This window comes from Phoca vitulina, unplaced genomic scaffold (assembly GCF_004348235.1).
Source record: "Phoca vitulina isolate PV1807 unplaced genomic scaffold, GSC_HSeal_1.0 scaffold41, whole genome shotgun sequence".
Taxonomy (NCBI): domain Eukaryota; kingdom Metazoa; phylum Chordata; class Mammalia; order Carnivora; family Phocidae; genus Phoca; species Phoca vitulina.
The window spans coordinates 5,853,125-5,905,556 of NW_022589744.1; the positions used below are offsets into that span (position 1 = coordinate 5,853,125).

At 49.3% G+C, this 52,432-nt stretch overlaps 1 protein-coding gene across 2 annotated transcripts; it reads right to left on the reverse strand.

Moving 5' to 3' along the window:
* Window positions 1-1,799: 1,799 nt before the first annotated feature.
* FAM20A (FAM20A golgi associated secretory pathway pseudokinase) lies at window positions 1,800-49,983 on the reverse strand. Of its 2 annotated transcripts, none has more exons than XM_032429375.1 (11): window positions 49,937-49,983; window positions 12,274-12,458; window positions 11,366-11,416; window positions 10,277-10,355; window positions 7,708-7,800; window positions 6,797-6,912; window positions 6,077-6,257; window positions 5,467-5,576; window positions 4,978-5,059; window positions 4,474-4,533; window positions 1,800-3,077 (listed from the first exon to the last, which is right to left on the reverse strand). In XM_032429375.1, the coding sequence occupies exons 2-11, from the start codon at window positions 12,446-12,448 to the stop codon at window positions 2,813-2,815; spliced, it is 1,212 nt and encodes a 403-aa protein (XP_032285266.1). In that variant the 5' UTR covers window positions 12,449-12,458; window positions 49,937-49,983; the 3' UTR covers window positions 1,800-2,812. The 2 variants fall into 2 exon arrangements, with proteins under 2 accessions (XP_032285266.1, XP_032285265.1); XM_032429374.1 differs by lacking the exon at window positions 49,937-49,983 and adding an exon at window positions 48,899-49,290.
* Window positions 49,984-52,432: the final 2,449 nt, after the last annotated feature.

The window sequence follows — 52,432 nt, forward strand, 5'->3', positions numbered from 1 at the left end:
GAGGAGGCTGTGATGTGTGTCTTGTAGAGAAAATAAGTGTATTAAGTAGCTTCTTTAAGGCGCATGAGTTACGTTGGCCACATGAGTTCAGTGTTCTTAACAGTGCCTACCATGGTGTCTACACCGTAACGCGTCAGACAAGATTACGTATTGATTTATTTACAAAAATGTTGCAACTAGAGGCTCCCGGGAACCTCAACCCTGTATTTCCTCCGGGCGCAAATGGTTCCGTCTCCACTGATTTGGTGTCCGTGGTGACTTTACAAAACTACCACGAGTAAGAGAACCAGCTGCACCTTTTACAGTCTTCAGACTCAGATTGTCCTCCTGGCTTTTGGGCAGGCAAAACCGAATTCCTTCAAACCCCTTTCCCTACCAATTTTTGTACGGACAATTCCCTTTCCTTTTTTTCATTTTTCATTCCATTGTCAGTAGTAACGTGAAACATTTTTATAAAGAGAATTTTTATGTGATGGGAAGATGAACGGTGGTCCAAAATGGACATGTTGGAAGAACCTGACAGTTAAAGGAGTCTTTTGTTCTCTGGTATTTTTGACAAATGATAGAGTTTTAGTCTTTGCATTAGTGAAAAAATAATGGGGTGTTTTAAGTAAAAAATTAGGTAACTTGGTACTTTACGTATTGTGGTCAGACTCCATTCTATTACTCTTGGTAAAATACACCACAGTGTTTAGTCCATTTGAAAACCAGCGCATTGTCCTAGAAGTGGCCGGTTTGAGACGGAGCTGTGGCTTACCTTCCTCAGGCTCGGGGCTTTGACACCCAGACCATCCTGTGCTGTTCCTTGAACATCTTTGCCTGAATATTTTTCTGCCACTCCTGTGTGCAATTACCAAAGACAGTAGTGTCTCGAAGTGGGAGACTGTTCATGAGGTGGGAAGCCCTGAGCAGCGCTAGAGCCTGCGGGTGATGAAGTCTCTGGGGGAATTCGGTTCTACTAAGGGGTTGAGTTTTTCTAAACCAACTTAACTTCACAGACTGATTGAAGTACTGTTGGGTTTTTGTATGACAGTGGAAAGAACATTTGGGAGTAGGTTTAAATCATTAAGTTGTGTGATTTTGTGAGACCATTTTTTTCTGTGTACCTTGGAGGTAAGGGATTCTCTGTGTGTGTTTGAGAGGCTGGGAAACCTGTCCGCTGTCACCTGGGAAGAGCTTCGTGAGTGGCCCTGATGTTATTGTCCCGGAGACTGAGGCTCAGGGGTACGTAATGCGCCAGGGATGTGGGGTACCAGGTGGGTCAGAAAGACCCGTGTCACTTGTCAGGGCTTGGACGACCTCTCTGCTGTCTGACCTGGCAGCCGACAACTTCTTTCGAACCCCCCCCCCACACACACACACTTCTAGAATGTGAGCCTCTGGCCCCTGTCAGGGAAGTGGATGTGCTGAGATCGGTCATTTGTACTTGTTGACTGGCTCATCACTCCATAGTATGAATACATTCCTATGATTTGGGTTTTCAGACACGAATTACAGAATAAGAAACAAAGCCTCCCATGAAAGGTGTCTCGGATGTTGGCAGTCAGTAGAGAGAAGGCTGAGGGGATGGGATCCCTGATGCATCCATTTTTAAGGGAGGCTTCAAAAGTCAACTTGAGGGGAACCCTGGGTGGCTCAGTTGGTTAAACGTCTGCCTTCAGCTCAGGTCATGATCCCAGGGTCCTGGGATGGAGACCCACATCAGGCTCCCTGCCCAGCGGGGAGCCTGCTTCTCCCTTTCCCCCGCCCCTCCCCCCCTGCTCGTGTGCTCTCTCTCTCTCTTGCTCACTCTCAAATAAATCTTAAAAAAAAAAAGTCAACTTGATTTGAGTCCTTTTTTGATAAAGCAGTGAGGGGAGGGGCATCTAGAGTGTCAGGCCTCTTCAGAGAGCCTCCTGCTTTTGGGGGCGGGTGGGCGACAGTCCTGGGCCCTTATGGGAAAGAGGATTGTGGTGGGTGGGCAGTGGGAGGCCCTGGCTTTTCTCCTGCCCAAGTCCAGGTTCACGCACCTGCTAGGCCCATTCCCCTGCTGTTCCACCTTCAAGAGTACACTGGTTTTCCCTTCAGTACAATTCCTTCTCTTGTTGCTGAGGGCTAAATCTGACATACTTGATGTTATTTTGGTTGGTATTTAAATACTCTTCAGATTGAAAACATCCCTTTTCAGATATTCTGAGCAAATTCCTCTGTTATTTTTACCCTTTGTAATAACGTTTCCAAGAAATTACTTTTGGAATGGTCAATAAGGGATTACTGTGTTCAGTTGAGCCACAGTGACTGGGACAGAAATAGAAGGTGTGAAGTCTACTTTGAACCAGTTTGAGGGCTACCATGTTTAGATTTTTTTTTTTCTTTTTTTTTGGTCTGCTCCTGAGATGCCAGATGTTTTAACTGGATCAGAAGTGATCCTTGTAGATACAATAAGGATCTGGAGGTCAGCTAGGTGTCCATTGGTGTCCTTTAATTTTATTTGTTCTACTCTTTCCTGGGACAAGGCTCCCAAACCTTCCAAGCCCGACTCCTAATCCAGATTTCCCGGTGGGCTCAGGAGGTGGTCTGTGGCCTTGCTGAAGCAGTGCTCTCTGGGAAGGGCGGGGCCAAGGAGGTCCACTAGAGAAGCCGTGCACCAAGGAAGAAAGTTCAGTGGATCCCTCCTCTTTCGCTCTTGTGGAATCATCCCAGTGCCCTACCTCTTTCAGAGCTCATGACCCAGCCCCTCCAGCCTCGATGGGGATGCGAGGAAGCAGTGGTCCGCTCCCAAGTCCGCCTCTGGCTCCAGGGGTAGTTCCTGAAATCTGGCTTCATCCAGCCCTTAGCTTGTCAAGTTAGCCTGGCTAGAGTCTGGGGCGGACTGTTCCGCCGGGTCGGTGGCTATGACACTCTGCTCTCCGTGGGCCTCCACGCACCCCTCCACTGTCTGTAGGATGATTTGGAGTCTCCGGTCCAGGGCCAGGAGGTGGGGCTCGGTGAGGATGGGGCTGAGCTGGTCTTCTAGCAAAGACTCCCGCATCACGTCACTGAGTCTGTAGTCAGCCTGGGCCAGCAGCTGCAGGTGCAAAAGCGTTTTCTTTTTTATCCTGGAAGGACAGAATATAGGAGGCAAATAGGTAAATGCGAAGAGAGAAGCTTGCCTGAACCTCTTTCCCCACAAACAGCTGTCGTAGGTGATGTTCTGGGAGCCTTCTCCCCCAGTGTCTTCTCAAGCACGTGTTAATGAAAACCAGGGAAAAGGAACTAAGTGACCGTTAACGACATCTGAAGGAGATTTAAAGCCACCAAGAGAAGTTTCTGGTAGGTGAAATGATGAAGAGTTTTGCCATCTCAAAAGCCATAGGTACCCTCAGCCTCTAAGTTGTTTCTTGCCAACTTTATATTTCTCTGGGTCAGACTCTTAGAGGGATGGAAATGGGGTGGATTTTGATTGCTTTTTATGTGAGAATCTGACTTGCACTCAGATGTGTAAGCAGCTTAATTGTCTGACTTGTCATCAACAGCCCCTGCCTCGCCTACTCGGGGAGAGGGAGGGCTGGAGGGAGGCATGTTTAAATGAACCTAAGAAGCGGATAAAGAACATGCTTTGCTCAGTTTTCCAGCTGGAAATGAATGAGGTGGTTTTGCTAGGCGTGCATCCCGCGTTTCTAGTTAGCTCTGGAAACTGCAGCTGAGCAGGCGGACCATTTCACCAGCCTGGCTTCGACACCAGAGAGGTATGGAAGTGGGTTAGACATTCTCTAGAGCTTGGTGGCCACGCAAAGTCCACGTACTTCCTTTCAATCTGACATGAGTTTATAGGACTTTGTAAGGATTTTATTTCTATTTTTTTAAAGATTTGTTTATTTTTGAGCGAGGAGGGGCAGAGGGAGAGAGAGTCTTAAGCAGACTGTGCGCGGAGCCCGACCTGGGACTTGATCCCACGACCCCGAGATCACGACCTGAGCCAAAACCAAGAGTTGGACATTCGACTGGCTGTGCCACCCAGGCACCCTAGGGATTTTATTTTTAAGGAATCTCTACACCCAACGTGGGGCTCGGACCCACGACCCTGAGATCAAGAGTCGCGTATTCTGCTGACTGAGCCAGCCAGGCGCCCCCAGTTTATGGGACTTTAATTAGGATTTTACTTAGATGGTGAGCAAGTCATATTTATGAGCTCTGAGTGCTGAGCGAAGCAGAGATCTGATTAGCCGTGTCCAAGACTGTCAGACTCTGCAAGGATGAGCTCTTCTCTGAGTGGGTTAAAGATCAAAGTTAGTGACTGATCGGTTTAAAAGACGAGGTCCTCATTCATCCTGTGCGGACAGATGCAAAAGGGAGGCATTGCTGGGGAAAATTTGTCAGTGGACAAGAAATGAGGTCATTCCTGTCCCCCTACGCACCGGGGTCCTAGACCAGTGAACACTAGGACCTTCCGAGCTTGGCTGCAAGTGGGATGAAGGGTCACAATTGCCACCTGCCCTGGAGCTGGGAGCTCACCTGCAACACTGGGACAGCGGCGACAGGATGGAGAGTTCGTCCTGGGAGTGTCGTCCAAACCTGGAAGGGGGGATGGGCTTTCAGGGTGACCCCCCCACACCTCCCTCCTAATGGTTTCCACTCTCCTCTACCTCAGCCTTGTTCTGACAGCCCGGGGTAAAATGCCCGGGATCAGCTCCCAAAAGCCTCTGTGCAAAGGGGTTACGACCAAGCATCATTGATTCATTCATTCGTTCGTTCATTTGTTCATTCATTCATTCATTCCCTAACTACAGAGGGCCAGACACTGAGGATGAGCCATGCACTCTGCCTCCAGGACTGAACCACTTAGGAGGAGAATCCAGCGTTACTTAGCAAAGATTGGGAGAAAAAGGAAATGGAACAAGGAGGGCAGGGCGACCGGGAACGTGACCGTGGAAGGGCCTCATTCTCAGGGGGCCTCTGGTTGGCCCTGAGCGGCCGCACCCGGGGCCACGGCGGGGACAGCGATGTTGGGACACTTACCCTCTGGCATTGTCAAGGTGAATGAGGAACCCATCGTCCCCAAATTTGGTGAACATCTCATAATGGTGCCGGTCCATATTTCCTGCAAAGGAGGGCAGGTGCTTCTGACCTCTGCGTCCTCCCCGGGCCTGGGGGGCCTGATCGCAGCTGAGTCAGGAGTCCGAACCCAGGGCCCCACACTGTTTCCCATGGTTATTAGTGACGGTGCAGGGGGAGAGGGGGGCTAAGTGAGCACACAAACCCTCATGTGGGTGGGTTGCACACCGTGTGCCCGCCTTCTGAGTGAGGTCCTCTCTAAAGAGGGGAGCATGTTGTCAGCCTCTGTCCTCTGGGACCTCCACCACTTCCGAGGCTCTGGGCCGTGTGAGGTTCCTCAGGCCTCACGGGCCAGGCTCCAGCTCATTGCCCAAGGTCACGGCGAATCCCAGCCTCACAGCAGAGGCCGCTGCCATCAAGCGCCCGAGCGCGGGGACGGGGACGGGGACCCACCTATCAGGAAGTCGAAGATGGCCATGTCGATGATGTTGAGGAGACGGCTGCTGCTGTTGTACGGGTAGATCTGCTTCACGGTGTCGCAGTAAAGCGGATTGACCTCCCACCTGAGGGGAGAAGAAATCCTGGGGCTGGAAAAGCCAAGATGGCAAGGAGTTGGGGGCCCTCCTCCCACCTCCCCGCGCCCCCCTCCCCAAGATCCCTGCCTCCCGATCCCAACTCTGGGGCCTTGGCTTCCCGGGGTTTACTCGGGTGGGGCAGGTGTCGCTCTTGCGGGCTCCTTATGTGCTTCTCTGTATGACAGCGAGTGCACCGCGGTGTTTTCATAATCTGCCTACTCGTCTGACCGCCCCCCTAGGCCGGGGGAGCCTGTGTCTTTCATTCCTGTACCCCTAGCACGTAGGACGCTCTTTGTAACAATACATGAACCAAAGGGGGGAGAACGGGCACAGCTGGCCCCAGGATCGATCTGAGATCAGGAAATAATTGGGGTTTGGGGGTCCAAGAGCCAGGCTGGTGGCAAGGCCTTGGTGCGGGGAGGCAGCCACTCCCAGGAACCAGACGGCAGGGCCGTGGGCATGGCATCGTGGCCAGGGGGCCAACTCACTCCTCTTTTCCTGCCAGCGAGTAGGAGCGGATCCAGGGGTTGGGCACCGACAGCCTGGGGGCCAGGTTGAGAGAAGGCAGGAACGCGGAGAGGGAGCCTTCCAGCAGGTGCGGGTTGCCACACACGGCGTATTCGGTCTTGCACATGTACGGGCACTTGGCAAAGAAACACACGTTGCTGGCTGGAGGGCACGGGAGGAGAGAGAGAAGGAATAAGGAGGCAGTGCCCTGTTCCTGATCCGCCCCCCCAGGAAAATCCCCCAGGAGGGAAGGGAAAGCCTCAACTCACAGCCTGGGCAGAGGCAGCAAGAAGACGAAAATATTGCTTTCCCAGATGTCGGGCCTTGTGAGTGCTCTTAAACTGAGCATCCCGGGCACTGATTTTTCAAATGTCTCAGAGCAGAGAAAGTGTGGGCCCCAACCTCGCTGCCTCCCACCCAGATGATGAGAATGCTCTTTGCTCGCATGGGTAACATCTGAGTCCAGGGAGGCTGGCATTGTCGTTCACGCCCACCCAGGCTACTTGGCATTTCACCTACGACCCTTTCCCATCCCCAGTTCATCTGGTGTGATGCTTGGGTGGGCCGGGATGGGAGAGTCCGATGGCAGCATATACCCCTCCCAATGAGGGCCGGCAGGCGCTCAGACCACTGGGAACGCATCGGCGGCCACAGGGGCCGACCCTCCTACACCCAAAACATAGCTCGGGCCAGTACTCTACCTGGAGAGACGAAGAAAACACTCTGCAGGATTTCATTCTTGGTGACCTCTAGGATTTCCTTGGTGACATTGACTAGCCTCCCCACTGTGGGTGGCACCCGTCGGAAGTCCAGAATCCTGGAGGAGAGAAAGCCCTGTTCACGTCTGGGGGATTGTCAGGGGGTCGGATGGTCGCCCCTTAGAAACGGGCGGGCGTTCCTGACCACGTGCAGCCCAGGGCACTCTGCAGTACTGAGCTGACCACAACCAGGGCAAACCTGTGTCTAAGGGGGTGGGAGAAGGCTTGGCAAAAGACTCCTGATTCCAGCAAGCCTCCTGGGCAAGCCTTCCCACAGTCCAAGCTATGTTCTAGGTCAGAGCTTTTCATATGTTACTGGGCATGTGAATGACCTGGGCTCTCGTTCACATGCAGGCTCTCTTTCAGCAGGTCCAGGGTGAGCCCGAGCTTCCGGATTTCTGAAGAGCTCCCGGGGTGGGGCCCCGGCTGCCAGTCCGTAGAACACACCTTGAGTAGCCACGATGGGCCAATGGGAGAGGAGGAAGTTTAGGCATGTGCTTTCACCTTTGGGTGAAATGGGATACATGGGAGTGGATGCATTCTCCCCGTTTCCAGTCAGGAAACTAGAGTGAAGGGCAAGGTCAGGTCCAAGGTGGCAGCCTGAGCAGCCTGGCAGGGTGGTTAGTTTTCTTTCTAGGTCATTCTTTTTACTACATTAGAGGCCTTGTGTTTTTCAAATGTGGGGTTGAACAGGAGATGTGTTGAGTTCAAAGGCATCACTGAGGTTCGTGAGGAAGACAGGATGCCGGAAGGAAGAAATGCCAGGGAGGTCCCACCTGAGGGTCTGCCCAGCACCCCTTGGCCCATCGGCCCTTGCGGTCAACGCCATGTCCCTGGGGCCCAACCCTACCTACCTGTCCAGGTGGAAAGCTGCGATCTCGGCATTGTGTCTCTGAAAGTCGATGAAGTAGAAGAAGTCCGCTGGTGTCTCTTCATCTCGCTGCTGTCTGGAAGGAAGGGGGGAATCCCGCCCTGGACTCAGACTTCGTCAGGAGCCTGAGCAGAGAGCTGAGAAGCATGGCCAGAGGGAGAGGAAAACAGGCTTCATGCTTTTAATGTACGTGTGCCCGATGGAACGACACGCCAGGGACAGCCCGCAACTCCCACGGCTCCCGCGGCCAGGAGAAGACTCTCTGGCTTCTTGCAAGACCTTGTCCTGCAGGCACTCCCCGGACCACGTCCCCTGTTTGAGCCACTTTGGTGACAGTGGCTGATCCTTTTAAAAGGTAGTTGAGTCGGGAAGATACACAGACATTCTTGGGCAGGTATAAACAGAAGAGAGGGACCTGCTGGTCAACCAGAGGTGCCACAAACCCAGGTGTCAAGAGTTACAGGTGGGGGAGGAGGCGGGGCTTTTATAAAAGGAAAAGTGTCCTAGGGATGCCGTTTAATACAACTGATATTTGACGGGGCGCCTGGGTGGCTCAGTCGTTAAGCGTCTGCCTTCGGCTCAGGTCATGATCCCAGGGTCCTGGGATCGAGCCCCGCATCGGGCTCCCTGCTCCGCGGGAAGCCTGCTTCTCCCTCTCCCACTCCCCCTGCTTGTATTCCCTCTCTCGCTGTGTCTCTCTCTGTCAAATAAATAAATAAAATCTTTAAAAAAAAAAAAAAAAAAAAAAAAACAACTGATATTTGAAGACCAGAAAAGGTCCAGGTCTTAGGGTGACCAGGGTGAATAAATGAGCCTGTCCCCTCAGAGAAACCTCAGCTGGGTCCTGAGAGTGAGCCCAGCCAGAGGCTTGAGGGAGGCCGGTGCAGAGGATATTGATTTGCACACATTTTAAAATCGCTAATGGATTCCTGAAAAGCACCAGGCCTGCCCGAGTGTGAGGGGCCGGCTGGGTATGAATGTTCTGAAAGGTGCCTCCCAGGCCTTCAGGGCAGCGTGGCCTCTGGCCCCGAGCTTGACTTGCCTTGCTGCGAATACACATGGAAGAATGATGATCTAATTTTATAATCCGCCGTGGGGGACTGCGTGAGGGCTGCAGAAGCAATTCAAATGTAAATACCCATAATGTTGCAAAAAGCTATAAATACACAGCTCTGGCAATTGAACTAGCGATGTGCACTTTGCCAAAAAACACAAGTCCTGGAAACCACGGCGAGGGGCTGACAAAAGCAGGCATTCTGTTTTAAAAGGTGCGGCCACATGGAAAGGACAGGCCTCTGTGTCCAGGGGTGCCCCTATTCTCCTCCCTAGCGCCGCCGCCGGATGCCTGGGCAGCAAGGAGCGTGTCCACGGGTCCCCATCTCCACATTTTAATTCGTGAATTCCATCCATAAGAATCCACAGTCTCTCCGACACCTTTTAGAATTTTCTAAAACATCATTTCCCCATTTCTGTATGGCCTACCTAGATGTGACTTTAAATTTGAAAATCATTTTTAAATCAGTGCTTCTCAGACTTGGACAAGAGCTGACGTATTTTTCAGTGTGTATATTCTATAGATTTCATGAAAGATATGATCTTTAATTATGGTCATAATTTATATTATCCAAAGATAAACTCCTACTTTCCTTTTTTAATAAGGGACACTTTTTTGTTTGCTTGTTTGTTTGTTTTACATTAAATGACATATAGAAAAAAACGCATGCTTTTCCAAGAAGTACGTTTTAAAATGATGCTCTTTGGCTTTGGATGAAATTTTATACAAATGCTGATTAAAGTTTGTGTTATGGCCTAAGAATAGACAAAATGGCTTTTATGACCCAATGTTGGAAATTTTTGCATTCTATTCAGCAAGAAAACTGGTTCCTTTGGACAGTTTTTTATGTTGTTTGTAAGTGACGGGGCAGAGAAGCGGCAGGAGGCTGGAACTTCCGGGCCTTTCCTGCATTGAAAACGTGGCCAGTGTGAGTGGTTTTCCTCCCCACACATGAAAAGTGAAAGTAAAGCTCCCCCGCTGTGTAATTAGCTTTAAGTTCATAAAAAAATCACAGCCATCTTAAGGTGCCAGATAAGAATGCTGCTCAGAGAATGGAACTCATGGATCTGATGAGGGGTGGTCAATGTGCAGATTTATCATTGTTTTTCTGCTTCCCTTTAAGGTCTCGTGTTTCCCCATCGGTGTTTGCGCCTTCTGCTTCCTCTCTTTAACCAGGGCTCACTTCTGAGTCTACACTAACCCTGCATGACTAACCGTCACAATGACTTAAAACAACGTAATGCCTCAAACATGGCGGCTCTGTGTCCAGGGGAGTGGTGCGCGCCCAAGAATCACCTGGCTGCTTCTGGAGCCTTGCCTGAACCAGCCAGGTGGGCTCACTGAGATCGCTCCCTTTCCGAAGGAACACAACTCTTTCTTCCCAGGATTTGAGATGCCTGAATATAAGACGAGATCCCCTCCCCAAACTGTCCACATCTACTGATTTTTGGGCGAAACTCCCTCACGGCTGCCACAGCTGAGGAAGGCGGTCACTTACCTCATGGGTTTGAACATGGCCTTCCCGAAGTCTGAGAACCTCAGAACCAGCTTGAGGTGGACCCCGCTGGGTTTCACAACTGTGAGGGGGGACAAGGGAGAGTGAACACTGTTTCTGGGCCTACCCTCGGGGCCGCGACCTTTTGTTCATTCAAAAAACCCAGCCAATTTCTTCTTTTTGCTCTTACATAATAAGACCCCAAAGACTAGCATTTGCTTTCGAAGCCTGCAGTGTAAATTCTAGTATTTCGGGACACGGAGAGCGTGTTTGGGGGCTCAAGACAATCCTCAAGTCTGCTCTTACGGGAAAAGGGTAAATGATGCAGGTTTCCCAAGATAAACACTGAAAGCCCCAAAGGATGTTTTCCTAGGAACTGGTATCTTCCCCTCTGTGCTTCCGAGGGACCCCTATGGATTCCGATTATGCCACCTGCTACGTCGTGTTGGACTAGTTTACCTGCATCTCTTTCTATTTCAGACTGCACACCCGGGCCGGGACAGGGTTTGGTGACTGGAACACCCGTGGCACTCCTACCTCACCCCGCGCTCAGCACTGCCTCCTGACACGTTGCGTTCTGGCTACTTCACTCGCTTTGCCCCGTCCAGGCCTTGCTATGAGCCCCGTGAGGGTTGGGACAATGTCTTACTCACCTTAGTGTTCTATAAAATGGTAAATGGCGGGCAGGTGCTAAACCAAAGCAAAGGGAAGCCTCGGGCCCTACAAACTCTCTTTCGAACCTTTAACACCTCATGGCACATATGGGAGTCTCTATGCGTGTTCAGTGTCTTAAAGTAAACGGATGAGGTTTACTTCAGATGCTGATGATGCAGGGGACCACACGCTCTCCAGCAGGGCCCTAGGAATAGCCCCTCCCAAATGCCTTTTCTTTTGTGTGGGTGGGTACGTGGGTAGGTGGGTGGAGAGAAATGTCGAGTTCTTAGAGATTGGGCAGAGAGAGTCATGTTCCTTCAACTTCCAACCAGGACCCCCACGGAGTGGACGGTGGACCCCTCATGTTGCTGCCAGGTCCCGGGTTCACAGCACTCTGGCAGTGAGGGGGCTGGACAGAGGTGGGGCCGGGCCACTTACTCTGGGTGCAGTCACATGCTCCAAGCAAGGCCTTCTCGTCCTGACTGTAATCTGAAAAGGAGGAGAAGGGCAGTGAGAACGTCCAGCCTTGCTCCTAGGAGAGCTCACCATGCAGGACCCTTCATTCTGGTTCAGACCACAGAGGGGGAGATGGTGAGGCAGGCTGGGGCCCTTGTCCATTCAACAGGGGATGGCTCCGGGCCCCAGCTGGATGCAGCCTTCACCCTGCTTCATCCCAGGCCCCATGCCCTCTAGCCCTTCAGTGGATGCTCCAGCAGCACCTGGCAAATGATCGAGGCTAGTTTGGTCCCTGTTAGTGATTAGACTGTTGGAGTGCTTGAGAGCACAGATCTGGGACAGCAGGACTGGGTTTGAATCCTGGCACCACTACTGGGTCTCTGGCCAAGTTGCTTAACCTCTCTGAGCCTCAGTTTCCCCACCTGTAAAATGGCCATGATAATAAATAGTGGGAAATATAAACATACAGACTTTTTCATGGAAAAGCGCACAAAGAGACCCTGGAAACCTCCCTGAGATCCCAAGCCAGAAGGGACTGGCATGATATATTCAGAGCACTAAACGAGAAAAATATGCAGCCAAAAATACCATATCCAGCTGTATAAAAGAGAGTGGTCAGGTTCCTGAGAAGCACTCAATAAACGGTAGGAGCCACCATTCTTTTATGTGTGCAGAAACACTTTCTTAGGGCTCTCTGATGGGGTCGTGATGAGATTAGAATGATAAGATCTCATTCAAAGGGAAAAAGATCAGTGTCTGTTTTTCTTATTATCCTATCAGATGTCAGAGCCAACCCTTTAATATTTCATGCTAGAGCCCAGGCTGAGATGGGTGTATGCAGCCTCTCCGGGAGAAAGTCAGTGCATCCTGCCTGACCCTGTGAATCTCACCAGCACTGATGGTGGGAAAGCGCCTCATGTCCTGGAGGAGTTGGCTGACGACAGGACTGGACCGGGAGTACAGCCCGTGGCGGCTGATCCCCAGGTGGAACTGGACCCAGCTGGCCTCGAGTCGGAGCTGCAGTGGAGTGTCCAGGGAGGTGAGGTTGAGCTGCTCTTTGTACATCTTGTGTCGTCTGAAAGAGCAGGGAGAGTTTTGTTTTGTTTCAGTCGGGGCTATAAGAAATGCGAAGACTTGCCAAAGCACCTTGTCTGGACTCTCTATTCATTCTTTCGTTCATTCAACAACAGTAGTCAGCACCTACTTTGTACCCGGCTTTATGCTGAGCTTAGGATACCATGGAGGGGGCAAAACAGGCACGTGCCTTCCTTGCCCTCAGAGGGCTTATAATCTGGTGAGTGCAATGGGCACCCGGTTGCACATTGCCATACACAAATACACAGATACCTAACTACAAGCCATGATCAATATGGCAGAGGAAAAGGGCAGATGGTTAAGAGTAAAATTAGGGACCTCATATAATCTGGGATCTCGGGGAGAATTTGAGATCTTTCTTGTTTCTTGAGACAGGCTTGTATTGCTATATACTTTCCTCTTAGGACTGCCTTTGCTGCATCCCAAAGATTTTGAACAGTTGTGTTTTCATTTTCATTTGTTTCCATGAATTTTTTAAATTCTTCTTTAATTTCCTGGTTGACCCATTCATTCTTCAGTAGGATGCTCTTTAGCCTCCATGTATTTGAGTTCTTTCCAACTTTCCTCTTGTGATTGAGTTCTAGTTTCAAAGCATTGTGGTCTGAAAATATGCAGGGAATGATCCCAGTCTTTTGGTACCAGTTGAGACCTGATTTGTGACCTAGGATGTGACCTATTCTGGAGAATGTTCCATGTGCACTAGAGAAGAATGTGTATTCTATTGTTTTGGGATGGAATGTTCTGAATGTATATGTGAAGTCCATTTGGTCCAGTGTGTCATTTAAAGCCTTTATTTCCTTGTTGATCTTTTGCTTAGATGATCTGTCCATTTCCATGAGGGGGCTGTTGAAGTCCCCCGCTATTATTGTATTGTTGTAGATGTGTTTCTTTAATTTTGTTATTTATTGGCTTATATAATTGGCTGCTCCCATGTTAGGGGCATAGATATTTACAATTGTTAGATCTTGTTGGATAGACCCTTTAAGTAGGATATAGTGTCCTTCCTCATCTCTTAGTACAGTCTTTGGTTTAAAATCTAATTTGATATAAGGATTGCCACCCCAGCTTTCTTTTGGTGTCCATTAGCATGGTAAATGGTTTTCCACCCCCTCACTTTCAATCTGGAGGTGTCTTTGGGTCTAAAATGAGTCTCTTGCAGACAGCATATTGATGGGTCTTGTTTTTTTATCCAATCTGATAGCCTGTGTCTTTTGATTGGGGCCTTTAGCCCATTTACATTCAGGGTAACTATTGAAAGATATGAATTTAGTGCCATTGTATTGCCTGTAAGGTCACTGTTACTGTATATTGTCTGTGTTCCTTTCTGGTCTATGTTGCTTTTAGGCTCTCTCTTTGCTTAGAGGACCCCTTTCAATATTTCTTGTAGGGCTGGTTTGGTGTTTGCTAATTCTGTTAGTTTTTGTTTGTCCTGGAAGCTTTTTATCTCTCCTTCTATTTTCAATGACAGCCTAGCTGGATATGGTATTTTTGGCTGCATATTTTTCTCGTTTAGTGCTCTGAATATATCATGCCAGTCCCTTCTGGCTTGGGATCTCAGGGAGGTTTCCAGGGTCTCTTTGTGCGCTTTTCCATGAAAAAGTCTGTATGTTTATATTTCCCACTATTTTCTGACCTACGGAGTGAGGAGATGGGGGACAGAAAGAAGGTACCTGGTGAGAAGGAAATGGAGGGTGAGGATCCCTTCGGCAGAGCTGGAAGCCAAGTAGATTAACAATAAGTCATATAGGAAAAGAAGAATCCATTAGCCACTTACTGTTTGTCCCGCTCCAGAGCCTTTTCTGCCAGGGTACAAAGAAAAAAGTAACAGAACAATGCTAGTGCTGTATAGAGGCTAAGAGTCTAGTTTGGGAGACAAGTTGTAGGTCTATGAAATCATCAGAGAAAAAACAGAAAGCAGTTGTAAATTGACTGCTAAATAGGTGGTTCAGACTAAAACACCCCAATATTTTGGAGAAGGCAAAGATGCTTACATGATGAAGTGGTCAGATGAAGACAACTGTGGAGGAAGGTGGGCTTCAGCTGGGTCCTAAAGAATGGGTGGTATTGGGATCGAATGGGGCGTTACGAGGGCGCTCCTGGGTTGGGGATGATACGAGGGCTAGGAGAGTTTGGCAGGGGACAGGTGTATGTGAGGATCAGAGAGGCAGGTTGAGTAAATGGATGGTTGGATAAAAAGATGGAGGCCTCCAGCTGGAAGGCAGAGCAAGTGAGCATGATGTCATCTGGTGAGGTAAAGCTGACTGTGGGGGCAGGGAATGGGTGGGTGTTCCTACATATCCATATTTCTCCAACTGATAGCATACCTCTGAGGTCTGTGATGGGACTGAGGTGTCTCTCTCTCTCTCTTTTTTTTTTTGCTATAACTTTTGAATTCTGAATTCTATCACTTCAAATTCTGTTAAGAATAAAGTATCTTGTAATACCACTGAATCAACATTGACTCATTGTTTTGTAAACATTTAATTATATATGAGTTCGTTTTGATTTTGGAATTTTCATTTTTGAGCCAATACATTTTCTTTGCTCAGGTCTTGGAGCATTTTAAAAGCTTTTGTAATTTGGGCACTGTGTCCACATTGCTAATGGATAAAGACCCCTGACCTAATGTCTTAGTCAGCTCAGGATGCCCAAACCAAACACCACTGACCGGGGAGCTTCAACACCAGCCATTTATTTTCTCACACTTCTGGAGGCTGGCAGTCCAAGATCAAGGTGTGGTCGGGTTTGGTTTCTCCTGTGACCTCCTTCTCGGGCTTGCAGACGGCTGTCTTCTTTCTTGTCTCCTCATGTGACCTTTTCTCTGGTGTCTCTTCCTCTTCTTATAAGGACGCCAGTCCTATTGGGTTCAGGCCCACTCTATATAGGAATCTTGGGGGGACACAAATCAGTCCATAGCCCTTGCTCACCCACAAGGTTTGCTGCTAATCACCAGAAAGATCCACCCCAGAAGACTGTCCTCAACTCAGTTCAGGGGGTCAGGAGAGAGAAGGGGTGGGATGACAAGGTAACTGTCCATCGCGGAGACTTGCGACCTGAACACATTTCCGCCCATCTACGGAATTTGATTAGACTCATTGCTGTCAGGCAGGGCTACATACTTCCATTCTTTCTTTAATCAGCTTCTCTGGGGGTTAAGAGAAGTACTTGGTATTAGTCTGCTCTGGCTGCCATAAGAAAATACCGCAGACCCAGTGGCTTAAACAACAGACGTTGATTTCTTGCAGTTCTGCGGGCTGGGAGGTCCAAGATCAAGTTGTGGGCAAATTCGGTTCTTGATGAGGGTTTACTTCCTGGCTTGTGGATGGTCACCTTCTCACTGGGTCTTCATATGGAGAGAGAGGAAGCGCTTTTCCTTTCCTTATAAGGATACTAATCCCATCATGGATCCCTACCCTCATGACCTCATCTAAACCTAATTATTTTCCAAAGGCCCCACCTCCAAATACCATCACATTGGAGGTTAGGGTTTTGACGTATGAATTTGGTGGTGGGAGGGGGGGAAGGGAGGACTCATAAATATTCAGTCCATAAAAAGATGAGCCTATTTTTCCACCCTTAACTCATCTGCAGAGAACACTTACTTAACATGCAAGGGAGAACATACTCCCCATCTAAAGGGGACAGCTGCTATTAAGTTTCAGTTAACAGTAGTCATGCCTTGTCATTGCTCATTCATTTATTCATTCATCAAATATTTGTTGACTGTTAGTCACTGATCTACATCCTGGAGCTAGGGCTGTGTACAAAACAAAGTCTATGTTGTCATGAAACTTACATTTCCTGGGAAATCATTCATTCTGAGTTTTCAAGAGAAGCTAGAAATCCAGATTTTGGTCAGAATGTAGAATCTCCTTTTTAAAGCACGTTGACTTAAATCTAAAAACATCCTGTATCGGCTGCAGATACACACAAAGGAAATGAAACCAGTATCTTGAAGAGATACCTGCACTCCCATGTTCATTGCAGTATTATTCACAACAGACACGGAAGGGACCTACATGTCTGCCAGTGGATGAGTGGATAAAGAAGATGTGGTATATATACAATAGAATAGTATTCAGCCTTAACAAAGAAGAGAGTCCTGCCATTTGCAACATCGTGAATGAACCCGGAGGACATTATGCTAAGTGAAATAAGCCAGACACAGAAAGACAGATACTGCATGATCGCCTTACATATGGAATCTAAAATAGTCCAGCTCGTAGCAGCAGAGAGTAGAATGGTGGTTGCCAGGGGCTGAGAGGAAGGGGAAATGGGGAGCTGTTGGTCAAAGGGTACGAAGTTTCAGTTACACAGGATGAATATGTTCTGGAGATCTAACATACAGTAGTGTCACTCTAGTTAACAAGACGGTATTGTATGCTTGAAATATGCTGAGACAGTAGATTTTTAGTGTTCTCACTGTACACACACGGTAACTGTGGAAGGTGGTGGATACGTTAATTAGCCTGATAGTGGTGAATTATTTCACAATGTATCAAAATATTATGTATATCAAAATATTAAGTTGTACACCTTACAAACATACATCTTTTGTCAACTGTACCCTAATAAAGCTGGAACAACAACAAAATAGCCACCCATTCGTGTTCAGTGCCCTCTGCTGTTACGGCAGATGCCGATGTGATCTGAGTCAATGCAGGGGAATATTAAGGCACACATTGCTCTGGGGAAGTCCATGCACAGAGGAGACAGGGCAAGGCAAGGGAACTCTCTATCATTTTAAGACTTTGATCTCCAAGAGCAGAAGAGAGAAAGATGGCTGAGACCTCTCTCTCCCAAGTCAGCGAGCCTGTGGCAGCCATCCAGCTTGCGGTGGGGGAGGATTTTACCTACGGGTATCATTCTTTAAAATGACACACGTTGAACTGCTTTTATGAAAATCAGGGGAAAGGACAAATTGTGGACCAGGTCTGTGGGCCTCCCGCTAACTGTTCCTTGCGTTATTAACAATTATTTTTATTTTAACAACTAGTCAGGCCAGGGTCTCGGTCCCAAGCCTACTTTGAGGCTAAAGCTAAGTGACTGCTAAACTTTCTTGGGAGTCTGGTGGAAAGATTGCACAGTCCCGAGCCAAGCCAGTCACCCTGAACTAGAGCAGGACCCAACGCAAGTTAGGAGGAGAAAGAGACATTCCGGCTGAGCTGGCTTTTGGCAGAAAGGGTGGGCTGGGGGTGGGGCTCTCTTAAGTGGCGCTCTGAGCTGATGAATTCCAGCCACGGCAGCCGGGCATACAGCATCCAAAGGAAAAAAACACATGTGGCAAATTGAGTGTCACTTCTGGACGAGGACAAATTGCTCTTTAAAGCATTCACATTTACCGCAAGGCGGGGACACAAGGCTCTTTGGCTTGTTATTCTGCCCTTGCTGGAGCCAACATGACAACCTTGGGGAGAGGGTGGGGAGGGTAAAGAAAGGGTATCAGGTACCCTTCCTACTGTTTTTTTTTTTTTTTTTTTTTTTTTTAGTGATTAAGGTAGAGTTGTCAAGACTAATTTGTTTCTGGTCAGAAACTTCGGGTGCCCTTGGTTCCTTGGGGACAAGCAGCAGGGTGTGCTGGAGCTGGTTTGGACAGGTAGCTTAGAATTGGCAGTGGTAGGAGATCTGACACCATGGCAATTGGCAGATGTGACATATCAGGGTTTAAAGGTATAAAAGTGGTGAACACAGAGAGAATTTACCTGCTTTCTTTCCTGTTTGCTATACTTAAAAAAAAAAAGTAGTTTTCTAGAAGAGCAGCTCAATATGGCAACGGTAGATACCACTATGTTGGGGGACGCCTGGGTGGCTCAGTCAGTGAAATGTCTGCCTTCGGCTCAGGGCATGATCCCCGCATCCTGGGATCCAGTCCCGCATCGGGCTCCCTGCTCAGCAGGGAACCTGCTTCTCCCTCTACCTCCGCCCCTCCTCCCTGCTTGTGTTCTCTCTCTCAAATAAATAAATAAAATCTTAAAAAAAATACCACTATGTTGTTAAACAGGTATGCGTATGTGTGTGTGCATATACATACATACCTTGTTTGAGAGCCTGGGTGCAGCCGCCATGTTTGGACTTTGTGATCATCTGATTGGAACAAGTCCCCTTCCTCTAGCTGGTGGGGGTTGGGTTTCCACCACTTGCCCTTTGAAAGCTGCAGATCCTGTTCCTAGGTGTCGCACGTTTGCTCTGGCTTTGGGAGACGGGGTCAGGTCCCCTCTGTGTCGCCCACACACACTATGGAGGGATAGAGCCTGGCCACCTAACTCCCAGTCCGGACTCTGGAACTCTGGAATTCATTCCCCATGCCCACAATTATTAGGGACTTTTTTTTTTTTTTACTGTAAACAAAACCACTTCCCCAATCCCATTTTATATGTGGACGATCTGTAAGTGCTTTTTTCAAGAACCTTTATTACTCAATGCCTAATTAAGCCCTTGCTTCATTTCCAGACTCAGTTATTGGTTTGGTTGGTTGGTGTTTTCTCGATAACCTTAAATCTTTTCCGTACGATGCTTCCCAGACTTTCAGCCCACTGGGACAGAAACCCTCAGCCTCAGAATTCCCACAAGCGCCATCTCCAATGCCCCCATCTCCAGGGTGAACATTTCCTGAACTTTCCCAAATAAACAATAAACATAAAAGCCACACACGAGGCCCCGTTTGGGGTGACAATACTGACAATGGCCAAGTTTACCCCCTGTGGAATGAGATCAGTGTGTCACGACGCAGACAGAAGCACAGTGAAGCAGACCAGCAGCTCATCAGCAGTGTGACAACAGAAAAGGACACAGACTTTTGTGTCATGAAGACCTGTCCTGCCTCTTACCAGCAGAGTGAGTGACCTTGAGGATTGGGTTATACACGCAGTCCCTCCTGGGAGCCTACGACCCCTGCATGAGATACATATTCTCACCCCCAATTCGAAAATGAGAAGACTGAGAACAGGGCATGGCCTTAAAAAAAAAAAAAAAAAGGTAGTTTAAGCCCTCTGAGCCTCAGTTTACCTATTGTGGAAAATGGGCATACTGACATCTAGCCTCATTGTGTTGTAAAAATGTAGTAATATCCAACCACAGAGAAGGCATCAAAGAATGGTTCTTTTTAAAAAATTATTATTATTATTATTATTATTATTTAAGATTTTATTTATTTATTTGAGAGAGAGAATGAGATAGAGAGAGCATGAGAGGGGGGAAGGTCAGAGGGAGAAGCAGACTCCCTGCTCAGCAGGGAGCCCGATGCAGGACTCGATCCCAGGACTCCAGGATCATGACCTGAGCCGAAGGCAGTTGCTTAACCAACTGAGCCACCCAGGCGCCCCTAAAAAATTATTATTATTATTACTGTTTATAAAGACTGGAGATCAGGAGAGTACGTTTTCAAAAATACAGTTGTAGTGGGTAAGTAGAAACAGCTGGCTTTGCAAGCCAGAGCGAAGTCCTTGGAACATCCCATGAGCAAGGGAAGGACATCTAGGTCATCTGTTGCATTAGACACCGCCAGGTGCATGCTCTGGCACATCTTCGAGGTCAGGGATCATCCACAGGACCTCAGAATTCCTCTGTAGCTTGTCTGCGGTCTCGGGGTGCAAACAGAGCACCAGTCTAGGTACCTTCGAGGCATTAGGGTGAGACGCTGTGTTCTACCTTTTGAGTGTTCAGGCAGGTCTGGCCTTGGGACATTGAGCTCATTGGGAGCCTGGATCCTCATTTGCTTCCTGGCAGGTGGGGAGACGCGAGCATGTGGAGGGTGCCAACCTCCCCTGTTCCTCCTGAGACCCTGAGGGTGCGGTATTAATTAGCCAGGTGCTATGGGTGTGTCGGGCAAGGAGGGGAGACAGCTGTGACTCAGAGGGCTCAGGGAGGATCTGGAAGGTTCTCAGCGGCTTGGGTGAGCTCCCCAAACTCCCAGTCCCTGACCCCATGGCTTCAGGTCTGAAAAACCTCCCTGGTGCCTGAAGTTCCTTGTCTGGAGGAAATAGAAGAAATAGAATTCACCACCTCCACTCCCAAACAAGGCATAGATGCCTCAATTATATTTACAGAGTCCCTGTGCATTGGGGTCAGGTGCTTCTGGGATAATTTTGGCACCAGGCCATGCAAATGTGTACACGATACTTTGGGTTGGCCGCTGAGGTGGGGATGCCAGGGCAACACCAGAAGGGGAAGGTGAGGACGTTGTTTGTTCTCCAAAAGCAAGGAGCAAGCTATTTGTCCCCAAAGTTACCAGGGGCAAAGCCCAGACTTCTGACTCCTTTCCCCTCCAGTTCATTTCTAATTACCTCCACGACCTCTAAAATTTCCCTTTTCTTCCTGTCGCCTGTGTCAGCTCAGCCCTCATAGCTCTTCCCTAGACCCTGGGATGTCCTCTTCCCTGATACTCGTTAATGCAGTCTCCCGCTCTGCCCTCAGGGCCTCCCTCACAGCCAGACAGACAGTACAACACAGCTCCAAGTGTGTGTCTCCCTGCAAAATCCTAGGGTTCACATCTCTCGGTGTCTCAAGAAATCCTTCCCAGCCTTCTGGGGCCAAAGTCTCATGGAACTTCCTCTTTGAAGCTTTTCCAGTCCAACCACCGGATATGATCTCTCTTTCTTGTGCCCACAAATTTCCATGCAACTACCATTTCTTCTGTTGCTCCTGCCCCATTCTGAGTCATAGTGATTTAGACTCATTTCTTGTTCCTTCTGGCACATCGTGGGCAGGGGCAATGTCTTCTTTGTCTTTGGTCCCCTTCCAAAACCCAACACAGCCCCTTGCCCACGGAAGGCACTTAACATTTATCACTGAAAGAAGTCGGAAGCTCTCAGCTAGCACCAGCACGTGCCATGGTTCGAGTATCTTTCTGTTTTAGCGTGCTGCAAAATATTTCAGGGATTGCATGGTCTATAATTTGAAACGAATCTGGTCTTGCCCAGATTATTTTACCCCAGTTGTCCACAAATAAAACTTTCTAACTAAGGGAACTCCAGAGGAGTGGGGCGATGACACACTGAGTCAGAGGGTAACTCGCAGAAAGGTGAGTGAGGATGGGACGTCTCTGAGTTTAAACATCACAGCATCATTTATAACCAAGACCTGACATACGGATATTTATGTTTTTAGCTGCACTGGGCCTAACTGACTTCCAAATAATTTTTTAAAAATTTTTATTTATTTTAGAGAGAGTGGAGGGAGGGGCAGAAGGAGACAGAGGGAGAAAATCTCAAGCAGACTCCATGCTGAGCACGGAGCCCCATGTGGGGTTCCATCCCAGGACCCCAAGATCATGACCTGAGCCCAAATGCCCCTTTCAAATAATTTACTGCAACATCATTTTGAAAGTCCTGGAGACAGCCCATTTCTTTTGCTGGTTGCTTTAAAAGGCTGATTCTCCAGAAGAAAATTAAAAAAAAAAAAAAAAATTCAATATCCCAAGACATAAAAATGAATGGGCAGCACAAATGATGTTTTTCTGGTCTTTGGAATTTTAGGGAGCTCTCTGGGTTTTGCTCCGACCTTTCTGGTCTCTTGGTCTGGTTCCCGTTCAGCCTTCCTTGATCCACCATGAAGTGCTAGAACTCCTGAAGGCTCTGTTCTGGCTCTCTTCCTCTAGCCCCACCTTTGATATGATCACACCCACACCCATAGCTTCACCTGCCACTTGTATGCAGAGGGCTCCCAAATTCATACCTCCAGCCCTTTGAGCTGTAGACCCCTACATACAGCTGCTTATTTCTATGAAGGACCAGAGAGCAAATATTTTAGCCTTGGCAGCCCATCCAGTGTGCGTCTCAACTACATAGTTCTGCCACTGTAGTGTGAAAGGAGCCTCGGACAAAACACAGATGAATGGGGGGAGCCGCATTCCTGTACGTACTCTATTGACATGAACAGGCGGCCACGGGCCAGATCCGGTCTGCAGGGTGTCGTTTGCCAAGCCTTGTTTTTAAAAGCATCTGCAGTCAACAAGTTCAAATCAAACTCAGGCTCTTCCCTCCAACCCGGGGCCTCAGCTGTGGTTTCTGCCCACTGAAGGCCACCTGTCTTGGGTCAGCGTCTCCCTGAAGCTGACCCTGGGCTTTGGGTTTAGGAGCAGACAATGTGCTAAGAAGGTGCTCCCTGGAGAAGCCGGAGAAGGTGTGTGGGAAGCAGGACGGGGGGAGGGAGAACCCAGACAAAGGTGTGATTTTAGGTGAAGGCCCCTCAATCAGTCTGATCCTTTGGGGAGGGTGGGGTGGGTGGGCTCTGCAGCTTGTTACATCTAGAAGTTTGTCCTACAGTGAGGCGAGGGAGCCAGGCTTTTGTGCTCTTACCCCGGTCTCTCTCTCTCTCTTTCTCTCTAAAGTAAATCTTTAAAAAATATATTGGCAGGATTGCATTCCCTCTGAAGGCTCAAGGGATGAGGGCTTCCTGTTTCTTCCAGGTGTTCCTTGGCCTGTGGCTACATCACTCCAATCTCTGTGGTCACATGGCCTCCTCCTCTTCTTTCCTCTAGGGACACTTGTGACAGCAAGTTAGGCTCATCCAGATAATCCAGGATTATCTCCTCATCTCAGAATCCTTAATCACATCTTTGCAAAGACCTTTTTTTCCAAATAAGGTAGCATTCAAAGATTACAGGGATTTGGTGTGGATATCTTTTGGGAGGTATTTTTTTTTTTTTTTTTTACCTAATGTAAAGGGTAAAACTCCCAGGGACTCCTAGCCCCTCCTAAGGGTGAGGCTGGTAGCAAAGCGTGCAGAAGCTGGAGGATGGGTGCAAAGCTGGAAGGGAACCAGCCGTGTGGATTACACCGCTGTCTTCCTGGATGAGCCAGAATCCTAGCAGCCATTCTAGAAATTTCCCTCTCCCTCCCCAAAATGTCCACTCCATCGACTAAGTCATATAGATTAGGGGCAAAATGGATTTTAGTTATTTATTGAGAGAGAACAAGAGAGCAGGGGAGGGGCAGAGGGAGAGAGAGAGAATCCCCAGCAGACTCCATGCCCAATGCGGGGCTCGATCTCACAACCCTGAGATCATGACCTGAGCTGAAATCAAGAGTCAGACACTTAACCGACTGAGCTCCCCAGGCACCCCATGGCTTAGTTTTTCATTGTTGCAGTTAATAAATAATCCTGAATTCTTTATAATTAAAAAGAAAAAAAAAGTCAATAGCTCTTGAAATCAAAATGATTGTTTTTTCAAAATGCAAACTCATCCTGTCAGCCTCCTGCCCAGAAGCTTTCCGCGTCTCCCCGTTGCTGTTCGATGAGCTTCTTTACTGTTGCTACAAGCCTGTGTTGGCCAACGTGATAGCTACGAGCCACATGAGGCTATTTAAATTTAAACTAACTAAAATGAACTAAAATTAAACATTTGGTTCCTTGGTCACATTTCAACTGCTCAGTAGCCATACATGACTAGCGGCTACTCTTGCGGACGGTGCAGATCATAGAACGTTTTCAACATCATGGAAAGTCTGATCGGATGACATTGGTCTAAAGCCATGCTTCTCTACTCCAATCACGAGGGTATTGATCCGTCCCAACGCAGGGACTTGGAACATGCTATCCGCTCTGTCCGGGGCACTGGTTCATTCCCTCTTTGCCTAAATCCTTCTCATCTGGCCGCCAGCTTCCTTCCTTGAAGGTCTGCATTGACCCTAGACGGGTCCCACGTCCCTACCTCTGTGTTCCATTGTATTATGTCTCCTCCTTCGTTCATGTCACTCTTACAATTTCACACTTGCTTGTGTTTGTCAGCCCCAAGCACTACGAAGGTAGAGTCTTTTTCTGTTTTCTTCTTGACACTGGATCCTCAGCATTTGGCGCATAAGAGGTGCTTAAGAAATCTTTGTGGAGTGTGTGAAAGTGCTCCTTAGCTCACACATAGCGGATGCACAGCTCTGTAAGCACTACCTACTGTATTTTTCTGGAAAGACTGTTAATAGAAATCACACGCTTACTCAAGAGAAGCTGATCTGCATGCTTTTTGGATATCACATGTTTGCTATAATATTAAAATCCCCAGACATTCTACCTGCCATCCTTCCTTCTTAATAACTGTGTCATCTTTTAAATTTCCTGCTTCTCCTGCATCAGGACAGACTGAGCTGATCTTGGGAAATAACCTCTGTCCTTTCTGCTGAAATAACAAGTCTCCTTTTGGCATCTGGACACAAATTCCCTTCCAAAAGCGGTGCAATGATGCCAAGCCCTCTCAAGCATAGCGATTTCAGTTGTGCACCACAGAATTTATATTTTGCTAAATTTGGTGGTTATGAAGCTGTAATGAGAAATGACACTCTCTTTTCTGCTGTGAAAGCTCACACTGAGGTCCCCTGCAGAGGAATTTGGTGATAATCCATTAATTATTTTCTAACTACTTGAATCCCTGTTCATTTCCTGGAGCTGTTCATTCCTGAGCAATTCTAGAAGGTGCTGTGCCAGGTGCAGAGGCATGACGGGGCTCCCCCTCCTGCTCCATCACCTGAGCCAGGACGGATGATCTTTGGAAGTTTGCGGAGCCCTGGCCATCTGCACCCAGGATCCCAAACAGAGGGAGGGAGGTGGGAATGGGGTTGTCAGGGACCCAGGCAAAATCCTCTCTGTTGGAAACTCAGCGTGGTGGTCCTTATGCCACAGCATCAGCAGAGAGAAAGAGCGAGAGTGAAATATTTCAGAGTCACGTTATTATCTTCCCAACTAAGAAGCTCTACATTTCTCAAGGGGAAGGATCTGCCTTGGATTGCTTTTGCTTCCGCCTCAGTATTTGGCAAAGTGCTGTGCACACAGTAAGTGCTCTATAAATAATGATTCCAAGATGTCTGAACAAGTTTCCTGCTGCAAAGATGCCATCAGGCCCCAAAACACTGGTATCAAAACTTGGTAGGGGGATCGCTTGAACACGGGAACTGCTCTAGATTTTGCTCTCTGTTAGAACGGAACTTACAAGGTTGGTTTTCCTCATTTTATAAATTTCCAAAAGCACTCTGTGAGGAAGAAAATTTAAAAAGCATTATAGTGAGCCTTATGGGACTTGGCTTTCCATTTAAATCTGTGCACCTGTTTGATCCATATGTCTGTTTCGGTATTCTTATCCTTGACATTGGTCTTAGAAAGAACATTTATTCAGAGTTGTTTATTGTGGTGGTAATGAGTTTGGAAAATGCTTCTTTGGATTTTTCTATATCTCCTGTGACCAAGAAGGATCCAGGTTTAGTGGGGCCTGACACACATTTGGAGGACCATTTTTTAAGAAAGAGAGTACAAAATTATGAATACAAAATTAGGCACGAGAGTGGCTATTTATTTAAAATAAGAGATATCAACAAATTAAGAGTGCCTTGAGGATTTAGATCCCTTTCTTCTGAGATTCCATGTTTACCTAGAAAGTCTGTCTTGACTGCGACCTGGCTCCCTCCGTAGCTAGCTTTCCTCCACACCCTACGGATCCCAGCACCCACCGGGGAAGTCGGGGACCCTGGCTGACACTTTATCGTCATCATGGTAAATCTGCCTCGGACAGGCAAGTATGCAATTCACAACCCAGAAATATTTACTTAGCACCTAGCATGTCACTTTCAAGCACATTATCTTAGGGCAGTCTTTAGGGGCTTTATCTACTGGATCTTCTCGATTCCCTTGGCCAGTAGCTGAGTGTGAGAACATCACAACAATAGCATCGAGCAGAAGTGATTGAGGCCAAGAAGGGCGTGGGCTTTTGGAAATGGCTTTTTCTGTTCACCATTAGAATGGACTTGATTTCTGAGACCCAGGCCTTGAGCTCCTGCTGGCGGCATGAGCTCATTGTAGAATTATGTAGAATGACCAGCCTTCAGCAGACTGCTTGACTCACCATCAAAACCCTGTGGCTCATCATATACACAGGTCACGGGCTGCTGACTGATGTCTCCCTGCCGCTAGGTCGCATGGGTTCAACGAGCCTATTTCCCATTTTGTCCCTCTCTACTCATCTGCCCCCTCATCCGTTCATCTCTGTGCCCTGGAGGCCAAGGGAAGCCCCCAGGAGCTGTGATGTAATAGTGGTGACCCGGAGCCGCAGACCCCAAAGTGACCTCCCCAACTGCTCCTCATTTCCTCGTTTCACTTCCCAAGACAGAAATGCACTCACCCCCAGAGTCTGTCCTTCAGCTCGGAAGGAATATCTGCTTTCATTAGCTCGTGGATCAAAGCTTGATTTTTAGGGGTAGGTGACAGGTGGTGAGGCTGCTGTGTCTGTAAGTTAATGATGAGTTTGCAAATCCAGAGGGAGGGGAGGGTGGAGAGGCAGGTCCCGAGTCCTGAGTCCTGGCTCTGCCACTCACGGCTGTGTGACCTGTGGCAAGTTACCTGACCTCTCTGTGCCTCACTCCATCTGAAAAGTAGGGATGGTAAATGTACCCAGCTTATGTGATTTGGGTGAAGATTAAATAAATTCATTGTTATCTATGTGAGTTATTATTACTATGATTTCCGGGACTCCATTTTCATAGGGCTCTGTATGCCTCACGCTGGTGGGGGAAGGAGGACTGTGAAGAATTTTGCACAAGAGCTGCTTTATTTCCCAGTTACCTGAGTTCTGCTCACGAGGGTGAAAGCAAGAGCTCTGGTCTACCTTACCTAGGATGGCTCCTGCGGTAGGCTAACCAATGGCTCCCCCCAGAGATACCCACATCCTAATTCTGGAAACTGTGAGCATTTCCCTATATGACCAAAGGGACTTGCAGGAGTGATTAAGTTGGGGATCCAGAGAGGCGGCGATGATCCTGGATTGCCAGCATATCATCACAAGAATCGTAAGAGGGACACACGGTGGAGGAGACAGAGAGAGGAGGGGGAAGCAATGTGACCACAGGGGCAGAACCCAGAGTGAAGGTACCTGGAGTCACCAGAAGCTGGAAGTGGCAAGAAATGGGGGGCGCCTGGGTGGCTCAGTTGTTAAGCATCTGCCTTCAGCTCAGGTCATGATCCCAGGGTCCTGGGATCAAGCCCCACATGGGCTCCCTGCTCGGCGGGAAGCCTGCTTCTCCCTCTCCCACTCCCCCTGCTTGTGTTCCCTCTCTCGCTGTGTCTCTCTCTGTCAAATAAATAAAATCTTTAAAAAAAAAAAGAAAAAAGAAATGAGTTCTCCCCTAGAGTCTTAGGCAAGAACATGACCTTGCCCACACCTTGACTTTGGACTTCTGGCCTCCAGAAAAGTCAGAAAATAAGTTTCTGATGTTTTAAACCACCCAGGTTGTGGTTGTTTTTTTTCGCAGCACTAATACCAGCAGCCCCGGGCAGGCACAGCCGATGAGCCACCAACGGAACCCACCGGGCCTGGAGGGGTTCTCGGCACCGCGGTTCCTGAGAGCAAGTCCGGGGGCGTCCCCTCAGGAAGCACCGTTCCCGTGCCCAGGAGCTCACACTGGGGGAGGTGACTGCTGATCGGCTGGAGAAAGGTACCGCTTGTCCATTCCATCCCGAATTCTGAAAGCTGGCTGCGTACTAGACTCTTTAACCAGCTCTGGCCAGACAATGAAATAAGTTCCCACAAAGACACGGGAGCCCAGCGACAGGCAACAAGGGGGCGCCCAGCCAGATCCAAATCCGGGCTGCTGTGACCTTGCCCTGTGGCTCCCGAGAGCCAGCCCCTCACACCTGTGGCCAGCGCCCTTCGCCACCCCCCCGCCCCCCGGTGCTCTCGCATATGGTGGTCAACGGTCAACAGGAGGGAGGTCTCGCTCTGTGCCCGCCACTTCACAAGCCCTGGCTCATTCCTTGTCACAACTACCCAATTACCCAACGAGGCAGGTCCATGTTAGCCCCCATTTCATGGGAGAGGAGTCCGACCTGAGTTAGGGACCTGTGTGGAGCTGCCTCAGGGTCACCGGGCTGGTGAGGGGCAGCTGTAGAGCAGGGACACACATCTCACCGACTGCCTTCTGAGGGCATCTCCTCGTCACCACTCTGGATGCCTGTCGCCTCCCGGGCCATTTACCACCCTCTGGCTCCTCGTAGCAGGGCTCTGAGCGAGGCTCGCTGATCACTCCGCAGGCTCCTCCCCGGGGAGAGGGACGTATAGGCCCACAGATGCATCCAGGAGGCCCATCCAGGTAGGGAGGGCATCACTGCACACATCCTTCACACTCGGTGGCGGGTACCACAGAAGACATTAGCTACATGCAGTTGGGAACTTAGGCATGAAAGGACTTGCTTAACTGATGTGGGAATCTGAGATAAAATAAGAAATCCTTGGTCCTCATGCTCCAAAGTGTGAAAAAAATAAAGATCTTATCAAAGTGGCTAGACTTATCCATTTTGGGCAGACCTTGTTGATTTTGGATGGCTAGACATCCGTGGCAATGAGGAGGGACATTCCAGGAGCTGAGACAGTGACCTCAGTGGGAAACCCACTTCTCTATCTTCATAACAACCTGAAGACCGATCGCCGAAGATGTGAGTAGACTGGACACTCTAGAGAGGAAGGCAAGAGCAATCCCTGGTCTCTGGGATCCCCAGACTCAAGTCAGGGAACCTGCAGATACCTTCCATCTGGGCTACGTTTCCCAGATTCTAGGCCTGGGTGTAGAGCTAAGCCCCAGCATGACTCACAAACATCACTGGTTGCACACAAATAAATTTGGAAAGAGTGGCACGCTGAAACCTCTCCGGGCGAGTCACAGTGGTGGGAAGACAGTAAAGGCTCTGCGAAGTCCTGCAGCCAGCCCTCCTGTCCCAAGATCCCTTCCTGTTCACAGCACGTGTCGGCACCCCCTGGACTCCATGGCGCACATGACACATTTGGGAAACATTAAAGATTAATACTGGACCAAGGAACCCCTCCACCCAACCATGATGTGATGATTCATAGAGCAGGGGCCCCATAGCTGTCGCCCATTTTTTCCATAGGACTGTTGCCTCTGGCGAAGACCAGGTCTTCTCAATGAGAGGCCATTTCACCCCTCAGGGGTGGCCATACTTAGAGACCTTTTTGCAATCGAGTTGGCGGGGGGAGGGGAGCGCTCAGGGACGCTGCTAAAACACCTTACGGTACATAGGAGAGCCGAGCACAACAGAAAATCGGCCCAAAACGTCAGTAGTGATGATGTGGAGCGACCCTGGGCTGGAACCACAGAATCACGAGCAAATAAAGCACTTAATCCTCTGATGATGACCTGAAAATTGCTGCGATGGGTTCTGGACTCTGTGCAATTTAGTATTTTCCATAGACAGCACACAAGTCTTCCTCGGGGCCTCCCACACTCCTCCTATATCTTCTGCGCAGCAAAAGTTAAAAATGTTACTTAATGGTTTAAAAAAAAGAAAACCCCAAATGTGAGTCAGCATTTACTGAGCTGTCAGACTTCTCCCAGCCTCACAAGCACGTGTCTAAAATACTAACACACCTGTTACCTGCAAGGGATACAGTATGGATCCGTTGAAATGTCATAATTTTGGTTCTTTTCATCCTCCGATTGTGCCGTCCCCAGATAAACAGATAGATGCCTCACATACACGCACATACTATGCATTCATACACGTCTCTCTCTCTCACACACACACACACACACACACACACACACACACGCTGTTAGCAAATGATACTGACGTTGGGCGGACGTGGGTCTTCTCTTTCTTGGACTGTTTTCCTGACTGCAGAAGACAGAAATGTGGTCTAAATGCAGTCTTCGGAGGGGACCCAGAAAAAGGAGGAACCTTAAAAATCCACACCCGGGGTCCTCTGATAATCAAAGGTCGATCAGAACATACTTATTTTCAAAAACGTTTGAGCTCTGCCTTATTTCCTATCACACAGGCGCGAGCATTTGAAGGATAGAAAGGTCTGAATGTGGGAAGATCTAACTGCAAGGGGTTGCAATCGGGGTTTAGGCTGGGGGCACATATTTTCACGGTTTGCAGGCCAGTTTCCTTGTGGCTCAGCCACAGATGAAATTCTTTCAAGTCCTTGGCCTGTGAGCTAGGGCTAATTTGCATGGCATTCTTTTTTCCATCTGATTTACCAACTGAGAGAGTGATTGCAGATCTTGGCTTATTTTCCTCCTCGGCACGAGCAATGACCCATGTGGTAGGATAATTTATTGAGATATTAATGTGTTTTTTGTTCTTGTGGAATTTTCCCCACCCCTGTTCTGAGCAGGTAGGTGGGCTTTTGAGTTTCCTTGTCTCAGAAGGGGTGTTTATGATTGAGGAAGAAGGAGACATTTAGACAGGCTACCCCACTCCTTCTCTGGCTTTTTTGATTTTTGATTTTTTGGAAAGCCTAAACTCAGTGAAGGGATACGCTGAGCAGGGGAGTTTGACAGACTGTAGGACGTGCCTACTGAAGCACAAACTTTTGAGGGAAGTAGGCAGAGTCCGTAAGCTGCTTAGGAAAGGAAAGTTGGCTTGGGGTTGTGAGTCTGGTCTGTTTCCTGGGGGTGACCCAGGGTGGTGGAAAGTGACTGTGTGTTGTGCCTTAGGAAGGTGAGTTTCAGGTACCAGGAACCCACCTCAGCAAATAATCCTACGCTTGTGCTTGAGCTTGGCACAGATGAAACAGAGCCTCCCGGCCTCCCCCCCCCCCCCCCCCCCCCCCCCCCCCCCGCACAGGGCACCTGCACAAGCCCAGGTGATGAACATGGACTAGCGGGTCCTCCTTACCTGTTCCACCACCTGCGACCTTAAGCACGTTCCCCCAACCCTGAGAGCCTTTGGGAAAAAGAGCTCCCATGATGACTTAGATTAAATGTCCAGCCGACCTAACAGGAAAGGGGGCTTAGAGTTTCATTTGATTTGGATTTCTCAGAAAAAGAAATCCATGTCACATTCCTTTCCCACTTGCGTTGGTGGAGTAAAAGCAGGTTCTGCTAGAGTAACAATGCAATCCTGAGATCTCAGTGGCTTCCCAAAACACAGGCTTCTTTCTCACTCATGCTACTTGTTTAGTGAAGGTCACAGCGTGATTCAGGGACCTGGCGTTAGGGAGACACCAAGATCCCAGCGTGTGGCCTTCCGAGGTCATCAGGGTCGGGAGAGGCCCTGGAGAGTTAACTACTGGCCAGGAAGTGATGTAGGTCACGTCCACTCTCCTACCATTGGCTAGGACTGGTCAGATGTTCCCCCCCCTCCCCAGGCTGCCAGGGGGCTGGGACACAAGGGGAACACGTGGATTTTGGTGCCTCTGCCACAGTCTGGTGGTGTTTAATCCACATAGGATGCGTCTTTTTATTTAATGTTACTAACTTGCATTTGTGTAGAGCTTATCACACATGTATTTTGGGGGTTCTTTGCATGTATTATCTTATTCTAGTTCCCCCAAGCCCTGCGAATGGGTCACCCCTCCCTCCAGTCTCTGGAGGGAGAAATTAAGGTCCACAAAGGGGCAGTAACAAAGTGGTAAATGGAAAGGAGGAAGGAACAGCTTGGGTGTCTGAGCCGGACCTTTCGGCTCTTCCAGAGGCAGCAGAGAAGGTGAGGCTTTGTCAAGGATTTATTTAGACTGTTGGCGGGACCTCCCTAAAGATCAGGGAGGGGGCGGTGAGAACACCAGACGTGCTATCTGTTCGCTGTTGGGAAAGCAATGGCGCGGTATTAAAAATTTAGTGAGATTTTGCCGAACAGGCTGATTTCTCGACACAAACTCATTTCTATCTGGTTGAAACACGATCACTTCCTCCTCTCCGAGCTGGTTTCACGCTATGTTGCAACACACCACTTGTTTTCACTCGGGGCTAACTGGGTCCCCAACCCCATCCTGACCTCCCGGGGTCACTGCTCCAGCTCAGCGGTTGAGTAAGACCTACCCAGCGTGACGGGGGCTTCTGAGCTGGAGGGGACACGAAGCAGAGGAGACCTGAATCAGAAGGGGCAGATCGGGGACCGTCCCAGGTGCGGGAACCACGTGGACCTCTGTTCTAACGAGCAAAAATCAGACTCAGGAGGAACCAGTGACCCCAAATGGGTCTCTAGCTCTGAATAATAATAAGGGAAGTAGCTAACCTTTACACAGCACCTACCCTGTGCCCGGCACTGTTTTTTAGTGCTTTGCAATTTTAACCTATGGAATCCTCACGGAAATTCCATATGAAGTCAGTATTGTTATTAGTACTTCCTTAAAGACACGGGGACCGGTTTCAGGCAGCGAAGGTGACTTGTCCAAGGTCTTACCGCTAGGGAGTGGAGGTGCTGCGATTAAACCCAAGCCTGCAATCAGAATATGGGGGAGAGATTCTGCCATCACTGATTTTCCCCCTGATTATAAAAGCAACATTTTTGTGGTGTAAAAATAAAACAAACAGCTCTACGGTGCATCACAATTGACGAGCTGAGCTATTTTTACAGCTTTGGGCGCTTACTGCCAACTTGCCCTCGGGGAAGACCACACGATCTGTGTGTCCGTAGAAGAGGGCTGGGAGCATTTCCGCCTCGCCCACTTCGGGGCCGTGATGCAAGGGGTCACTCTGAGAGCACAGCCCCCAGGCCTCCTGCACTCGAATCTCATTTCAGCTGTGCTGCCGGGACCCGATCTCAGATAGGAGGCAAAGTTAAAGTCAACGTTGAATTTCTGCCTTGGAAATCCAGTTTCCTCTTGTAACCTCGCCTGCCTGAGCCTTTCTCCTCCACCAAAGATGGGTGCAATAATAGTACCTCTCTTACGGGGTTGTTGTGAGGATTAAGTGAGATAGTTTGTGAAGGAGGCAGCGTGGGGCCCCGAGGAGTAAGTGCTCTTCGGGTGTCATCTATTGGCAAGGGAAGGGTCTGCAATGAGCAGAGAGCAGCCTGTTTAAGTGGCTTAAGAAACGCTTTGTGAAAAGAAGAGGAGAGAAGAAAAAAAAGTCATTCCTGGAATCTGCAGGATTCTTGTCATTTCAAGTCATGTCATTGAGCAAACATTAGCCGACCGGTTTTTACTCAGAAGCGTGCGTGCGCATGGGGTGGGAAGTGATGTGATTTCTGAACGAGGTAGGCTAATTGCACATTGACCCAGTTCCGTGTTTTGTCCGTCCGCAAGCACTAGGTATCTGACATCCGGGTGACCGTGGGGACATCAGTACACGTATTTTCTGTCTCTGGAGCCCCAGATGTGGCTAAGGCAAGCCAAGGTGCTGGCCGGCCTGGAGGCCCTGGTTTCCTGGCAGGGAGTGGGAGCTGACCAAAGCTGCTGTTTTGTCATCAACCACGAATCCCACGTAAATGGATAAGGCTGGAGACGGACCGGGGGGCAAGTCACCCATAAGGAACATGAAAGAACAACCCACGAGTGGTTCTTCCCTATTGGTGACTCAGTGCTGTATGGCCCAGGCACCCCACTCAGGGTGTTACATATGTGACCTCACTCTGCCCTCCTGACACCCCTCGGCGTGGGTATTCCTGCCCATATTGCCGACCAGCACACCAGGTCTCCAGAAGATGAGCCTTGGGCCTCTCGGCGGCTCGTGGCAGAGCCGAGATTTAAACCCAGAACGGCCTGCCCACAGAGCCTCTGAAGTGCTCTTTTTCTCATTCATGCACCAAACATTTATTAAGCACCTACTATGTACAAGCCAGCCTTTTAGATACCTGCTTACATTGTCAAAGAGGCAAGCAAGCCTCCATCCTTCCATTAGGCTCCTGGGGCTGCCATAACAGTGACCACACGTTTGGTGGCTTTCCAGAAATTTAGTGCTCTCACAGTTCTGGAGTCCAGGAGTTTGACATCGAGGTATCAGCAAGGCTGTGCTCCTTTGGGGGGGTGGGGAGGGGGCCGCATGCGGGGGAGAGTCCGTTCTCTGCTTCTTCCCAGCTTCCGGGGGCTGTTGGCATTCCCTGCCTGGTGGCCCCATCACCCTGCTCTCTGCTTTCTTGCTCACACTGTCTCCTCTTCTGTGTCTAATCTCCCTCTGTTTTTCCTTATAAGGACACTTGTTTTAGGATTTAAGACCCACCCAGATTACCCAGGATGGTCTCCTCATCTCAAGATTCTTCACTTAATTACATCTACAAAGACTTTTTCCTTTTCCAAATAAGATAACAGTGACAGATTCAGGGGATCAGGATGCGAATATATCCGTTCAATTCAGTACAATCCTTAAAAAGCTTGTGATCTAGTGAGGTTATGAGGTTATATGCTGAGCATATCAATAAACAAGAAGGTGTTAAGTCCTGTTAAGAGTCCTGATGAAAATAAGGCAGGAGCTGGCACATGAGGCCCTGGGACCCCTTTAGGTCGCTGGGACAGGAAAGCTCCCTGTGGGGGGGCAGATTTGAAAGGAGACCCGAAGGGCAAGAAGGAGCCAGCTGGTTATCTGGGGCCCAACGATTCTGGCCCATCTGCTTGTTTTTTTGTTTTTTTTTTATACTTAATGAGTAACTGATGTTTTTGGATGAGTTGGGCGCAGCACCCCCGCCAGGAAGTCAGGAAGAAGCACTTTCATGTATGCAGATAAAATAGTTTTCCTATCACAGATTATAAAGTAACCTTAACAGATCACTAGCTCCGTTATTGCCAGAAAGAAGGGCTGCAGCTTGATTGTCATAAATCCAAGCTCATCATTTCTGGCTGACCTCCTCAGACCTTTTAATGGATTCACAGCTCATAACAGAACAGAAAGCCACCTCATTCAGTTACATTTTGCACTGAGTTTAACCTGCAGGGGCCACTACTAAATTCTGCTGCTCAAATTAGGCATTCAATGGTTGCTTTGTTGATGGTTTCTTAATATCAAAGGTAGGCATTTGATTATAACCTCTTTTAATATTTTTCCAGCCCCAAATTTTGCAGTCACATGCTGTGGCATATGGCTTGGCAGCATTGATTACCCTTTGGCCCGTCTGTCATTGCGGATCCAAAAGTCTTGTGTGAGGCGGATCCAGACTGCCCTTGGACCTTTGGCTCCTCGCTGGACGGAGGTCGGTGGCTTTGAATTCACTCGCCCATCCCGTTGGACCACGACCTTCACATAGAGCCTTCTGTTCCTACTTCCAAGTTTAGCCAACTGCCCAGTCTCCTTCTCTGTGCTGAATGATAACCTTGAGAAGCGGCCCTCCAGGAGCTTCCAGGCATTTTATCCTAAATACAATGCCACTCAACATCGATCTGCTATGGGGCGCGTGGCTGGCTCAGTCGGTGAAGCGTCTGCCTTTGATTCAGGTCATGATCTCAGGGTCCCAGCATTAAGCTCCCTGCTCAGCAGGCAGCCTGCTTCTCCCTCTCCCTCTGTCCCTCCCCCCCGCTCGTGCTCTCTCTTGCTCACTCTCTCAAATAAATAAATAAAATATTAAAAAAAAGAAGAAGCTCTGCTAAAAAAGTGAGATTGGTGGAGACCTGCCCAAAGGACGTGCCTGCTACCCGTTCCTCTGGAACCTCAATGCTGTCAATTTTCTCCTTAGAAAAGACAGACCAGCAGGCCTACCTGCCAGGACTGGGCCACGTGGGGCCCGCGGGGACATAATTGTATGGACTTGCTGTGGGCCACAGTGCCGCTTATGCTGAGGAAGTCTTCCAAGGTGGAGGACCCTGGTCCTTATACCATATCGTGTCCTCTGAGGTGCAGAATGTGAAGGAGGAGGAGAACAGGAAATTTCCAGGAATCCCTGTGCCCTTCCTGGGCCATGGGCTAGCTCTCGCCCTATAGACATGACTGGTGGTTCTCCTGAGCACAGCTAACTCTGGGGTGGGTGCGTTTTCACAGAGGTGTATGAGAAGTTCTTCATTCTAGGGCCCGTGGTTCTTATTTTCCCTTTGACTTGTTTTTCTCACTATTTTACATTTTTTTACAATGAGACATATCATAATTATCTTTATGATATATCTAAAAGATTATCTACTAGATAATATGTTATCTTTAAAATTTTTTTTACAATAAAACAATGGTCACTGACAGCCTGTGTATTCATAATGGAACGTGACTGCAATGGGCTGCAGGGTGGTCTTGAAAAAGACCTAATGTTCATGACCTAATCCTTGGGACCTGTGAATGTGACCTTGGTTGGAAATAGAGTCTATGCAGATGTAACAAAGTTAAGGAATTTTGAGATGAGATGGTCTTGGATTCTCCATGTGCGCCCCAGATCCAATGACACGTGTCCTCACAGGAGAGGGACATAGGTGGCGGAGAAGACCCATACGCACAGAGACAGAAGAAGACGAGGTGATGGGACCATGGAGGCAGGGCTGGGAGTGATGCGGCCCCAGGTCAGAGGATGCTGGCAGCCACGACGAGTTGGAAGAGGCGAAGAACCGGTTCTCCCCCAGAGCCTCTGGACAGAGTGCTGTGCCCTCTGCCACGTGACCCCTGGGTTTCAGAGTCAGCCTCCAGAATCGCGAAAGAATAAATTTGTTACAGGAGCCCTAGGAAACATGCCAGTGACCGGATTCCCTTCTCAGAACTTGCTCAGGAAATGCTAACATCCAATGGCTCAGGGGTGTGTCTTCTGACTTCTGAGAACTGGGACATCTTGGGCGTGCCGCGCGTCTGGTCAAGCGTTCTCTGCCGAGGGGTCCAGGCCACTGAGCGACATAGTGTGGGGCATTAAAATCCATCCTCGATGGTCTATTTCATTTTCTGGCAGCAAATTATCCTGGACGACCTCCGGTTCTCGCTGTGACATTATAATGACACAATGATTGTGATTATAATAAACACGGCACCCACAGTTTTCCCCGTGTTGCTTTGATGCCATTTCACGGAGGGAGTTTTTGCGAATTTCAACGGAGGGTGTTCCAAGAGGTGTGGTCTCTGAGGGTCTCAGCAGAAGACAGTGCTTTTCTTCCCAGGGGTCCTACACAGGGTCAGCTGCCCAAGGCTGAAGCCAAAGATGCTGCTTTATATCCAAACACATATTGACTGGATGTCTTTCCATGGGAATACTTGGGTCAACCTCTTACTGGCTGTAAAGACCCGTCCTTTTCTACGGTGAACTAATTACAGACGTTTAAAAGAGCTTCAGGAAGTAGAAAGGACTCTACATATTCATGCCGTTAATCATATTAAGTTATTATCACAAATGCCCTGGAGATAAATGAACAGATAATGGTCCTTGGAAATTTGCTTATAAAATACAGGCTCTTAATACACCTGAGAAGTGAAAACAAATTTTCATCATTGTTCTATTATGTTGGTTCATAGGAAAGGAAGCGTTTAAAAATTTACAGAACAAGGGATGCCTGGGTGGCTCAGTCGGTTAAGTGTCTGCCTTCGGCTCAGTTCATGATCCCAGGGTCCTGGGATCGAGCCCCACATCGGGCTTCTTGCTCTGCTGGGAGACTGCTTCTCCCTCTCCCTGCCGTTCCCCCTGCTTGTGCTCTCAATCGCTCTCTGACAAATAAATAAATAAATAAAATCTTTTAAAAAAATTTACAAAACAAGTTTTAAACACTTGGTGAGATGATGCTGCGTCCTGGACCCATTCAATCAGACTGTCTGTGGCCCTGGGGAAGATTAGGACCATCGTGGGAGGGATGCAGGGAGACAGAAAGCCCAGTGTCAGCTTCGGACCTCAAAAATGATCTCCAGAACAAGGGGGAGCTTCAAGTCTGTCCATAACCAGGTAGAGTAGGAAGAGTCTGAAGGAAGAGCTAAACAAACACTTGGCCCTAAGGAGGGGATTGAGGCTGTCTCGTCTGGGAGTGAGAGAGTTTTCAAGGGCTTGAACAGGGAGGCCCAGAGGCTTCATGAAGCTGGAAGAACCACAGTGGGAGGAGGGGACAATTTCAGAGATGACTTTGCCTGTGCCCCAGGAGCTGAGGGGGAGCCAGGCCCAAGCCAGCAGATCAGCCATGACTCTTCCCCATCAGTTACCTCTGTATTAGTCTGCTCAGGCCGCTGTACCAAAATACAGCAGACTGGTGCCGCTTAAACAACAGAAATTTATTTCTCATGGTTCTGGAGGCTAGAAGTCCAAGATCAAGGTGTCAGCAGACTTGGTTTCTCCCAAGGCCTGTCTCCATGGCTTGAGGGTGGCCGCCTTCTCTGTGTCCTCACATGGCCGTCTCTCCGTGCATAGGTATCCCTCGTGTCTCTCCCTCTTCTTTCAAGGACACCAGTCATAGTGGATTAAGACCCCACCCTTGTGACCTCATTTAACCTTAATCTGAATTATCCAGTCTCCAAAACCAGTCACATTCTGAGGTGTACTGCAGGTTAGAACTTGAACATATGACTTTTGCGGGAACATGACTCAGTCCGTAGTGGCTTCTTTTGATTTTTGAAGTGTGATTTTTGAAGGGTTATGTTAGACTTCTTTCTCACTGACATATGGGGCTGGCTCTTGCCACTTATAGCCGCTGGCTCACTGCCTGACAATTCACCAGCAAAAGGGACCTCCTCTGAGCCTTTGCTCAGTGGAACACTACTAAGTTATTAGACCACCTCCTCTCCAATGGCCAGGGGACCTGAATCTCCCCAGATGGCCTTTGATCTATCTTGGCCAATGAAATGTAGCAGAAGTGACACTTAGCAGGTTCTGGCCAGGACCCCCAGGGGCTGTGCGCACGTCTCCTCTCTCTTGGTAACTTACTACCACCATGTGATGAAGCCCGGATTAGCTGACTGGGGGATGACAGGCCATGGAGAGCCACGGTCATCATCTCAGCCAAGGTCCCAGATAAGGGACCCCAGGGGAGAGGGCACATCCCAGATCAGCAGAACATATGCAGCAGTGGACCATAGATGTTTCAGTGAGCCCAGCAGAGGCCAGAAGAATACTCAGCTGAGCCCAGCCCAAACTGCTCACTTGCAGAATCATGAACTAATAAATTGTTCTTGTTTTTCCTTTTTTTTTTTTTTTTAAATGGTTCTTGTTTTAAGTCAGTACATTTTGGAATGATTTGTTGTGCAGCAAAAGCAAACAGTATATTAGCCCTAAAAGATGCTCTCCTATGCTCAAGGAGCCAGAAGCATTGGCAAAGCCATGGTGGGGGGGCGTGGTCATTAGCAAGTGCCCTGCTCTCATTACTGATAACAGCTGGGGGGTGGGGCGGGGGCACATCAATTTGAGAGAAAAGAAGAAAAGACGTTTACTCTATTTCCACATATTCCAAATCAGTGGTTTTCACAATTTTTCTAGAAGTGGAACCTTCCTTACAAAAGAAATCTTACACAGAATCCCCAATGTTTAAAACAAACAAAATGTATAATTTATCATTATAAATCTAAGTTACAGGGTGAAATATGTAAACTTTTTTTTTGTAAACTTATTTTTAAAAGCTAATCAACAAGAATGAGAGGGGTAACAGGATTATGAACTCAAGCATTCAAACTTGGGGGTAATGGAAGACAGAAATAGTCTTATTTCAGTACCTGATTAATTTCCACACATTGTGTTGGTAGTAGAGCACAAAAAATCCTGATCAATACACATAAGTAATGGGGGTGGGAGACCGTTTTTAACAGCTCACCTTGCAATCTCAGAATACTCCTCAATTAAACAAAGATAGGAGGAGAGGGCATCTGTCCGCATAAATTACCAATGTGCTGGCACATGCATAACACAATCAGGTGTGAGTTTTCTCATCTTAAGATCATCTTAAAGTACACTCTTTCAAGACGAAAATTAATCAATCATTTGCAGAACCTGAGAAGCACCTCCTGAAACCCAAAAGTTCATGGAGTGCACCTGGAAAATGACTGCCCCGTATTTTCACTCTGATAGACTTTGAAGAAGAAATCTTGGTCAAAGATGTGCCATGCTTGGAAAACAGAGCAGCCAGGAGCCTTCAGGGATCACAACTCACCCTCTTCGTTTCTGAAGGGAGGCAGGCCTGAAGAAGGCAAGCGATTTCTTCAGGATTGACACACAGACGTCTTGGCTCCAGGTAGAATCTCTTTTCAGGAGACAGACATGAGCCCATGAATGAGCTGGGTCCACATCAGTTTCTTCTTTGGGCTCCCATGAAGGGAGTAAGGTTGATTTAAGCCCAAATACATAAAGATGCCTAGCTTCTTGGGAGGATTTTAATGGTTGGTATAAAAAGTCTGCACGTTAGGAATTTGTTATAAATGAATTTGGTTTTATTTTTATATTTTTATATTTTAAGATTTATTTATTTGAGTGAGAGAGAGCAGAGCGCAAGAGAGCACACACGAGCTGGGGTAGGGGGGTGAGGAGCAGAGCGAGAGGGAGAAGCAGACTCCCCCCTGAGCAGGGTGCCGGAGGTGGGTCTCCATCCCAGGACTCTGGGATCACGACCTGAGCCGAAGGCAGTTGTTTGACCGACTGAGCCACCCAGGCACCCCCGAATTTGGTTTTAAAAAGCCTTAATTATGGGGAGACTGGGTGGCTCAGTTGTTAAGCGTCTGCCTCGGCTCAGGTCATGATCCCAGGGTCCTGGGATCGAGCCCCGCATCGGGCTCCCTGCTCAGCGGGAAGCCTGCTTCTCCCTCTCTCACTCCCCCTGCTTGTGTTCCCTCTCTCGCTGTCCCTCTCTGTCAAATAAATAAAATCTTTTTTAAAAAAACCAAAAAACCTTAATTAAAACTCCAGAACAGTGTCCACAGGAGTCAGAAAGTGCCTTGCGCTTAAGCTGAGAAACTTTCCAGCATCACTGGTCAGGACTGTTCCTCCAGGACCCCTGCCCACCCAGTGTCACTTTGGGGGATTGCTCTTCCCCACACTGAGCCACCTGCCTGAAAGGAGAGTTTCCAAGGCTCCGCCTCCCTGACGCCAGTGATTGGTTGAAGGGTGGGCAGCCGCCTCAAAGGTGGGCCAATCATAGCTCTCTACAGCCCGGCTGTTTTCTCAGACCCGGCCAATCAGCATCTCTCCTCAGAATCTTTCTTTTTGGAAATCGGAGAAACCCTTTTCTCTCCAGTCCTAGGACTGTTGGGACACGAAGCGGCAGGAGGGGATTCAAACTAGGGAGACAGAAAGGACACCTGCCCCTGCTGAGTTTTGGTTACTGGAGTCTCTACATTTCCTTTTCCAGCTTGCATTACTTTGAGTTGGGTCTCTGTCACTTGAAACCAGCGTACACTTTTCAAAAATCTTAAACTATTTCTTAGGGAAATAAACATATGCACAGAATGCAAACTTGGCATAAAATGTAAGGGAAACACAGACCTCCTCACTTGAACTCAGTGGGGTCCAAAGACCCCGTTAAAAATCCCCCGCAATGGAACAGTATTTAATAAGGGGCTTGATTTGATTGTGGTTGGTCTTTCTCTAGCGTCTCTGACTGCTCAGAGGGGCACAGAATGCATAAAAAAGCGGCTACTGGTTGTGCATCATTCTTAATTCAGAGCGAAAAACACGAGCTGAACTGTTAAGTGCAGACAAATACACGATTCCTACAGAATTTGCAACTGTTCAGCCATGGAAGAAAATGAGTCAGAAATAGAAAACTCCCATTTGAACTGATGAAACGGATACCCGTGGGACACTTGAATTGGCCAGGAAAGACCATTTGTCCCCGCATCTAGACTCCCCTTTTCCGGCAGCATCATCAGACATATTTCCCTCCGACCCACGAAGCTTGCCCAGGGATTGACAGCACGTTTGTTATCTGCGTGCTGGCCTTGACTTCCCAGGGCCAGACAGCGCTGATTTGCTTTTGCCAGCAGAGATCTTCTCTAAGTCCCCAACCTCTTCCAAGTTTTCTAAAATTCCACCTCTCCCACGGCCAGCTTTTTTTTTTTTTTTTAACAGCCCAGCTTCTTGGTCCATGGGCCACGTGCCAACGCTCCTTAAGTTTCTTTTACTCTCCATAGTTTGCTGAATTTTATTACATGTTCTTGGCTGCTTATCCCCTCTTCTCTGTTCCCTGCGGCTTCCCAAATGGAACTGGTCTGTTACTAGGGGATCCAATAAATTAGACCTTTTTCTGACTCTTAACTTTGCCTCTTGCCCAAGCCAAATTCTACCGGCCGCCCCCCGTGCTTGGCCTCTGAAGTCCTGGATGCCAGCATCTTTCTGGCTCTCAAACTCAGTCTGTCCTGATTTCACATTTCAACCCTAGCACATTCTGCCAAGTGACAGGGCACAAAAAGAGGGAAGCGTTTTTGTTGTTGTTGTTTCCTCCTCGCTGTGGCTTCCATTAGGCATATATCTGTGTGAGCCTCCAACAATAGGCTCACAGATGCTCCTTTGCCTGGTAACTTCTGTTCCACTCAAGTGGCAGCTATTGAGAATGGCATCCCCCCTCGGCTTTCAGCCACATGCAAGCCTCCTTCAGCGGAACCCACAGGCTCTTGTCAGCCTCCCGCTTAATGAATAATCACAAGAAAAACACAGGTCGGCCTCTGCCAAGGGGCAGCGCAGGCATTGCTTTGGCTAAGTGGGGGTCTCTGTGCTTCCCACGTGCTTTCATGCAACACTTCTTGGCTGCTCTTCTTCAGAGAGGACAGGAAACTAAGGAAGTTCCCTCCTCCTGGCACCTGACACCTTCTCAACTCTGCTTCAGGGCTTTTTTTTTTTTTTTAATTGACTTTATTTAGGCTATTGCAATAAAGAGAACACCCACCCCAGATCCAAATTTTAGGATGTCTCGGTAGGGTGGTTTTGTCTTAGAACTTTATAGGGAGGAGTTGGAAGTTATAGGTGGGGTGATTTTATGGTTGGCGTTGTTTTGGTTTGAAGCTTTTTTTCATATGACGTAACAGGCCATTTACTAACAGCCCCCAAATCCTGATGTTGTCTGTTCCCAATTATTTGCTCCACTGGCTCCCCCTAGGCGCCCCCCCCCCCCCATGAGAAACCATGAAACAGATGTATTACCGAGACCACGTGCAAGCCGGGGGCTTTTCATGCCGGGAGCAAAGGGCTATTCATTCTCACAGGAAGTTCCAGACAGCCGCCCTGAAGCTGGATGGGGCCCCATCATAAAAAAATAATATGGTGCTATATGGGGGGGGAACCGTATAGTCAGGGAGGGACCAGAGTGGGTTGAGGCAGTCGGAAAAGCCTTTCCAGAAGAGGGAAAGCGAGGGCCTGTGGACATCAAAGGATGCACAGCGGAGATGCTGATGGCTAGGCATGCATTCCAGAGCCAGACCCTCTGGGTCCAAAGCCTGCCTGTGCTTTGCTGGCTGCCTGACTTTGGAAAGCAAGTTATGCAACCTTCTTGTCCCCAGTTTCTTCTACGAAAGGAAACCAAGAGCAGTACTGTATTTGTTTGCTATTGCTGTGTAACAAACTACAACAGACCTCCCGGCTTAAAGTTGCGCCCGTCCGTCAGCTTGCAGAGTTAGAGGTCAGCTGTGTTCTCTGCGCAGGCTCTGCAAGGCTGATGTTCAGCTGTCGACCAGGTCGAGTTCTTGTCTGGAGGCTCTGGGGGGAAAATCTGCTTCTGCTGTTGGCAGAATTGATTTCCTTGTGGTTGTGGGACTGATGGCCCTGATTCCCTGCTGGCCATCGCCTGAGGGCCAATCTTAAGTCCTAAGTGTCCCTTGCCACGTGGTCCCCTCCATCTTCAAGTCGGCAATGGTCCATCAGATCCGTATCATACTTTGAATCCCTGACTTTCTTTTCTTCCATCAGCTGGAGAAAACCCCCTGTTTTTTTTTTTTCTTTTTTAAAGATTTATTTATTTATTTGAGAGAGAGAGAGAGTGTGCACCAGTGAGGGGAGGGGCAGAGGGAAAGGGAGAGAGAATCCTCAAGCAGACTCCCCGCTGAGCATGGAGCCCGATGCTCGGCTCCATCCCAGGACCTTGAGATCATGACCTGAGTCAAACACTCAACTGACTGAGCCACCCAGGTGCCCCCAAACTCCCTCCTTTTAAAGGGCTCCTGTGATTAGGTCAGGCACACCTGGATAATCTGTCTCAAGGTCAACTCATCTGGGACTTTAATTACATCCATAAAATCCCTTTAGAGCAGGAACTAGATTAGCATTTGGTTGAATAATGAGGAGAATGTGTGTGTACACCAGAGCTGGGAATCTAATGGGGCCATCTTGGATTTTGTCCACCGTATGCACCTCCTTCTAAGGAAACTGTAAAGCCCAAGTTAGCAAGTTTATGTGACGTACCTGGGCCAGACCAAGCATGTTTCAGGTAGGGGGTGTGCATGCAAATAATTAGCCAGTTGAGTTCCCAGGACTGATGAGAACTTCGCGCGGTGAAAGGAGAGTGTTGGGGGTTGGGAACAAGGGAACAGCTGACTGACGTCCTCCGGTGCTTGGCCGAGGGACTTGATTTTGATATACTTGGACATAGGAAATGCCTGTCCTCCTTGGACGAACACCCCTGAGATCCTCCCTGATTTCAGTCTTTGCTGCGGTAATGGCGGCAAAGACCGGGCTCTGGAATGAGGGAGAAGGGACCCGAAAATGGCCTCTGGATCAACCCTCTCAGAAACCATCTGTTTGGAGTTTGTGGCCCTGAGAAGACAGGAGAGATTTCCTCCAGCTACAAGCCCAGGGACGCAGAAACCGCTAAGATAATAGCTCTTCCCAAATCAGTCAAGCAAAGCTCTAATTGGAAAAGAGAAATGGAAGTCAAGATTCCTACTCCCTCTGCTAACCACACACAGGTCTGGTCGAGGTCCATTTGCAGACCGAAGGAAGCCATTTCCTTTCTTAGCCTGGCATCACTGGCAGAAGAATCAGACAAGGGGCTGAGGGCCTGGTGACTCTGGGAGAAAGGCAAGTGGCCACCATCCAGAAGGAAGAATCTGGACATTTAGCTGCTTGGCGAGTTGAACCGCCTGCTCCAGATCAATGCATGCTCCACATGGTCTGGGGCCGGCTGGAGACCAGCAAGAAAGAGACAAAGAGGTGCAAGTGAGGGGAGAAACAGAGGGGGTGAGAATAAAGAGAATGTATTTTTCATTCCCAGATGCCATGGTGGGAAGAAGCATTGCCTTCAAAACCCCCTAGACCAGACAGTTCTCATTTCCAGCTGACTTCTTTTTCATCTCTCCTGGCTCCTTCTCCCCTCCCCTCCCCCACCCTGCCACCCCTCCTCTATCTGCCTCGCCTGCTGGATCTTCTCAAAGCTTCCCTGGAAAAACTTGAGCCAATTTACTCCCCTTAAACAACTGTCATCTTTGAAAAGCTGCCCAGGCTCTTTGCTGTGATTTTCAAAGGGAAACTCGGGGCTAGGCTTGCTTTCAGTGACAGCAAGTAGGTAGGAGGAGAAGGAAAGACAGGTGCTTCCTGTCTCTGGGCTGGTGGGAAAAACACAGATACACACATCCACGCTTCTGAGAAATGCTGATGTTGTAATTGTAGGAAAATACAACCTTCCCGATACCTGAGGGAACATCAAGAAGGAAAAGCAGAGAGTAGGGAACTTGGATTTGCGTGGTGGCTGCTGGAATTGCGACACCAGGGGGGATGACCCTGTTTGACCTTGCCTGTGAAGACTAGAGGGTTACAGAGGAGCCAACCAAAGCTATGTGGGCAAAGGGCCAGGCCAAGCTGGCCACTTCTGACATGTCAAAGGACAGATGTTGTCTGGCTTGGGCAGCTTGTGGGCAGAGAAGAAACCCAGCCCACAAACCCAGGAAGCCCAGCCTCTAGGAGGTAGATAGCAACAAGGTGAGCAGTTTCCTGTGTGCCAGGTAAGCCCTGCCTTCCGCTGTTACTTTGAAAAAGGAGAAGGCTTCATCTGGCTGGTTGGTTTATGGCCTTGAAGTCGTGCAGACTACATCCCCTTGCTCCTTGCCCTCTCTCTGCTTTTCACTATTCCAGACAGGTGCCAAATACGTCATCATGCCTGATGGAGCCTGGCGTTGGCTCGCTCGCTGTGATCAGCGACCAACGACCTGACAGAAACACTTTCCATGATTGCATTTTTAACTTGGCTTGTGCCACACTTAGTTACATTTTGAGGGAGGAAGGAGAGGACAGGAGGGAAAAACAGTGGGTTGAGGAAGTTTGCAGAATGCCTGAGCTTCAGATAGCACGAGGGAGTCCACGTGGCACACGATGTATCCTTTGCACTTCAACTTCACCAAATATTGACATCAAATTAACAAAGATTGATTGAAAACCTAAAACATTCAAAATGATGTATAAGCTCCATCTTCCACTAAAATCAAAAAGGAACGTGCTGGGGGGAAAAAACAGGTCATTACCTACCTTTTATTGGTAATGAGCTCACGCTGTAGAAAGATAGCTTCCAACTTCATACCATCACTTATTAGCGTGGTGGTTAAAAAAAAAAATTACTCAGACTAATGGTCTCTTCCGGGCAAGGGGTGAAGAATGCTGATTTGGCTTTGGCTTATCTCACTACCTGAAACTCTCCTGGTGTGGCAGATGGCTTGCTGCTACAATTATTTTGGATAGCAGTTAATGTTAGGTAATTATTGGCATGGTGGCATCCATATAGGTCTACAAATCTCTAGTTTTTAAATATTGGCTGGGTTGTGGCTGCAAACAAGGAGGCTTGTCCGTGCAATAGATACACAATTTGTAAGGTCATTCACTGTTTCTTCCTTTGCTGTCTGTTCTAATTATTTGCTTGCACAGAACTCTGGAGCCTTCCCTGGCCCAGAGTAGCCACAGAAGCCCATAACAGCAGGTGTGCGGGCTTCCTCAACACTCCCATGTGCTTCGTATTCGTCAGGGCACTAGCTGGCTTCAGGTAATGAATGACTCTCTCTGACAACAGAACTCTGAGCGTGATTCAAATTCACACTGGCTACTGAGTCTTCCACGTTCCATTTTTAACCTGACATAAGTAATAGCACATAGGCTTATTAGTATCATCCCACTGATGTTTACCATACAGGTCGGGGGAAGGTAGGTGTTCTCTGTGTCTGAGGTCAAGTTTCAACCCTCGAGAGTGCAGCTTCCTCTCCCGTTACAGCCCACAAACCTCACTTGAGATCTCAAGGTATTAAAAGGAAGAGGAAAATAAATATCACAACTGTCACACTCAACCAACCACACAAAACTACCCTGTTAGTTCCGAATAGAGCTAGGTCAGCAGCCCCCATTGGTCGATCCTCTGTTAAATGACCAAAATCATTTCTGGCCAGGAAATGTGTTTTTGTGACACATGATGGTGTGGAGATCAAGCTCAAAATCGATTGTGGGACACGTTGGTGAGAAAGATTTTTTGCTTTTCTGCCAAAATATTCCCCTGGACTTTCCTTCAAAATCCGAAGGAACATAAAGAAGTGCAAGGTCACAGAAATATGAATACATGAATGCTGATCTACGATTACAAAAGCAAGCAACTTTGCTCACAGTCCCCTCATTCTCGAATCTTCTACAGATGTGCAGACAATTTTTCTAAGGGTGAAATTTCCTAGTCCATTGATCCCGACGCCCGCATTATTGATGAAATCAAGGTAATGTTGAACATGACAGTGTCTGAGAAGCAATCTCAAACTGCCTTTTTATTACACACAATTAACAATGAAATGGAGAACCACCTCCTTTCTAATATAAAGTCATCAGCCACAGAGCTGCAATCAAAATTCACCACAGCGATTTCAGCCAATAGATCTCCATTTCGTCCCTTTCTGCTTTCTGAACGTCCTCCCTCCCTCCCTCCCTCCCTCAAGCCACAGCCGGTCTTAGCACTACAGAATAATGAGCAAACAGTTAAATTGGGCTAGCACTGAGCTTCTACCGAGATTTACGGCCTACCCATCCTCCGCAGGGACTATAAAACCCTCCGATGACATCTCACTTTGAAATCTCTTGTATTAAGAAAAGTAATGGGTGTGGTGCAAAAATGAACTCTAGATGTGAGTGATATTTAGACAAGTCTGTACTTCAAAACAGAGTTCTAGCTCATGTGAAGGTCTCTGTCATTAGCTGGGGATCTCAGTATTGACTATTTCTCCCTCTCCAAACCACCCCCCTTCCCGCCCTTTTACAAATACATCTTCTTAATTGAATCCTAAATAGGTCTGGGCTCCCCACCCCCAACATTTTGCTTTGGATTTTTAAAAATTCCCAGGCAGATTTTTATCTCCTCTGTGAAAGCATCCAGAAAAGCCACAGATCCAAGTCAGCCCAGATTACCCCAATGCTAAGACCACCTTCAAGTTAGAGCACTAGCCAGAGGGACAAGCCACGTTTTAAATAGAACAGGTCGGTGACCAGGTCAGGGAACTAAACCGCTTACTTTCTGCCCCAGCTGACCCCTTGTGATCTCTGACCTGGGCAGAGGAATAAGTTAAGAGAATGAGCTGAGTTTTCAGGGAGTAACATTGCTTTCTGGAAGGCGCCCAGGTCTAAAGCTAAGTGCGGAATGCGAAGCAGCTCCGGAGTCGCTCTATTTGGGAACCTATTCTGGAACACCCAAGTCCTGCAGCGGCTTCCCACATCAGGACAAGGAGAAAGAGGGGGACAAGGGCTCAGGGGACAGCAGTGGGGCTCCGGAGTGAACAAAGCTCAAGGCGAGAGGCGGAGAGCCTTTCTTCGCTGTGCCGCTGAAGCACAGAAACTTTTTCTCCCGCCGAGATGCACTCGCGGCTGAACTCTGCCGTCCGCCCACGGCTGCTGGGGTCCGGGCAGGGGACACGCGCGGCGCCGGGCGGGGGCGGCGGGGCGGAGCGCGCGCGGGGGGCGCCCGGCGCCCGGGGTCCTCACCTGTTCCAGCGGGCCACCTTCCTCCGGTAGTACCGCAGCGCCTCCTGGCTGGCCAGGAGCGAGTCCTCGGGCCCGAGGAGCGGCGGCCCCTCCGGGACGCGGTACAGCGGGTGGGCGAAGAGGGCCTGCAGCTTGGAGCCGCGGCCGCCGCGCCGCTCAGTCCCGGGCCCGGCTCGGGAAAAGTTGCGCGCGGCGGCGCGGGGGGCCGGGGAGGCGGCGGCGGCGTCCGGCGCGGGGGGCGAGGCGCGGCGGGCGCACGGGCAGCCCCGCGGGTGCTCCCGGGGCCGCAGCCGGCGCCGCACCTGGGGCCAGAGGTGGAAGTAGAGGTCGGCGGAGAGCAGCGCGCCCAGCAGCAGCAGGGTCAGCAGGCGGTCCCGGCGCAGCCCCGGCATGGTCCCGCCGGGGCGCGCGGGCGTCTCCGGGGACCCGGGGCGGGCGCCGGGCGCCGAGGGCCGGCCGGGGTCGACGGGGCGGGCGTGCTCGCCGCGCGGGATCGCCCCCCCTCCCCTTGGAGGGGTGTCGCCCCTGAAGTTGGGGACCCGCGGCGCGGGGGCTCGCGGTGCTGGCGGGCGTCCCTACTCCTCGCGGAGTGGAGACCAGGGGATGGTGCCTCCGGGCCCCTGTCTCCGGCACCTTCTCTCCCCGCGCCGTCCGCCCGGGAGCCCGCGGCAGGGAAGGGCCGGGGTGAGGCCGGTGGGGGGGGGGAGGGCGCGGGTGCCTGCTGCCCCCCGCGGGCGGAAGGGCGGCGGGGCTGGGGGCGACCGCGAGCGGGAGCGCGGGATGCGGGCGGCGGCGCTTGCCTCCGGGCGGAGGAAGGCGGCTGCGGAGCTTGGGGCGTCTCTCCAGAGGATGCTGTCGCTGGGCGGGCTGCGGCGACTGTTCCCCGCGGCTCCGTCTGCGGGTGGCGGGGACGCCCGCGCCCCCGGCTGCTCGGGGCGAGCTGGTCTGCGCGCCCGACTCCTAGAGGCAGAGGTGACGCCGGGCCTCCCCCGCCTGGCCCCGCGCCCGCCCCTCCGCCCCCTCGCAGCTGGCACCTACCTCTGGCGCAAGCTCGCCAGCCAACTCCCGGTGCCTCTGCCGCCTCTGCCCTTGCACCTTGTCACCCAGCCCGCCTCTCGCGCCCATCCCCCTCGCCCCAGGCCTCCCACTGTCCCTGCTCGGGGCTCAGTCCGGGCACTTTCGGGGACTCGGGGTGTGTGTGTGTGTGTGTGCGCGCGCAACCTTTTATTTTCATTTTCCTTTTTCAGAAAAAAGACAATCCCCCGAAAGTCTTTCTTTAAGATTTGTCAGGTGTGTGTGTGTGTGTGTGTGTGTGTGTGTGTGTGTGTGTGTGTATGTTGTCTTTTCCCTCTTCCTATCTTCCCCCAGGGCACACACTAGGTCCACAACAACTGCATGTCCCGTGCCTGGCAGCTAGTAGGCACTCAGGAAGCACCCACTTAAGGAATAAAAAAGTTTGTTCTTTAAAAATAAGGCACCAATTTTACCTAGAATCTTGGTGATTTCCTGTTTGGATGGAGTTTGATTCCAACTGTGCCTGCCCTTTACAAAGAGGAAATTTCTCCTGTACTCAAGGAGGGAGGGGCTGCCCCATGACCCCACTCTGAACTTTTGCATTTAGCTTGGTGTGAAAGTGGCCCACCCAAATGAATCACTGGAGGACACGTGTTAGACTTTCTCCTGATAGCTTGTGAAGTAATTTATACTCCCCCACCTCATTTCCCTTTTGAGGAAGAGGGAGGGGAGGGGGCAGGCCAGGCCTGGATTCCTGGCTCCTCTATTTAGTGGGGGAGGGCGGGATTGAAGTGCAAGTCTGACCAGAGAGGCAGCCCCACTGTGCTGAATGTTCAGGAAAATGCATCTTTGCCATGAGCTGCCTGTCCAGACATGGAAGCTTCCCATGTATGTTAATCTTACTTCTTTAACCACCTCCTTCCCTTGCTGGAGTCAGGAATCCTCAGACACACTTTGGCTTGTGGGTTCAGATCAGAGTTTTTTCCCCCTGTGGTTCAGCGGGAGATTCTTGTGCTCTTTGCCATCCCCTCATCTATAACTGAAGATAATAATAGGACCTACCCAGTAGGGTTATTGTGTGCTTGGAACAGCCCCCAGCACGTGGTAAAGTAAGTATGATATATGTGTTTGCTAGAAATATTATGACTTCTCGGTTCCTGTGGCACACTGGGTTAGGTTAGATACTATTTATGAGTGGGACAAGAGTGATAAAGTATGGGAAAGGAGGATGTCAGACAGGGACTACTTTCAGGAGCACATCACGGCCTAAAAGTGAGAAATCCCAAGATGATACTCTTGCCACCTGCTTCCCTCTGCTGGGTATGGTAGTGGGTGTTTGTCGGTCTTGTTGAATGATCTCCTTCTTTTTATCTGGAATGAACTTTTAACTGGTCCCCAGTTTCTGAGAAACGTTGCAACTCCTGATGCATCTGATTAGGCATCATGGCCAGGGGATGAAGAAATCAGGCACTGACCGGGGCCACATCTGCACTCTGTGGCAAGTTGGTGTGCATTTTTCTGGGTTGGCAAAGGACATGGGCATGAGGCCATTCCCCACCCTACGACTCCAGTTCTCCCCTACTCATGGGGTCATGTTCCCTTAGTAGACTCTGTTGTCTGGCATCAGTTCAGGGAACAGTATTTCTAACTTGATTAGAGATTATCTAAGCACGTTTCCCCTGCCCTATCAAGGTCAAGGGCAAAACTCCCCGTGGAAGTAGATGTTAAGTGTGAATGAGGTTGGGGTGGGAGAGGGGATATCCTCGGGGCAGGATTGGCCCCAGTCAGATGCAGGTGTCCTCAACGTCCTCTTCCCCCTCTCAGAAATGGGCTCTGCCCTTCTGCTCCTGCTCTGACTCTCCCCATCTTGGCCCCTGGCTTCCTCATCTACATCCCTTCAGTCCACATCCAAGTTATCCCCAACTGACGTTTACCAGAGCCTGGTCAAGCCTCCCATTGTAAATCCTTCCCCGCCTTTCCGTTCCCACGGGTCTCGAATGCAGTCAGGGTCTCCTCATTTCTTGCTTAGACGCTTGCAAATAGGCTCCTAACTGGTCTCTCAGCTTCCAGTATGGCCCTATTGCAGTGTCCACCTGTGTGATGATAGAATCAAAACTTTTGCCAGAGTGAGCTTTCTGGCATGCAGGTACAACCACGATGTCCTATTAAAAAGCCCACATGGCTTCTCATAGCATCTGGATTAGGCTACTCACTGTGATGTGGCTCTTCATGGTTTGGCTTCTGTCTCCCCTTCCTGCTTCATCTCTCAGCTCTCCTATGCCCTTCAGGTTTCACCCCATAATACTTTTTGCAGTTCCCCAAGTGCTTCATGCTCTGGTAGACATGCCTTTATTCAAAAGCTCTTTTGCTTTCCCCACCTGGAGAATGTCTATTGTCTGCCCAAGCTTTGGCCCCTTGTCCCACTTTCTCAGATGCTTTTCTTCATGCCTGTTAAGCTCAGTGCCATGTGCTTTCATCTACCCACATAGCTTTCTGCATACATTCTGATTAAAGCATTGA

Coding starts and splice junctions, on each gene's coding strand:
- FAM20A (XM_032429374.1), bottom strand. CDS start 49,290: ATGCCGGGGCTGCGCCGGGACCGCCTGCTGACCCTGCTGCTGCTGGGC. Junction 5,577..6,076: donor TCGCTGGCAGGAAAAGAGGA/GTGAGTTGGCCC, acceptor TTCTCCCCTCAG/GTGGGAGGTCAATCCGCTTT. Junction 5,060..5,466: donor CATCTTCGACTTCCTGATAG/GTGGGTCCCCGT, acceptor CCTCCTTTGCAG/GAAATATGGACCGGCACCAT.